The 72,089-nt window shown below is 36.5% G+C and overlaps 1 pseudogene; it reads right to left on the bottom strand.

Annotated features, from left to right (window-relative positions):
• Nucleotides 1-1,674: 1,674 nt before the first annotated feature.
• Nucleotides 1,675-14,774, bottom strand: LOC118854960 (annotated as a pseudogene).
• Between the last annotated feature and the right edge of the window lie 57,315 nt (nucleotides 14,775-72,089).

Below are 72,089 nucleotides of genomic sequence, written 5' to 3' on the forward strand. Positions count from 1 at the left end.
TCACTTTAATTAAAGATACGTATATCATTCACTTAGTTCAGGGGAAAAAGTCAACATCTTGAACTTTAGAGAAAACACAAACAGAAATTACAAGCAGGAATTATATAAAAAGAACAAAATGACACAAATCAACAGACAGGCTTCTAGCTATCTGACCAAGATATTGTATACATAGTTTCCAGAGAGAGAAGCATGAACATCTGGGTTTTTCAAAGCTAGGGGACTGCTTGATGGCTACTCAGAATCTCCACACCAACATTCTTCCAATGAGTGAACCCGAAGCAAAATGCTAACCTCAGAGTATATATATGCTTCTTCAGGGTCAGAGGGCATCACAGCCATTTGACTCAAACCCATGTGACCTCAGCCATCCCATGACTTAAGCAGGTCTTCAAAGACTCTGATTCAATCAAAGATTCTTGATTGAAACAAAGGCAAGATTCAAAGGCCCTTGATTGCTTTAGTGCTGAGAAGCACTCCAAAACAAAAAGAAAACAGGAAAAAGTCCCACCCTGCTTGCCATTACAGATAGATATATTCATATATTTTAAGATAAATGTTTAGCAGAGGGTTTAGCCACATTCTGTTGGAATCCAGAAGGCAGAACTAGGAGTTATATATGTATGGTACTTATAAATTAGAAATGTTAGGCTTAACATGAGGAAAATATTCTTAACAGAACTTTTGTTGTGTTTGTCCTTCATTCTTGAAGAGGACCATGACATCAGGGAGATAATGACATGACTTGCAATTGATTTTGATTTGAGTGAGGGAAGGCTGTGTTAGGCCACCAGCCTCACTTCCTGTTTCAGAGCCATCTAGGTCCAGTGGTCAGATATTCATCAGAATGACTGGAGATGGCCCAGGGTTCAATGAGAGACCTGGCCTTTTAGGCTAAGGTGTTTTCAGGTCTATCTATCAACTGTCTGTCTGTCTATCTATCTATCTATCTATCTATCTATCTGTCTGTCTGTCTGTCTGTCTGTCTATCTATCTGTCTGTCTTCTGTCTGTCTATCTATCTATCTGTCTGTCTGTTTAAATCTATATAATCTATTATGTCTACCACTATCTAGTAGAAAAGGATAAATAAGGCATAGGAATAAATAAGTAAAAATAAGTTGACAAACAAATTAATGAATAGATGAATGAATAAGTGGATGAATAAATAAGTGAGTAGATAGATACACAGATACATAGGCAGATAAAGTATAACTACAGCCTCTTTCTTGGAAGATGAAAGAAAGCTTCACAGAGGAAGAAGCAGGGACCTCAGATCTATATATGTATTTAATGCCATACCCTTTCTAACATATTAAACACACAGTCTTCTAGCCTTTGAAGCCCTTAGCAAGAGGGCACACACTACCTTCTAAGTCATGCCATTCAACTTTTAGATGGCTCAAATAATAATTAGGAAGATTCTGTATATCAAATACATAATTGCTTTATTTTTTTTTTCTGGGGATACGGCTCAGTGGTACTGTGGCTACTTTGTTGCTAGCTATCCTGTACATTCATTCGCTGCTCTCCACGTACCCCTACCTACAGCTGCTTGTCCTGAGCCCTCTCCATGGCCACCAGACCTCCAGAAGCCTCAGAGAGAGAGAGAGAGAGAGCAGAGAAGTTAGCCTGAGGTATCAGAGTAGTCTCAGAAGTCATCAAAATGGAATCATCATTGATGAGAGGCAATATATTTTACCTAGTGAAGGTATGGAAGGTTCCCCTGTTGCACAGACAATGTAATGACTTCTACCACTTCATATTGGTGAACAGAACAAATAAATTTTGTCTTGGCACTGCCAAGGCAATTTGAGTCTTCATCACCATCATTACCTCACTGTTTCCTTCAATCTTTCCTTTCCATTCATAGATAGATGTAATTTGGGGTACAAGATTGACACAGAGGCCCGTCACTTCTCCACCACAGCCCTGGCAATATTCTTGGTGACCTTGTCATTGGGGCAGGTTACAAAGATGACTGAGACAGAGCCAGCAATGTAGTCCAAGCCCGTGGGGATGGGGCTGAGGCTTCTGGAGGTCTGTTGGCCATGGAGAGGGCTCAGGACGAGCAGCTGTAGGTAGGGGTACATGGAGAGCAGCGAATGAATGTACAGGATAGCTAGCAACAAAGTAGCCACAGTACCACTGAGTCAGACCTAGGGGCCCTGCCACACCAACACGCACCCTAAGAGGGCAAAGGTAGGGGGTCAGGGTCCGTTTCAAACTAATTTTTACTGTGATTATGTCTTGGCCCAAAGGACAATAAGCCTAATCACTCTCTCAGATGATCATCCTTCAAATATTCTAGGATATATCATACTTTCCTCCTCCAGTCTTTGCTAAAAACAAAAAGACAACAATCAGTCCTTTAGCTAATTCTTGTAAGACTGGATTAATTATCTGCATCTCCATCCTTCAAATAGTCAATAGTATCTCAACACCTTTCCCAAAATATAGCACCCTTTTTAAATTGTCATTAGTATACTCACCTTCCTTGAATAAAAGGATTAGAGAAGGAGGGAGAGGCTGGAAACAATTGCAGCAGAGAAGGGAATCCAGCACAGTTATTTCAAAGAGAAGATGCCCGTTCCAATCAGAATTCTTCAACAGTGAACAAAACAATTAGCTATGTCAGGACAAACCATCCTGGTGAACAATAAATGTTCTGTGTGTCATCAGTGATTAGAATTAGAGTAGCTTTACCTCTCAACTCATTCTAGGAATATTAATTGGTGCTTTTGCTTAGCTCTGATTGTTAAAACAACAATAATCTATCAGTTTTGAGAATTCATTGACAAATTAGCTTTGACAAAATATCCTAGCCTGGAACCATGCTGGGTGGTATTGTGAGGTATGTTAGGCAATATTTCATTAATGCCCACAAAATAACTTTGCATTATGTATGCTGACCTTTGCAGAGTAATTTTGCTCTCTTTACATATTAACTTTGGATAAATGTGATTTAATTTCCTGGAAATCATACTCAACTCAGCTATTTAAAATGTTACAGAATATAGTCTTACAATAGCCTGTTAGGAGGACCAGACCACGCATACTGCTCAGCATATAAAATAAAATAAAGCATGTTTGAAGATAAGATAAATGTAAATTAATTTAAAGATGAACTAATAAATAGGGGAATTCATAAAATTAATCATATATCATGTACCATTTTTACTATTGTTCAGTCATTTTCCAGGCATGTCCAATCTTTGAGAATCCATTTGGAATTATCTTGACAAAGATACTATAGTGGTTTGCCATTTCCTTCTCCAATTCATTTTACAGGTGAGGAAACTGAGACAAACAAGGTTAAGTGACTTGTCCAGGGTCACACAACTAGTAGGTGTATGAGGCCAGATTTGAACTGTGGTCTTCCTAACTCTAGGTCCAGCACTCTATACACTGTGCCACCTAGCTGCCCCATTTATGTCATTTCCAGGGTTTTTTAAAGTAAAAATGAAGATGATAGTATTTACATAGGGATAGACCTTTGGTTTAATTTGTGGAAAGAGCTGCCAGGTGAGGAAACTCACACTACCAGTGCAGGTTGGCACCTTTTCTGCAACTTCCATTCTTAGAGAGTTGTCTGGAGAACTAAAAGGTTAATTGACTTGCCATAGTCAAATGGCCAGTGTGTATCATGGCTTCAAGATTTGAACACAGACCTTACTGACTTTTAAGTCGACTCTTTATACACAACTATACCACAGCACAGCTAGATGTTTACATAGCTTGATAAAATTTTCAAGGGTCTTTATGAAATGATCTCATTCAAAATTTAGAAAAGGAGATTGTTCAAAAAGACAGCAAAACTGACAGAAATTTTGGGATTGTTTCAAAGCAAATCTGGCATTAGGATAGTGATTTTATAGCTATCACCATCAAATACCCTTTATAAAATCATAGAAGTTTTGCTGTTTTTATTAGTAGAGGAAATATCAGTGTTATAGTGTGGGAATTGAATTTGAGTTTTGTCTCTGGTACTGTCTTCAACTCATTTACTTTGCAACCTTGGACAAATCACCTCATCATTCATGGTTTCCTATCTAAATGAGTGAATCAACCCTAGGTGAAATCTAAAGCCTCTTTCACCTCTGAATCCTGTGGTCCTGAAAAGTTTTGAAATGTAAGAAACAAGCATAATAAACTTTACTATTCTTAAACACTTCCCAAAAATTTCACTTCAATCTAATTCAATTGGATTGCCCTATCCTTGGAAAAATCAGTGAGTCAGTAAGCAATTATTAAGTACTTATTATGTGCAAGGCATTGTGCCAAGTGAGGATAGTGCAACAGGCAGTTCCTGCCCTCAAGGAGCTTACTATCTAATGGAATAAGAGGATGTATGTTAAATATGTATATAGAGTGGGCAATGCTAAAAAAAAGGCTAAGTAAACTAAGACTAAAATAGAATAGGTACAATGGATTGCTAAAGGTTGCACAAGTAATTTGGGCTGAGCCAGGATGCCAAACAGGTACTTTTTTTGAGATTTTTTATTTTTAGTTTACAACACTCAGTTCCACATAATTTTGAGTTCCAGATTTTCTTCCCCCCCTCCCTTCCCCCTGCAAGATGGCATGGAATCTGATATATCTTCTACATATAACTTCGCATTGAACTTATTTACCCAATAGTCAAGTTGTAAAGAAGACTTATGATCAATGGAATGAATCATGAGAAAGAAGAAACAAAACAAAAAAAAAACAAAAACAAAAACAAAAGAGAAAAAAAAACAAAGGAAAAAAAAGGCAAGCATAAAGTGTGCCTCAATCTGCATTCAGAATACATAGTTCTTTCTCTGGAGTTGTCTTTGCACTTTGTATTGCTGAGAAGAGCGAAGTCTATCAGGGTTAGTCCTCACAGAATCCATATATCTGTGGTTGTGTATGTTTTCCTGGTTCTGCTCCACTTGCTCAGCATTATATTGGGTAGGTTTTACCAGGTTGTTATGAAATCCGTATCATCCACATTTCTTATAGCACAATAGTATTCCATTACCTTCATATACCACAACTTGTTGAGCCATTCCCCAATTGATGGGCATCCCCTTGATTTCCAATTCTTTGCTACTACAAAAAGAGCTGCTATAAATATTTTTGTACATATGGGTCCTTTTCCCACTTGTGTGATCTTTTTGGGACACAACCACAGAAGTGGTATTGCTGGACCAAAGGGCATGAACATTTCCATAGCCATTTGGAAATAGGTCCAAACTGCTCTCCAGAATGGCTGGACCAGTTTGCAACTCCACCAGCAGTATAACAATGTTCCAATTTTCCCACATCCTTTCCAGCATTTATAATTTTCCTGTTTTGTCATTTTAGCCAATCTGACAGGAGAGATGTGGTTCCTAAGAGTTGTTTTGATTTGCATTTATCTAATCAGTAGTGATTTCGAGTATTTTTTCATATGCCTATAGATATCTTTAATTTCTTCCTCTGAAAACTGTCTGTTCATATCCTTTCACCATTTTGCAATTGGGGAATGACTTGTATTCCTATAAATTTGGCTCAGTTCTTTGTATATTCTAGAGATGAGGCCTTTATCAGAGACACTAGTTGTAAAGATTTTCTTCCAATTTTCTGCTTCCCTCCTAATCTTTGTTCCATTGGCTTTTTTAATACAAAAATGTTTCAATTTAACATAATCAAAATTACCCATTTTGCATTTTTTAATGCTCTGTATCTCTTGTTGTGTCATGAATTCTTAGCTTTTCCATATATTTGATAGGTAAACTATTCCTTGCTCTCCCAAATGGCTTGTACTATCAGCCTTTATTCCTAAATCATGAATCCATTTGAACTTTATTTTGGTATATGGTGTAAGATATTGGTTTATGCCCAGTTTCTGCCCTACCATTTTCCAATTTTCCCAGCAGTTTTTGTGAAATAGTGAATTCTTAGAAGTGGATTCTTTGGGTTTGTCAAAGAGTAGATTGTTATAGTCTTTGACTACTGCGTCTTGTCTACCTACCCGATTCCACTGATCCACAACTCTGTTTCTTAGCCAGTACCAGGTAGTTTTGAGGACTGCTGCTTTATAGTACAGTTTGATATCTGGAATGGCTAGGCCATCTTCCCTAGCATTCCTTTTCATTAATTTCCTAGATATTCTAGACTTCTTGTTCTTCCAGATGAGTTTTGTTATTATTTTATCCAGTTCCGTGAAATAATTTTTTGGTAGTTCAATTGGTATGTCACTGAATAGATAAATTAATTTAGGTAAGATTGTCATTTTTATTATATTAGCTCAGCCTAACCATGAGCAACTGATATTTTTCCATTTATTTAGATCTGACTTTATTTGCATGAAAAGTGTTTCATAATTATGTTCATATAGACCCTGGGTTTGTCTTGGCAGATAGACTCCCAAATATTTTATAGTGTCTACAGTAACTTTAAACAGAATTTCTCTTTCTATCTCTTGCTGTTGGGCTTTGTTAGTACTGTATAAGAATGCCAAGGATTTATGTGGGTTTATTTTATATCCTGCAACTTTGCTAAGGTTGTTTATCATTTCAAGTAGTTTTTACTTGATTCTCTATGATTCTCTAAGTAAATCATCATATCATCTGCAAAAAGTGATAATTTAGTTTCCTCTTGCCTATTCTAATTCCTTCAATTTCTTTTTCTTCTCTTATTGCTATAGCTAACATTTCTAGTACCAAATTGAATAGGACTGCCTCATTTCACCACTGATCTTATTAGAAATGCATCTAGCTTATCCTCATTACATATAATGCTTGCTGATGGTTTTAGGTAGATGCTATTTATAATTTTAAGGAAGGTTCCATTTATTCCTATGCTTTCTAGCGTTTTTAATAGGAATGTGTGTTGTATTTTGTCAAAGGCTTTTTCTGCATCTATTGAAATGAGCATATGGTTTCTGCTAGTTTTGTTGTTGATAGGATCAATTATGCTGATAGTTTTCCTAATATTGAACCAGCCTTGCATTCTTGGAATAAATCCTACCTGGTTGTAGTGTATTATTCTAGGGATAAGTTGCTGCCATCGTTTTGCTAATGTTTTATTTACAATTTTTGCATCAATATTCTTTAAGGAAATTGGTCTATAATTTTCTTTCTGTTTTGACTCTTCCTGGCTTGGGTGTTAGTACTATATTTGTGTCAGAAAATAAGTTTGGTAGGACTCCTTCTTCACCTATTTTCCCAAATAGTCTATAAAGGACAGGAATTAATTGTTCTTTAAATGTTTGATAAAATTCACATGTAAAACCATCTGCCCCTGGAGATTTTTTCCGAGGGAACTCATTGATGGTTTGCTCAATTTCTTTTTCTGAGATGGGGTTATTTAGGAATTTTACTTCCTCTTCTGTTAACCTGGGCAATTTATATTTTTGTAGATATTCATCCATATCCCTAAGTTTACCAAATTTATGGGCAAAATAATTCCTAATTATTGTTTTGATTTCCTCTTATTTCGAGGTGAATTCACCCTTTTCATTTTTGACACTGGTAATTTGATTCTTTCATTCTTTTTTTAAATCAAATTGACCAAAGGTTTATCAATTTTATTGTTATTTTTTTCAGAAAAGTAGTTGTTTGTTTTGTTTATTAATTCACTAGTTTTCTTGATTTCAATTTTATTAATCTTTCCTTTGATTTTCAGTATTTCTAATTTGGTATTTAATTCAGGATTTTCAATTTGTTCTTTTTCTAGCTTTTTCAGTTGTGTGCCCAATTCATTGATCTCCCTTTTCTCTATTTTATTCACGTAAGCATTTAGAGATATAAAACTTACCCTAAGAACTGCTTTTGCAGCATCCCATAAGTTTTGGTATGTTGTCTCACTATTGTCATTCTCTTGAATGAAGTTATTAATTGTTTCTATGATTTGTTCTTTGGCCCACTCATTCTTTAGAATTAGATTATTTAGTTTCCAATTAATTTTAGTTTATTTCCAATGGTTCTGTTATAACGAATAATTTTTATTTCATCGTGATATGAAAAGTATGATTTCACTCCTTCTGCCTTTCTACACTGGATTGTGAGGTTTTCATGCCCTAGTAAATGGTCAGTTTTTGAGTATGTGCCATGTACTGCTGAGAAGAAAGTATATTCCTTTTTATCCCCATTCAGTTTTTTCCAGAGGTCTATCATATCTGCCTTGTCTAAAATTCTGTTCACCTCCTTAACCTCTTTCTTCTTTATTTTTGAGGTTAGATTTATCGAGTTCAGACAGGGAGAGGTTGAGGTCTCCCATTATAGTTTTGCTCTCTATTTCTTCCTGTGACTCCCTTAACCTCTTCTTGAAGGATTTGCATGCTATACCACTTGGTGCATATATGTTAAACAATGATATTGCTTCATTGTTTATGGTGCCTTGTAGCAGGATATAGTGTCCTTCCTTATCTCTTTTAATTAGATCTATCTTGACTTTTGCTTTGTCTGAGATTAGGATTGCTACCCCTGCATTTTTTCCTTTAGCTGAAGTGCAATATATTTTGCTCTAGCATTTTATCTTTACCCTGTGTGTATCCCTCTGTTTCAAATGTGTTTCTTGTAAACAGCATATTGTAGGATTATGCTTTTTAATCCATTTTGCTATCTGCTTCCATTTTGTGGGAGAGTTCATCCCATTCACATTCACAGTTATGGTTACTATCTGTGTCTATTTTCCATCGTATTCCCCCCTGTTTATTCTTATATTTATCCCTTTCCCCTTCTACTCCTCAACAAAGTTTTGCTTTTGACTGCTGCCTTCCTCAGTTTACCCTCCCTCTTGATTCCCCTCCCTTATCTTACCATTTTCCAGTTGCTACTTCTTCCCTCCCTTCTGACCACCCCCCTCCCTTTTTTCCCCTTTCCCCTCCTACTGCCTATAGATTTCTATACTTACCAGGGTATGTTATTCCCTTCTTGAACCGAATCTGATGAGAGTAAATGTCAAATACTGCTCTTCTTCCTCCCTTCTTTCCCTCCAGTATAATGTGTTTTTGTGCCTCTTCATGTGATCTAATTTACCCTTTTCTACTACCTCCTTAACTCTTGTCCCAGAACCCTCTATTTACATCTCTTATTTATGTTTTTTTTAATGCTTATATCAGTTATTTTATACAGACATCTACCGTCTACGTGTATCCCTTTCAATTGTCATAATAACTATTCTATTCTCAAGCTTGTGAGATATATATATATATATATATATATATATATATATATATACACACACACACATACATACATATATATATATACATATAATATACATAAAATGATATAATCCCATATAAAGATATAAGTAATTTGTCCTTATTGATTAATAAGGCTTGTGGGGGGGGGGTTTCCCCCTGTTTACCCTTTTATGTCACTCTTGAGTTTTGTATTTGAAGAACTGATTTTCTATTGAGTACTGGCCTTTACATCAGGAAGGTATGGAATTGCTTTATTTTGTGGAATATCCATCTCCTTTCCTGAAAAATTATGCTCAATTTTGCTGGGTAGTTGATCCTTGGTTGTAGTCCCAGGTCCTTTGCCCTTCAGAATATCATATTCCAATTTCTCCTGTCATTTAATGTTGTTTGACCACAGTTCCACGATATTTGAATTGTTTCTTTTTGACTGCTTGCAGTATTTTCTCCTTGACTTTGTAATTCTGAAATTTGGCTATAATATTTCAATTTGGGATCTCTTTCAGGGGGTGATCAGTGGATTCTTTCAATGACTATTTTACCCTCTGATTCAAGGACCTCTTGGAAGTTATCCTTGATAATTTCTTCAATATACTGTCAAGGCTCTTTTTTTCATCATGGATTTCCAGTAGGCCAATAATTCTTAAATTATCTCTCCTGGATCTATTTTCAAGGTCAGTTTTTTTTTTTCCAATCAGATATTTCACATTTTCTTCTATTTTTTTCATTCATTACATTTTGTTTTACTACTTCTTGATGCCTCATAGAGTCATTAGCTTCTATTTGCTCAGCTCTAATTTTTAATGAGTTAGTGTTTTCATTTTGCTTTTGAGTCTCCTTTTCTAATTGGTTTATTTTACCTTTCAGGGTGTCATTTTCTCTGTTTAGATTCTGAATCTCCATAGCCATTTCACCGATCTTATTTTTTAAAGACCTGATTTTGTCAGTGATTATTTTTTCCATTTTTTTTTCCATTTTTTCCTTTACCTCCCTGATTTGTTTTTTAAAATCCTCCTTTAGTTCTTCCAGTAATGCTTTTTGGGCTTGAGAGCAGTTCACGTTCCCTTTTGAGGTATCAGATATGGGTATAGTGTCAATGCTATCCTCTTCTGAATTAGTATTTTGATCATCCCTGTCTCCATAAAAAGAATCCATGGTCCTCATTTTTTTCGTGTTCTTTTTCGTGTTGGTTAGATTTTTCCTGGCTTTACAGCTTTTCAGCTTTTGGGGCTCAGGGCTCTCTGTCCCAGGTTTCTTGTTCTGGGGATTGTGAGTCTAGTTACTGGCTTTGCGTATTATAGCTTTCAGTTTCCTGAGATGTGGGGGAGGGGTCTGGCTGCCTGAAGTCTACTTTTCCCCTGGGGCTGCTCTCCAGCACTGTTGCTCTTCAGCAATGGTCTCAGCTGTTTGTTGTCTGTGCTGGTGTCTTCCTCTTCTGCTGGCTGTGCAAAGGTATGTCTGGGCTCCTGGTGTTGACCCCTGCTGGCTCTGCCCCTCTGGGACTCAGGAACTTCCACTGCTTGGCCACTGAAGCCCCACTTCTGTCTCCAGACAGCATTCCTGAGGAATTCTCTGGGTCAGGGAGGGAGGGATTAGAGCTCTTTACCTGGCCATTATGTCTCCCAGAAGTTCAAGAAGAGGCATTTCCATCCTTTGGACTGCAAGCCTCAGGAGTAGATGTCTCATGGCTGGAGGTGTTGTGCTGCTGCCTCTTGTCACTTCAACAGAGTCCCGAGGCCTGGGGATCTCTGCCAGCTTTGGGCTCCCAGCTTTCTCCCAGACTGGATTGCTGGCTGGTTTCCACAGCTGCTTCCGCTTTGGTGCTGTCTGGTGCATCTCTGCATGCTGAGCACTCTCCCAGCCTACAGATCCGTACTGTCGACCTTTTGGACTCTCCTGGCTTGGAAATTTGCCCCACTCAGACTGTTAGCAGCTTCTAACTCTCTCAAACCTGCTCAGATTCACTTTTTTTTAGAGGTATCTGACAAAACTTGTGAGAGAGCTCCAGTAACATTCTGCTTTAATGTGGCCATATTGGCTCCCCTCCCATGCCCAAACAGGTACTTTGACACTAAAACTAGAACTCTCTCCACTCTGCATCAGTGGTACTCTCTCCACTAACAGAGATTGAAACTTCTCTCTTATTTGGTAAAGTATTTGTTTATTGCTTTGTTTTGATTTTATTGTTTTATTTGTGGTTGAAAAAAGATTATATTAGCTGTGTAAAATTGATTGAATCTGTTTAATTTTTAAGTAGGCCTAAATGTGCCTCTATTTTTTCATTTCCTTCTAGTTTGAGAAAATTCTCAAGAAATTTTCAAAAAAGAAAAGATATGCCCAGAACTATGATTTTTATCTATGTAGATAGCTCCCAGGTGTGTAAATTCTTTGGCAAAAAATGATCAATGCATTTTTAGGGAGTTGCATAGGAGCACTGCAGGATTAAGTGACTTCTTGATCACTTAGATAGAGGCAAGACTTAAGCCCAGATTTTAACCCAAGGTTTGAACTTTACTCCTTACTCCTCACTGCATTATCTGACTATATTTTTGCTTATCTACCTGTCTATCTATTTGTCTTCTCTCTATCCATTCATCCATTACTCCTTTAGAATCTTATTTGGTCATTTCATTGATCAGAGTTCTTTAGTATTTGAAATTGTCTATCTCTACAATTATGATCTTTTAAAACAATTATTATTGTATAGAACATTCTCCTGGTTCTGTTTATTTTCTTCTCTACCAGTCCACACAGCTGTTTCCAGGCTTCTCTAAAATTGTCACTTTTGTCATTTTTTTCTTATTTCTGTATTTAATATTATTTTAGTTTTCAACATTGATTTCCACAAGATTTTGAGTTACAGATTTTCTCCCCATTTCTACCCTCCCCCCCACTCCAAGATTGCATATATATTCTGATTGCCCCTTTTCCCCAGTCTGCCCTCCCTTCTGTCACCCTACTCTCCCCCCATCCCCTTTCCCCTTACTTTCTTGTAGGGAAAGATAGATTTCTATAAACCATTGCTTGTATATCTTATTTCCCAGTTTCATGTAAAAAACAATTTTTTGAGCATTTCTTTTTAGAACTTTCATTTCCAAATTATCTCCCTTTTTCCCTTCCCTCCAACCCTCCTTGAGAAGGCAAGCAATCCAACATAGGCCACAGATGTAACATTATACAAAACACTTCCAAAACAGTCATGTTGTGAAAGACTAACTATATTTCCTTCCATCTTATCCTGTCCACCTTTATTCAATTTTTTCCCTTGACCCTGTCCCTTTTCAAAAGTGTTTGATTTTGATTACCTCTTCCCCTGTCTGCCCTCCCTTCTATCATCTTCCCCTCTTATCGCCTTCCCCACTACTTTCCTGTAGGGTAAGGTACCCAACTGAGTGTGTATGTTATTCCCTCCTTAAGTCAAATCTGATGAGAGCAAGATTCACTCATTCGCTTTTGCCTGCCCCCTATTCCCTTCTGGTAGACCTGCTTTTTCTTGCCTCTTTTTGTGATGTAATTTATGCCATTCCATCTCTCACTTTCTCCTTCTCCAAACATATTTCTCTGTCACCCCTTAATTGTATTTATTTATTTTTTGATATCATCCCTTCATATTAAACTCGCCCTGTGCCCTTTGTCTATATATACATATATATTTGTGTATATATATATATATATATATATATATATATATGTATGTATGTATGTATGTATACACACACACAGATACACACACACATATATATATACATATATAAATATATGTATACACACACACACATATGTATGTTCCCTTCATCTACCCTAATACTTAGAAAGGTTTCATGAGTTGCAAATATCATATTTCCATATAGGAATGTAAACAAAACAGTTCAACTTTAGTAAGTCCCTTATGATTTCTCTTTCTTGTTTACCTTTTCATGATTTTTCTTGATTCTTGTATTTGAAAGTCAAATTTTCTATTCAGCTCTGGTCTTTTCGTTGAGTATGCTTGAAAGTCCTCTATTTTATTGAAACTCTATATTTTGTCCTGGAGTATTACATTCAGTTTTGCTGGGTAGGTGATTCTTGGTTTTAATCCTATCTCCTTTGACCTCTGGAACATCATATTCCAAGCCCTTCTTTCCCTTGATGTAGAAGCTGCCAATCCTTGTGTTATCCTGATTTTGTTTCTACAATACTCGAATACTGCTTGCAGTATTTTCTCCTTGACCCAGGAACTCTGGAATTTGGCTACAATAGTCCTAGGAGTTTTCTTTTTGGGATCTTTTTCAAGAGGCAATAGGTGGATCCTTGCAATTTCTATTTTACCCTCTGGTTCTAGAATATCAGGGCAGTTTTCCCTGATAATTTTTTTGAAAGATGATGTCTAGGCTCTTTTTTTTTGATCATGGCTTTCAGGTAGTTCAATAATTCTTAAGTTATCTCTCCTGGATCTTTTCTCCAGGTCAGTGTTTTTTCCAATGAGATATTTCACATGGTCTTTTATTTTTTCATTCTTTTGGTTCTGTTTTGTAATTTCTTGATTTCTCATAAAGTCACTAACTTCCACTTGCTCCATTCTAATTTTTAAGGTAGTATTTTCTTTAGTGGTCATTTGGACCTCCATTCCCACATTGCTAATTGTGCCTTTTAAGGCATTCTTCTCCTCCTTGGCTTTTTGGAGCTCTTTTCCATTAGTTTTAGTCTATTTTTTAATGTGTTATTTTCTTCAGTATTTTTTTAGGTCTCCTTTAGCAAGTCATTGACTTGTTTTTCATGATTTTCTTGCATTACTCTCATTTCTCTTCCCAATTTTCCTTTACTTCTCTTACTTGCCTTCTGAATCCTTTTTGAACTCTTCCTTGGCCTGAGACCAATTCATATTTTTGTTGGAGGCTTTTGAAGTGAGCCTTTTGACTTTGTTGACTTCTTGTGCCTGCATGTTTTGATCTTCTTTGACACCAAAAAAGGTTCAATAGTCTTAGTCTTGCACTGCTTCCTCATCTTCATAGCCAACTGCTTGACCCTTGAGGTTTTTGTCAGGGTATGACTACCTTCAGAAAGAATGGTGCTTTGTCCCAAGCTTCAGGGGCATTGAGCTGCTATTTTCAGAGCTACTCCCACTCCAGTCACTACAAGGTCTGACACACCACTGCTCCTCCTTCCCCAGGAACTGCTAACCAGGATCACAACCCAGATGCAAGCAGGACAAAGCAAGAGAACCTTGCCTCTTTGCCAGCAAAGTGCTCCCTGAAATTCTGATCCGATCTGCCACTTGATTCCCCCTACTGGGTGGGCCTGGGGCTAGAAGCAACCACAGCTGGAGCTCTGGAAGCAGCCGCAGGAGCTTCCTTTTGCTGTTGCCGCAGTGCAGCATCACCTCTGTCACCCCCGGGGCTGGGGCTGACTGTGCATCTTTCTCACCCTGATGCAGCAGCTTTCCCACTGACTTGCTAAGTTGTCTTTGGTGTTTATGGGTTGAGACATCTGGTAATCACCACAGCTCAGTGATTCAGGGTCCTACGGCTTGCTCAACCTGATCTCCTCAGCACCCGGTCTGTCCTGGTACGGCCCACCCCGGACTGTGCTGTGCTCCCAGAATGGTGCAATAAACCCTTTCCAGCAACCATCCAGGCCATCTTGGGCTGGAGACCTCTGTTATTTTGTGGGATCTGTAGCTCTAGAATTTGTTCAGAGCCATTTTCACAGGTGTTTGGAGGGCTTTGTGGGACAGCCGCCGTCGTGGCGCTACCCCCCATTTTTGCCATTTCTTAAGGCAAAATTTCTATTACATTGAATCCCTAAATGATAGCTATTTTTATTTCAGCTACCCCCAATGGATCATCATTATCTCAATTTCTAAAGTCCATCAAAAAAAAGAGCTGCCAAAAATGGTTCTGTACATACGAGCAATCGCCTGCTTTCTTTGATTTCTTGGTGGGTATTGGCCTAGTAGTCATCATTATGTCTTAGGTTTATGAGAAAAGCAAGGATTTTTTTGGATGGAGTGTTTAATTAACAAAATTCTTTCTAGAATGCACATACAATTCACAACTCCACTGATAGTGCGTTAGTGTGCATGTTTTACCAAAGCTTCTTCAATAATCTTTATATATATATATATATATATATATATATATATATATATATATATATATATATATGTATATTTGGCTATTTTTGCTTTTTATTTTGGTTTGAGGCATAACCTCAGAGCTGCTTTAATTTGCATTTTTTCTTATTATTGGTGATTTGGAAACTTTTAATATTTTTGTCGCTATCAATATTTACAATTTGTGAAATGATTTCTTTATATTTCATGTGACATTTGAAAATAAAATATTCCTGTGAGGAAGGAGCTTGGATGTAATTTTTCTTTGCTATATGTGTTTTCTGTTCCTACATGGCTGCTTCCTACTTTATATTTCATACAACATAATTTTTACTCCAGCAATCCTCTGTAACTCATTTCTCTTGAATAAAATATATGATTCAGGGCTGCAGAGATTCTTCCTTCCTTCCTTCCTCCCTCCCTTCCTTCCTTCCTTCCTTCCTTCCTTCCTTCCTTCCTTCCTTCCTTCCTTCCTTCCTTCCTTCCTTCTGTCCTTCCGTCCTTCCATCCTTCCTTCCTGCCTTCCTTCCTTCCTTTCTTCTCTTCCTTCCTTCCTTACTCACTTTTCTTCCTTTCCCTTCCTCCCCGCTTCTCAATTTTTAGCACTTTCTAAACATCATTCAAAGTGTATCCTTGCTGAAATTTCTCCATCTTTGTACAATATTCCCTGAGGCCTAGCACTCGGCTTCCATTATTTATCATCACCCCAGGGTTAATCACCAAAACCATGTTTAATTCACACTGTGATTAATAACCAACTGTACATCCTCATCGACAGAACTCCTGGATGCTCACTACTTAGTGCTGTGACAAAGACAAGAAGTTTCTAAATCAAGATCATGAGGTCTGGTTTTGTGTCAGAAACTAAGCTGTGAGGAATGTACCCTGTGTAAGGATGGGGTTAGAGAATCTATTTAAAAGTATATTTATCACAAGGAGAAGGGTGAGGGGGTGGGGAAGTGAGAGAGACAGAAAGACAGAGACAGAAAGAAAGAGAGATGTTTTAAAGCAAGTAGTACATGTAAATCTGCTGATCTACATTAAACCAAGCTTTGCAATGAATCAAGAGTACAGCACATTTCAGGCTGAGTTTCTTCACAGGTCCACCTGCCAGTAAGGTGGGCTTTTATGTGCTCAGCCTCCCTCTGGCTGTCACTGTCCAACAGCTATATACACAAACAGAATATTCCTTTGCTGTTCTCCCTTTGATGACTAAGTGGCAGATGCTTCCACTAATATTAATAAATGAGAGTACTCTCCCTGGCATTCAAACACCTGCCATCATTACCAGTGCTACCCCACGTCCTCTATTTAACCTCTAACCTGACACATTAATTTTTCGAGCTATATTGATATTGAATATGTAGGTACAGATACCATTTCCCTATTTGGGCCTGCAGGGGATGTGCACAGAATTAATTTATGATTTGATTTAAGAAAGATAGAATATTTACAAAAGCAAGTGGAAATAAAGGTCTCATTTATAATGGAATCATTTCTACAAGGAGATTTCCTGAAATTTCAATAAGTAGCTATATAATTTGATGAATTATATTCCTTTCTCCCGAGTAGTCTTTCCAAAGGCTTTCCCCATTTTTTCTTCATCTAGAGTGCTATGGTCTTCTGTAACAACAATATATTCGGTGTCTCTTCCTGGCTTCATAATTCCTCTTAGTCAGGGACAGTCAGCACTTTTTTAAATCACCTAAAAGTGACCCCATTTTTCATTCTAAAAATGACCTTTAAATTTCCAAGGTTATTTTCTTCTGAGTCAAAAAGGGGAAGAATCTTAATGTGTCCCTATTTTGTCCACACACATTCTATCATGGTGTGAACAAAGTCTGAAATAACTTTCAAGTTTAGTCAATCTCAGAGTGACCAAATCATCATATAATTATTTGGGTTGATTATTAATATATGATCAGTGCCTCCTCTTTATGGTAGTATACGTAGAATGAGAGGTGACTGTTGCAATATATAGAGGTCTGAAATTATAGTTAGGAAGACTTGGATTCATCGACATAATTAAATATCCAATGTGTGACTTGGTCCCAATTTATATCAATAATATAAAGATCTTTTTAAATAATGATTTTAGCATTTAGTATCTCAATTATCATCCATGAATTTGATGAGAACACCAATATGCTTTTATACAACCCATTTATTTAGAATATAAATATATATGTATATACACATATATGTGTGGTGTATGTGTGTGTATATTGTATGTATATATGTGTATAGTATATGTGTATATTTGTGTGTATGTATGTATCACAAAAATTCTTGGAAATGTTTGTTAAAATTTAACAGGAAATCAAGAACTTTATCCTCAAGTGAATCCTCATTAGAACACTGCTTTAGAATCATGGTAAAATTATAGGATTTTTTTCCTAATAAGAACTGGTTAAATAATCAAGTTTGAATCCCTTATCATTCCTTGAATTTCTCTCCATCCTTTGAATGTAAAGGTTCAAACCTGATTTATGGCTTTTACCCTAACCCTAAGTAGGGTGATTGAAAAGATCACTGGTACTCTATTGATTAAATCACAAGTAATTAATAACCTTTTGCTGCTTTGGAATATTAAAAATGAAAACACTTCATAAAAACTATAATTTGCAAACAATAGTGGCTCATATTTTAAGGACACCCTGACACTGACCTGTTTTATGATCTCAATCATCTTCCCTGCATTCCTATAAGCCAATAAATAGCTTGTATTTTATGGCTTTAAAATAATAGGTAAAACTGCCAAGAAATTGTTAATTTTTCAAATAAGTACCATATTTTATAAACTTTCTTAGCTGAAGCCTGACTGCATTCGTGAGTGATGGACAGTAATTAAACTGGATGCCAGACTACCATAAATCAAGCCATCAAACAAAGCTTACCATAATCATCTTGTTGAAATGACCCTATCTTCTCTCCACCCTACCCCCATCAGCTTCTGAATTTTATGTTCAATGCTGATAACAAAATGGTCTTGGGCTGATTAGTCATTTGTGAAGGGTTATTGCCTGGAAAAGGTTCCTAGTGCTTCAAATTTACAGTAAGTTGACTTCAGTGTTCCTTCCAAATGAATCCCAATAAATCTCAGTGAACAGCCTTTTGCCATAGTCTCGGTGCCAGTTCATTGTACCAAAGTGCTTCAAGATATTCCCAAAGTAGCTTTTGTAAGGATTACTAATTGTGGAACTTTTTTGTGACCCAATGGGAAAACATGTTGTTTACTAATTGATAAAATGAAGAAAAAAATACTGGTTCCTTAAAAAACAAAATTAGAAGAATCAGCAATCTTACTTTCAAGTCTCCAACTTAATATGAACTTAATAGTTCATTGATTATATTATTATATTATTGGATATAAAGTCGTATGTGTATGTATGTATATGTATATATAGGCATATATATGTATGTATATATGTGTATACATACATACATATACACATACATCTTTGTGTGTGTGTTTACACAGAGAATAAGAGAAAGAAGAGACCTCAGGTGGTATCAAGTCCAATCTCCTCATTTCACAGATGTAACACAAGAAGTTTAAAGAACACAAGATGTAACAGATGTAACACAAGAAGGTTAAAAGACTTGAACTTATTAATGAATAAATTACTCTGTTATTAAGTGGTTACTATGTGCAAAGAGCTGTGCTTAAGCACTGCGGGTACACATTTTTAAAAAGGAACAGTTTGTTTAAGGCCATCCCTAGGGCAGAATCAGGACTTCCTACAGTTAAATCCAAGGATCTCACTTCTACCTCACCTACAATCTTCATTCTATGAAGATAGCACCAGAAACTGCCATGATAAGTGGAAGCTTTATGGAAGATGTAAATTCTTCTGTGCCTGATTTTTCTTAGTTAAAAATGAGAGAATTGGACTCATTGTAAACTAAGATCCCTTCAAAGTTTCATAGACTAGGATTCAGTCAGTCTATAAAATAACAATTAAGAATTAACTCCTACCCTGCTCCCCCTCAAAAAAATCCAGAGTCAAACCTGAACAGTTATTAGGAGCAGATATATTGTGTACGATCTCATATAAAATGCTAGTTGAGTCTGTTACACCCATGTACTCCCTACAGTTCTTTCAGGCAGTCATTCTTAAATGTAATTTTTGAAAAGAGACATCTTATGTCACTCTTGTAGTACTTATTGGAAGGCACCTCCCTTCTGTGAGCACAGTGGGTCCCTCTATCAGCTGGTGATCAAAAATTCTTTTAGGAGAATGTACATGTAATAAAGTCATAATTCTCCATATTCATTACTTAGAAATCACCAAGAATAGATAAAGAAAAGTCTTTCTCCTCTTTTACCAAACACACACACACACACACACACACACACACAAACTCCTTAGTTCTCCTCTTGCAATTACTTATTTTTCTCCATTAAACCCTTCCCGTGATGTTAACCTTTAACCTAGTTTTGCTTGTATACAAATATCTTCAAGAATAAGGGAACATGGGGAATGCAGGAATACATATACTGATATAACTCAGTTTAAGGTTGCCTCTTGATCCCACCCCACACCTCTAAATAAGCCAGTTCATCAAATTATTCCAAAAATATTAAAAAGAAAATGCAGGTAGAGACAATTAGAGTGAATGATGAATATCCATAAATGTAACTCTGAAATACAAAGGAATTCTACCAGTCACTGTGTGTATATAGCCATGTCAGATATACTCATAATTCATATATTCAAATGTGGTTCTATGTTAAAATATCTAATCCATTTTTAAACTCAGCATAAAAATAGAAGAAGGAAAAGAAGATGATGATGAAACTGGAAAAGTAGGATATATATTTCTGGAAAGGAAGACAAAACATGTATTCTTTTCTTCATTTGCATTCAGCTCTGGTTGATCTTGAGAGGAAAATTGGCCTCCCAGCATTTGTTTGCCCAGTCTACCCCTTTGATAGTCTTCTTCTTCAGCCACCTCTGCCCCGTGAATCCCTCTCTGTTTTCTCTCACAGTGTTCCACATATTACCTTGTTGCTGATTCAAGTGAATGAGATGTGGCATAGACTCTGTCTCTTCAGCTCTGTAAAGACGTGGGCCAGACTACAAGAATGCTTTGGGCGCGTCTCAACTCCTCAATGAATATTAAACACATTTCCTACAGTGTTGAATCAAAAGTGGAGCTACTTAATTATTGTTATTATTGATTTATTAATAGTGAGCTTGATTCATTGAATGATGTTGAATTTGTTTATTCCCTAGAGTGAGAAAGAAAAGAAGGGGGGGAAACAAAACAAAACAACTAGCATTGAGATGAAAAGTTCATTGAAACACAGTTAGCAGAAAATTCAACTTGTTTACATCGAGGATTTTTAAGAATACCATCTAGAAGCATGTAACCTTCCATCTGCTCTGAGAAGTGGGGGAAGGGGAAGGCATTCATCCGAAGAAAGATGAGAATACTTTAGGTCAATATTTCTTAATCTTACAACTATTCTGAAACAAATTGATTTTTCCAAAGAAGCTGCACCAGATCAGATCAGTTGGTATAGCAGTGTAGACAAGTTAAATTCAGTTAAATTTAGCCTTTATTTATGAAGTACTTTGCATGGGAAAAGCACTCCAGTGGCCCAAGATACAGATAGGTGAATTTGAATGGAATATCCCCAAATATTCTATTAAAGAAAAGTCATATCCCTAATGAGGACTTATTCTGATCAACTTCCATAAGATATATCAGCAAAAATTTATATGCTTCAAAAAGGATGTGAGTCATTCATGTAGCAAGAAGTAAGTTGTATGCTCTAAATCCCACTCTCTTTCCATATACCTGTGGATAAGGAAGAGAGAATTATTTCTATTCATTGTTCACTAATAGAGAACTGAGTTAATACCTCTGACTCATAGAAAGCATCATTCTCCTATCCAAAATCATGAAGAGTAGAGAAAGCACCAGCATTAGAATTGATATTGCCAGACCGAGGCACCAGAACAAAGAACTATTATCTTTTAAATCATGTTTCATGGAATATAAAAAAGTTAAGAGAAAGAGAGAGATAGAAACAGAGTTATATATAGCCAGACACACAGAGAGAAACAGAGACAGAGATAGATGCTAAGAGGCAGAGATAGAAACAGAAAGGCAGACACACACACACACACATATGCAAAGAGACAGAGATGGTGCTAGAAACAGAGACAGAAAGACAGAGAAAGAGAGAGATAGAGAGAGACAAACAGAGATAGGCAGAGACAGACAGCTCTTCAGAGATAATAGCACCATGCAGTTACATTAGCATTTGCTATGGAGCCCAAATCTGTATTCACTACTCAGATATGCGACATAATCTCTCTTTGAGTTTGGACAAGTCACTTAACCTCTTGAGTCTTCATTTTCCCTCAGCTGAAAAATGAAGAGGTTAGACTAAATGAGTTCATAGGTTGATCCCATTGCACCTCCACAGCTACGATTAAAATCCTTCTTTTTGGAAGCGAAATATGACAAGAAATGTCCCTAAAATATGACAACAAAACAAAAGTAGGTGTTTTCTTAAGCTATTGCCCAATGACCAAATATTTCAAATATGAATGTCTCCAACTTTTTCTACTCCCAATCATGTTATCTACATTCTGCCTCCTTATAATCTATCCTTTTCCTATGGCCACTTAAAAACTCCCAAGTTCTTCTTTTTTGTCCATGTCAATGTTTTTGCTCCTGTTGTTACTTGTTCTTAGAGTTCTCTCCTTCCTCCTTTATGTGCTTAATTACTGCACCGTGTTATGCTGGAGCCAGCTCTAACTGGCTTTTAAGAACTGATTGTGAAATCTTCAATATGAGCATTTACACCTGAGGAATCAGGAAATGCTACAAATTAGGTTCTGATTTATTATTTTCTTGATTGAGGAGACTTAAGAAAGCACTGAAGAAAATATTAGCAATGCAGATTAAATTTTTTAATATGTTGTCTATACATTTTATCCGAAGAGTTAGTTGTTACATATTTTACAGCAGATCATTGTTCCTACCAATACTTCAAAGCTTAACTCAAATGCAATCTTTTACAGAAGGCCTTCTTCTATTTCTCAGTACAAAGGCCCTTCTCTCCCTTACTTCACTATCACTTTGTTTCATGATGTACTTATATAGGTTTTTTAGATCTTTTTGTCTCTCATTGTGAGTTATAAGTGGTAGTATGAGATAGTGAAAGATAGGTGGCTTGAACTAGTGCCTTGAAAAAGTAGTTTAATAATCCACCTCTAAATATATTTCCTCTATGACCTTGGGTAATTATCCAAGGAACTCCTCAGTGCTCTAGGCAATTTTCTAAGCCTATAAATTGCAGAGAAGTTGTCCCCTGCTATTTGTGGAGGAAATTTCTTCTTACCCTATACCATTCATACGTTCATCCACTAGATACCAACAAAATCACATGCCTGTTCTGTATCCCGCTGTATGTTATAGTTATGTATCTCTTTGCTCCTCTACCTACACCTGTAAGTTTAAGGTTATTTACCCCAGTTACTGAAAGGCTTTATGAATTGAACTCTGACCTTTACTGCCCCTTCTAGTTCTGTCTTTATGATCCTGTGATACTATTCTATGGATATATTTATAGATCATATCAAATTAAGTCCCCCTAGAAATAGAGGGAAGTTTAGCATTTTCAATATAATATAAATAATCTGGAAAGAAGTTGTTCTCACTTTGCACAGGTAATAAAAGATCTTTATGCTGTACTGCACTAACATTTTGCGTATGATCTTGGGTGATTAGATGAAAAAGTAAAGGATGAAAAGTAGAATGGCTAGTTAAAAAATAAAATAATTGTTTCTATAGTATACATAAAATTAAATGGTTAATGTGAATATCCAACATTCATACTAAACAGATTTATTGTCAAAGAAAATGACATCAATTTCCAATAAAGAAATATAAATTTTAATCACAAATTCTAAGAATAACCACTCTTCCTAAGAGTTTATGCTTCTTGTTGTTGCTGTCAATTCATTTCAGTCCAGACTCCATTTGGGTTTTCCTTGGCAAAGGCACTGAAGTCATTTGGCATTTCCTTGTACACCTCAATTTACAGATCAAAGTTACATGACTTGTCCAGGGTCATAGAGTTAGTAAATATCTGAGACCAGATTTGAACTCAGGAAAATGGGTCCTCCTGATTTCAAGCCCAGCACAATATCTGTTGTGCCACTTAGCTTGGCATTATGTTGTTGTTTTTAGATAAATCAAAGAAAAACATGATGCTTAATCTGGAAAACAAAAAGGTTTCCTTTATCTCGCTGCTGAGATTGTTCTCTTTGAGTATTCGAAGGGACACATTTAGAAGATAGATTCAGTTTGTTTTGCTTAGATGCTACAACTTGTAGCAATGAATGATTGGAATTTACGAAAGAAGGAGAAAGAGAGAGAGAGAGAGAGAGAGAGAGAGAACAATCGACAGTGCTGCTAGCAGCTGTTGTGGGGATGAAAGACCAATAACAGTAGCACACTGAAGGGCTGCTAGCACAGGTTGATTTGTTTTTCTAAAGAAAGCAACTTTAAGGGGCTAACAATCTTACTTTAATGAAACACACTTATCATTCACTTACTTCAGTGGGGAAAGCCAGCACCCTGAACTTCAGAGAGAATACAAACAGAAATTACAAGCAGAAATTATATAAGCAGAGCAAATAACGCAAACCAGCAGACAGGCTTCTAGCTGTCTGTCTACCATCTCAATACATAGTTACTAGAGAAGCACCAATATCTATGTTTTTCAAACTCAGGGGCAGGGGGTGCTGTTTCAATGGCTACCCAGAGTCTTGTCACCAACACTTTTTCAATGAGTGTTTCCCTAAAGACAAAATACTAACCTCTCAGTATACATACACTTCTTCAGGGTCAAAGGGTGTCACAACCATGCGACCCAAATCCACGTGAACTTGGCCTTCACTTGACGTAAGCAGGTTGTCAAAGACTCCTGATTCAATCAAAGATTCTTTAGTGCTGAGAAGCACTCCAAAACAAAGACAACAAAAAGTCCATTTTTCTTGCCATTACATTTGAAAAGTAAAACTCATCAAAGATACTTGATTGCCTCAGCATTCCAAAATAGAAAAACAGTAAAAAAATGTCCCATCCTAATTACTGTAACAGAGGTGGGGGCAGGGGACAGAGAGAGAGAGAGATAGAGAAAGAGATAGACAGAGACACAGAGAGAGACAGAGACAGAGAGAGAGAAACAGAGAGAAAGAGAAATGGAGATGGATAGACAGGCACACACACACACATGTGCGCACACACACACACACACACACACACACAGAATTCTGAGCTTGATGTTGGCATTGAAGGATCCTCCTAATGAATAAAGATGTCTCAAAGTAGAAGTAGAATGAGAGGTCTCAGGAACTATTGTGTTCCCTGGAGGGTTACATGTGGAGACTAGTTGACTATTTCTTCACTATATTATAGATACAATTGTTTTTAAGGTATGGATTGGACTAGTCTGGGACTGGGGTCCCTTCAATGTACGACATAGAACAAAACCTTTTTCACTTTGTGAAGATCCTTGCATATGTTTGATTATGAATTTTTGTGGGAGTTTCAACAGCAGAATTCCCTCCACACAGAGATCATTAGTAAGAATGGATTCCTAGTCTCTTCCCAAATCCATAAAGAGAGCTCTGTATGCACTGATAGCCCAAATCATACTTGAGAATGTCAATCCTATCTAGCAAGTTGAGATGTGGATATTTTGAACCGAATCAGTGTCAGTTATGGTTGATCAAGTCAAGTGTTTCTGAGAAAGCCAGAGTCCACCAGCCCATCATCTGCACATGAGTTATTCTTCATATGAAAATCACAGGATGGTTTGCAAGTTTTCTTGATTATACATTGACCTTTATCCCACAGGTTATTTTCCAGATGCACCAATCTCAATCAGTTGAGAAGTTCAAGAGGTCTCATAAAAAGCTAACCAGGAAGCCAATCAGAGACCCAGATGCTACTTCTGCAAGTACACTGAAGCGATTTCCATCTGGGGCTCTGTGTGTGCCAAATTTTCCTCATAAGTGGTCACAGCAGTTAGGTTCTTTGCTCCAGATGAGAGAGAAAGGCACCAAAGGGAACCATTCTCCACCCTGCAATCAACAGGGAAATGCTGCGCCAAGTGAAATTGTAATTATATCTCCGGCAATGTGTTAATGAGCTTGGAAAATGCTTCGTTGAATAAGAGAAAAGTATCTGGATTAGGCCAAAACAAGTATCCATATACACAAATGAAATAAGTTTAAGATGGCAATATATATGACCAGCCAGGCAATGACTAAGTACATACATGTGTTGGGGCTGGGCTTAAGGAGGATAATGTTGGAAGGAATAGAAACAAATCTAGATTCATAGTTTATGATTATTTTATAACAGCTATCCTCAGAAAGCTAGGTTATTAAGGCTCTCACTCTGGAAATAGAAGTGGTTGTTTAAAAAACAAAACAACACACACAAACATACAAAACAAAGCATTAACTTGTTATTAGGAATCAAATGCCTGATAGCACTGAAGTAAAATAAAGCATGCTTGAATGATGTAATCAGGTAAAAGGTTAAGGGAATCAGCATAGATTTAGAACTGGAAGTTATGTTAACTTTCTTCTAGTCCCACCCCTCTCATTGTTGAGAGGAAGAAATTGAGGCAAAGTGAGATTAAGTGATTTATACAGGATAATGGATTTTTGAGATGGCAAGGCCTGAGTGGTTTTCTAGTGTAATGCCTTCCTTTTGAAAGATGAGGAAATTAAAGTCTAGAGCTATAAGGGAGAGCAGGGGCAGGGTGGGGGTTGGGGAGCAAAACAAAAACAAATAAAAAAAAACTTGTCTAAAGACACATATTTGATAAAGGTGATATATGTCCACAATTTTGTCTCAAAGGTTATATGCCATATTTGAGAAGAAATAGTATTCTTCATAATGAAGACCAAAAATTATAATTCATTATTTTACTTAATTTTATTGATGATTTTGTTAAAAACTTTATTCTCATCATGAATATTTCTCAACTGAGCCATTTTTGTTGCTCTAAGTATTAGTTTCTTTTTAATATGGTCACTGAGAGTTTGCATTGTTTCTTTTCAGAAATGTTTGCTCATATCTTTGATCATTAATCTCTTGAGAAATATTCTCTTAGTCTTAAATATTTATGGCAATTCCATGTACAACTTGTATATTGGAGTGTTGTATCATCTTTATCATATTAATCCCTTCTTCATCAACTTGCCTTTGCCATGGGACATCTAAAGCACTGTTTATATCAATCAGTTATTCAGTCAAGAAACATTTATTAAGCAGCTTCTGTTTGTGAGACACTCTGACAGGCACTAGGGAATGCAAAGGCAAAGAACGAAATAACCCTTTTCTCTAAATGAGTTTATAGTCTAAGCCTAAATATTATTATTACACAGATTCAGTTTAAATGTTGCTAGCTATTCTCCATGATTTAAAACATTCTCTAGCTAAGAAGATTCGAGGAAAGAGTTTGTGTGTGCCATAATTTATATGGTGCTTTACAACTTGCAAAATACTCTATGCATATTTCTCTCATTTTATCCTTTCAACAAATCTAAGAAGAAAATACCGTCATTATCCCTGTTTTACAGATAAGGAAAGTGAGGAAGGTAGAGTCAAGGGTAGATATTTAGTAAGTGTTTGAGGCCAGATTTTATCTCAGGTTTTCCTAATTACAGATTATTTGCTCAATCCATTCTGTTACCTAGCTACCTTTCAAAATAAGAAGTAAAGTTCTTAAATTCCTATGTAGATTCTCTGGTTCTCTCAAGAGATATGTTATCAGAACATGAGTTCTAGCAGGTAATACCAAGATACAATAGCTTTGCCCGCATGATTAATTTGGGGGGGGGTGGGTCATGATTGCAGGATGAGGAACAGTTTAGCTAAATTTAGGAACACTCTTTTTTACTAGGTTGGCAACAGAGCAGCAAAGATTTTGGCCATGAAAATTCTGGGAAACTACTCTGTCAAGCATAGAAAGAATATTATATATCTTAAACAAAAGTTTACCCATGCGGATGAAATCATGGACTCTGAGAGTATTAGTGGGTTAATCCTTCCCCCTTCTACCCTGACCAGTAGAACATCCAGTCTAACAGAATGCAAACTAGTTGGCAGCATAATTTTTTTTATGCCATAACTTTAACCTTGTATCCTCAGTAGTAGCACAGTGTCTTATGCATAATAGACATTTAATAAATGCGTATTGATTTATTCAATGAACTGACCATGTGATTAAATAGATAGCCAAAGGCTTCATATATGTAGCCTAAAAGTAAATTGATTATTTTTTTCATGATTTACTTTGACTGACAATACATTAAAGCAATTGGTCAAGTTTAATCCCTTTCTTGTATTTTGTCTTATGCCATATCATTTAAAAGTTGTTCATTATTTTCCCCTCCAGGTTCCACATTCAGGCAAAGTGACAGTTAAATGAGTTATACAAGATCATAGATTTAGAGATGAGAGGGAACTGAGTCATTTCCTAGCCTAACACCATCATTTCACAAATGAGTAAATTCAAGCTTAGAGATGTGGGAGGGGCGGAATTGCCTAAAGTCACAAAGTTTTTATAGGTGATTCCTGTCAGGTCTGAGATATAAGGTTCCAGTATTAGGAAAAAAAAAAAAAGTCTTCTACACTCCATAAATATCAAAACCTATAGTACAATATAATTATTCTATTTTGTGATCATATTTATTAGTTGGTGCCATATGCAACATCTGGCAGTTATATAACTATTATTCCTATAAAATCCATCAACAAAAAATGGAGTATATAACATGGTTTAGAAAAATAAAATGCATTTTAAAGGACAATAAAATGAAACAGGTGATAAAAGACTAGTCAAATCTGTTTTCTCATTTTTTTCTTTTTTCTTTTTCTTTTTAATTTATGGCACAAAAAGTATCTCAAGAACATAACACAATAAAAAGATGATTGCATATGAAATGGTAAATCTACTATGTACAACTTGCTATCTCTTTCAAATATACAACAAAATTATCAGATAAATTTCTCTAATTGTGTGTGTGTGTATATGTGTGTTTAAAATTGTTCTGTACTTACTTCTATTTATCATTTCCTTCTCTGGATACAGACAACATCTTTCCTCATATGTCTTTAATTTATTCACTCAAAGTCATACTTAAAACAATACTGTTATCACTATATACAATATTCTCTTGGTTCTGCTCATTTCTCTCTTTATTATTTCCATGCAAGTCTTTCCATGTTTGTTTGTTTTTTTCTAAAAATCATTGAGCTCATCATTTCTTACAGCATGGAAATATTCCATAGCAGTCATACACCACAACTAGTTCAGTCATTCCCTAATTGATGAGTATTTCTGCAATTTCCAATTCTTTGCTATCACAAAGAGAGTTGCTATAAACATTTTAGAACATGAAGATTCTTTTCTTTTTTTCCTAATTATCTATAGAAAAAGACACATAGTAGTATTGTTTGGTCAAAGGATATAAGTATGAACTCTTTGGGCATAATTTCATATTGCTCTCTGAAATGGTTTGATCAGTTCATATTTCCACCAATGATGGATTAATTCCCCAATTATTCCACATCCCTTCCGACATTTATGAATTGCTCCTTCTATTATTTTAGCCAATCTGGTAGATGTATAATGATATCTCAAGGTTGTTTTAATTGGTATTCCTCTAGTTAATAATGATTTAGAGCAATTCTTTCATATGGCTATAAATAGTTTTGATTTCTTCAGAAAATTGCCTGTTCATATTCTTTGACCATTTATCAATTGGGGAATGATTTATCTGATTAACTATCTATAATTTTAAAACTAGTTTTCTTCTTTCCTTCTGATTTTGGTTACATTTGTTTCATTTATACAAACCTTTTTTTTTTAATTTAATGTAATCAAAATGATCCATTTTATACCTAACTTTTCTATCTCCTGTTTATTCATAAATTGTGTACCTATCAATAAATCTGATAAGTAATATGTTTCATGTTCTTCCAATTTTCTTGTAAAATCAGTCTTTATATATAGAACATGTATCCATTTTTACCTTATCTTAGTAAATGGTATAAGGTATTGGTCTATGCCCAGTTTCTGCCATATTGCTTTCCAGTTTTCCCAACACTTTTTGAACCAAATAATTCCTATCCCAAAATCTTAAGTCTTTACTTTTTCATTTGATGAGTAAATTTTATCAGAAGGTCATAGTAAAAGAGTTGATTATCATTATTTTTTGGTCATAAGTCATTCCAGACATATGAGTTTAAAAGAAATGCTAAAGGTGTCAGTGGTCCATTGAACCCGATTAACTTCACTTTAAAAAGAAGTCCACTGATTCCAGCAATATATCCCAAAGAGGAAAATGTATAGATTTAAAAATAATAATGTTTATTTGTGGAAAGACAATACAAACAGAAGACAGGAACTAGTCATCCCATGCCTTCTTGGTATTTTCTATGTTAGTACATTAGTTAATATATTTGTGACTATTGATACTAACATGTGGAAGTGTGATAATACGAAGTCAAGCACTTTAGTTGGAGCTAGTACAACCTTGAATCAAGTTCTGTCTTTGAAACTATACAACCATGGGCAAGTGACAGGCTCTCTGAGGTTCAATAAACTCTTTACAAGTGTCCAATATAGACAAGTTAAGCTGCTGTACAGAGGGAGACTGCCTAATGGAAAAATAACAGGTCCCTGTCATATTAAGGTGATATTAAATATATTTGAGAAATATTTATCTAGGGATGACAATTTAACTTGTGTGATCTCTTTTACTTGATCTCAATATTATTATGTTTATTTGAAATATTTTTCAGACAGCTTCAATTTTAAATGGTCCTACCCAACAAATCAATGCTATATTCCACTGACATAGTCTCTCCATCCCATTTTTGCAATGAAGAGAAATAAAACCTATTTTCTTGCCTCTTTTACAGGGGCAAGTTTGTCTTGCCCTTACTATCAAATGTGTAGTGTGATTAAAAAGCATCACATAAATGATCTTTGCTATCATCTGTAAAGAAAGCTCCAGAAGTGTAAAATTCTTCCTCTATACAATATAACTCTTAACTATATATCTCCTTTCTTTATAGAGCATAGTATCATAGGTAACTGTTATTGACACATAGAGATTTCATGAATTTTCCAGGGTCGCATGGCTTGTATCAGAAGGAGGATTTTTACTGAGTTATTCTTCACTCTATACATTGGTTTGTATTCATAACACTACTTATAATAGAAAGCAATTATCATTTAACAAATGACAAATTCATACCATGAGTAGGTTGTGATTTGCACTGATGGAGGGAATATCTAAAACATTCCAATTTAATTTAACAAAATATTATGAAATGTCCATGCTGTGCTGCAGATATAAAGACAATAATACTATCTTTGTAATTTATACATCTTACTGAAATAGAAGTAACAGAGATCCATAGAAATACTTTAGAATAAGTTTATATTAAGAAATCTAATCAGCACCCAACTAGAAGGAAATGTTAGGACAATTTTTTTGTTTCTACATGATTCTAAAATCTTTAGTAATTTCAGGCTATTGCCCATGCATACACAGAAATCAGTCTCAGAAATTGTGTTTGCATAATTCCAAACATCTGGATTGACTGAATGTTTATCTGAAGTGATAAGACATATCATGCTTATTCAGGCTTAAGTTACATCACACAGATATCCAGTCCCATGTGCATATAGAAGATATTTATCTGCTGTATATCCAGCAGAAATGTTGGTGAAAATATGTTTATTTGGTTCATAAACCACCAGTTCATAGTTTTAAAGTTAGAACAACATTAAAAGCCAAGCTTTCCAATCCCTTCATTCTAAAGACAGTAGTAAGAGGCAGAAACAACAGTTAAAATGAATTCAAACGTTGGGACAATTCAGTTTTTAGATGTAATAGTCTTTTCACTTTATTAATTGTATATATTTTTGCTATGTAGATACATTTCCATGCCTCTAAAGACCTTTTGGGTGTTTCAGTAAGGGCCTCCCTTTGATCCTAGCTCCATCTGGGTAATCCTGTACCTTTCCAGTTATCTATGTGAGGTCTGCATGTACGTAATCATGTTAAGTCTAAAAGTGCTTTCCATTTTGATCAGAGTTTATAGGTTAAGAAGGACTTTTATTTTTTTATTTCATTTGTTTTTAGTTTTCAACATTCACTTCCATAAGCTTTTAAGTTTTAAATTTTCTCCCCCTCCCTCCTCTTTCCCTCCCCAAGATCACATGCAATCTGACATAGGCTCTACATATGCATTCATATTAAGCATACTTTCACATTAGTCATGTTGTACTGAAGAATTAGGACCAATGGGAGGAACCATGAGAAAGAAGAAACAAAACAACAAAAAAGAGAGATCTACATTCAGATTCCATAGTTCTTTTTCAGGATGTGGATAGCATTTTTCATCATGAGTCTTTTGGAATTGTCTTCGATCCTTGCATTGCTGAGAAAAACCAAGTCTATGAAAGTTAGTCATTGCACAATTGGCTGTTACTGTGAACAACGTTCTTCTAGTTCTGCTCACTTCACTCAGCATCAGTTCATACAAGTCTCTCCAGGTTTTTCTGAAGTCTGCCTGTTCTTCATTTCTCATGAACAATAATATTCCATTGCATTCATATAACACAACTTGTTCAGCCACTTCCCAATTGATGGGCATCCCCTCAATTTCCAATTCTTGGCCACCAAAAAAGTGCTGCTATATTTTTTTATGTGAGGGTACTTTCCCCTTTATATCTCTTTGGGATAAAGACCTTGTAGTGGTATTGCTAGATCAAAGAGTATGCATAGTTTTAGAGCCCTTTGGGCATAGTTTCAAATTGTTCTCCAGAATGGTAGGATCAGTTCACAACTCTACCAATAATGGATTAGTGAAGAAGGACTTTTATACAAACTATTTCACATTCTGTTATCAATTCTTTGAGGGCAGCAAATGCATATATATACATATACATACATATATACATATATATATATATGTATGTATATATATATATGTGTATATGTATATATATATATATATATATATATATACACACACACACATATATACACATATATTTTTTTTCTTTTACAGTTCATTTAGAGGTCTGGTCACAGAGTACCATCATCTGATTTTATAAATAATGGATGAATAGAGGGGTTCAGTGATGTTACCTTTCCACACTAAAAATCTCTTGCTTCTTAATCTGTATTTCTCTTCTTCCCTCTTTCATCTTAGAAAGAAATTTAGCCTCCTAGCTTTGAGATTACAATACTATCCCTAAAGGCAGATTCTCTTCTTTTTAATATTTTTTAAGGTTCTCACTAAAAGAAATAATAGACTACAGATGTATGGTAATGGAATATGCTCTTATTCTTCTCTCTAAATGTCACAGTCAACTGCTGTTACTTTTCTTACTCTTTTCCTCTCCCCATCTCCCTTTTTTTACTCAAAGAGAGTTTGAGAGGGTTTAGTTCTCTGCCTCTGAGAAGAGTTTAAATGAATGATCTGGGAGTAAAGTGAGAAGCAAAGATGTTCTGGGGGTGAATTACCACCACGCAAATCAATCAGAAGACATTGAGGTTTACAAGTTTGTGATTTACAAAGTTCTTTCCTGGATAAAAACTAAATCTTAGAGGTAAGTAGGACAAGTGAGGTAAATCTCCCGCCCCCCTCCACCTTTGTTTTATTCAGGTGATGATGTTAAGGATTAATGCAAGTGTGTGAATTAATGTAAAACTAAACAACTTGCAAAAGGAAAACAATGTACACAGTGACTGCAAAAGTAGAAATGGAAAGAAGCTGGAAAGCAGGGACTTGCTTAAACTCTCCACCAGGTCCCTCCAAATATATATAAAAATGTTTCTGAACAAATTCTAGAGCTGCAGAACCCAGGAAACAACAGAGAGAAGCAGAGCTCCAGCCCAGGACAGCCTGGATGGTTGCTGGGAAGGGTCTATTGCATGGAGCTGGGAGCAGAGCAGAGCACAGCCCAGTGGGGGCCTCATCAGGACCAACCAGACTGGGAACCAGGCAGAACAAGAGGTAGGACCCTGAATCATGGAGCTGTGGCACTTACAAGACTTCTCAACCTACAAATGTCTAGGACAACATAGGAGGTTACTAGGAAAAACTTCTGGGACAGAGTGAAAGGAGTTCACAGTTGGCCACTGCCATGGGGACAGTGGAGGTGGTGCAGCTCTGAGGCTGCTTCCAGAGCTACAGCTGCAGTTGCTTCTGGCCTCAGGCCCACCTGGTCAGAAGAATTAAGTGGTGAGTGAAAAGGCTGCTTTTCCCTGCCTGAATCTGGGCCACAATCCTGGTTGGCGGTTCTTGGGGGAGAAGGAGCACTGGTGTGGCAGAGCTTGCTGTGTATAAGTAGCTCTGAAAAAGCAGTACAGCCCCTAAAGCTTGGGACAAAGTACTCTCTACAAGCAGTCACACCCCGACAAAAGGCTCAAGGGTCCAGTAGTTGGCTGGGAACATGAACAGGAGGCGAAAACAGACTCAGATTCAGACTCAGACTTTAGAATCTTTTTTCGGTGACAAAGAAGACCAAAACATACAGCCAGAAGAATTCAACGAAGTCAAAGGGCCTACATCAAAAGCCTCCAAGAAAGACACGAACTGGTCTCAGGCCATCAAAGAGCTCAAAAAGGATTTGGAAAAGCAAATAAGAGAAGTAGAGGAAAAATTGGGAAGAGAAATGAGAGTGATGTGAGAAAACCATGAAAAACAAGTCAATGACTTGCTTAAGGAGACCCAAAAAAAAACACTGAAGAAAATAACACCTTAAAAAATAGACTAACTTGGGGGCAGTTAGGTCGTGCAGTGAGTAGAGCACTGGCCCTGGAGTTAGGAGGACCTGAGTTCAAATCCGGCCTCAGACACTTGACATATGTATTAGCTGTGTGACCTTGGGCAAATCACTTAATCCCAATTGCCCTACAAAAAAGCAAAAAAAAAAAAATAGACTAACTAAAATGGCAAAAGAGCTCCAAAAAGCCAATGAGAAGAATGCTTTGAAAGGAAGAATTAGCCAAATGGAAAAGGAGGTCCACAAGACCACTGAAGAAATTACTACCTTAAAAATTAGATTGGAGCATGTGGAAGCTGGTGACTATGAGAAATCAAGATATTATAAAACAGAACCAAAGGAATGAAAAAATGGAAGGCAATGTGAAATATCTCATTGGAAAAACCACTGACCTGGAAAATAGATCCAGGAGAGGTAAAACAAAAATTATTTCACTACCTGAAAACCATGATCTAAAAAAGAGCTCAGATATCATCTTTCAAGAAATTATCGAGGAAAAATGCCCTGATATTATAGAGCCAGAGGGTAAAATAGAAATTGAAAGAATCTACCTATCGCCTCCTCAAAAAGATCCCCAAAAGAAAACTCCTAGGAATATTTTCGCTAAATTCCAGAGCTCCCAGATCAAGGAGAAAATACTGCAAGAGCCAGAAAGAAACAATTTGAGTATCGTGGAAGCACAATCAGGATAATACAAGATCTAGCAACTTCTACATTAGGGGATCGAAGGGCTTGGAATATGATATTCTGGAGGTCAACGGAGTTAGGATTAAAACCAAGAATCACCTACCCAGTAAAACTGAGGATAATGCTCCAAGGCAAAACACGGATTTTCAATAAAATAATGGACTTTCAAGCTTTTTCAGTGAGAAGAACAAAGCTGAATAGAAAATTTGACTTTCAAACACAAGAATCAAGAGAAACATGAAAAGGTAAACAAGAAAGAGAAATCATAAGCGACTTACTAAAGTTGAATTGTTTTGTTTACATTCCTACATGGAAAGATGATGTGTGTAATTCACAAGACCTTTCTCAGTATTAGGGTAGCTGAAGGGAATATATTTACATACACACACACACATATACACACACACACACACACACATATATACACATATACATACACACACACACACACACACACACACACACACACACACACACATATATATATATATATGTATAGAGAGAGAGAGAGAGAGAGAGAGAGAGGGCACAGGGTGAGTTGAATATGAAGGGATGATATCTGAAAAAATAAAAATCAAAGTAAAGGATGAGAGAGGAATATATTGAGACAGAGAGAAAGGGAGAGATAGAATGGGGTAAATTATTTCACATAAAAGTGGAAAGAAAAAGCAGTTCGTTGGAAGGGAAGAGGGGGCAGGTGAGGGGGAATGAGTGAATCTTGCTTTCATCAGATTTGGCTTGAGAAGGGAATAACATACACGCTCAATTTGGTACCTTACCCCACAGGAAAGAAGGAGGAAGGAGATAAAAAAGGGGAGATGATAGAAGGGGGGACAAATGGGGGAGGAGGTAATCAAAAACAAACATTTTTGAAAAGGGACAGGGTCAATGGAGAAAATTGAATAAAGAGGGATAGGATGTGGGGGGGGAATATAGTTAGTCTTTCCCCCATGACTATTTATGGGAAGTGTTTTGTATAATAATACATGTGTGGCCTATGTTGAATTGCTTGCCTTCTTAGGGAGAGTGTGTGGGGAGGGAAGAGTGGAGAGAATTTGGAACTCATTAAAACCAGATGCTCAAAAAAAGTTGTTTTTACATGCAACTGGGGAATAAGATATACAGGCAATGGGGTATAGAAATCTGTCTTGCCCTAGAAGAAAGTAAGGGAAAAGGGGATGGGGGGAGTGGGGTGACAGAAGGGAGGGTTGACTGGGGAACCAGGTAATTGGGATATATGCCATCTTGGAGTCGGGGGGAGGGTAGAAGTGGGGAGAAAATTTGTAACTCGAAATCTTCTGCAAGTTAATGCTGAAAACTAAAAATATTAAATAAATAATATAATAAAAAGAAAAGTAGAGATTAAAAGAATGATTTAAAATGTTAAAATTGTGCAATTTTCCTTTTTATGCATATCACTAACACGTAATACAGTGCTTAGCATGCAATAAGCTCTCAAAAATACTTACTAATGATAATTTTCTGACCTGGACCTTACTCAATCCAGTGCCTTGGTAGGTGCAGTTCAATATTGGAAGCAAATCTAACATTAATAGGTCACTCAACAGTTTACCCATACCAGCAGAAACAGATCCACAAAGAGTAGGTATTGAAGACACTTCAAATTGGTTCATCTGTACAAAACTCCCTTGCCTCAATTGCAAGTCATTTTCCATGAGCCACATATTAGAGAAAACACTGAGAAGGATGTCAACTACCTGTCTAAAATTCCATTAGTCAAAACCAATAAATCTCCAAGATGGTTTCAATATCTTCTAAGGAAAAAAATGCTAGCCTAATTTTCAGGGGAGCAAGAGTTAGAACATTACTCCTACTATATTAATGATGAGGATGAGGATGACAACAAAGACAGTGATGCCATCAATTTTGTTTTTTTTTTTTCAGGTGTTCAACTTTTCCCTGCCAATTTATTAATTTATTTGTTTTCTGTTTTCAACATTCACTTCCTTAAGTTTTAGATTTTCTCCCCCTCCCTTCCCAAGACAGCATGCAATCTGATATGATCTGTACACATACGTTCCTATTAAACACATTTTCACATTAGTCATGTTACATAGAAGAATTATAAGGAATGGGAGAAACCATGAGAAAGAAAACAAAACAAAACAAGAGAGAAAATGGTCTACTTCATTCTGTGTTCTGGATGTGGATGTCATTTTCCATCATGAGTCCTTTGGAAATGTTTTAGGACCTTGCATTGCTGAGGAGGGCTAAGTCTATCAAAATAAGTCCTCACACGGTGTGGCTGTTACTCTGTATAGTGTTCTCCTGGTTCTGCTCACTTCACTCAGTATCAGTTCGCATAAGTCTTTCCAGGTTTTTCTGAAGTCCACCTGTTCATCATTTCTTATAGCACAGTAGGATTCCGTAACATTCATATACCACAACTTGTCCAGCTATTCCCCAATTGATGGGCATCCCCTCGATTTCCAGTTCTTGACCACCACAAAAAGTGCTGCCATAAATATTTTTGTACATGTGGGTACTTTTCCCATTTTATCATGTTGAGATAAAGACCTTGTAGTGGTATTGCTAGACCAAAGAGCTTGTACATTTTTATTGCCTTTTGGGCATAGTTCCAAATTGCTCTCCAGAATGGCTGGATCAGCTCACAGCACCACCAACAATGAATTACTGTTCCAACTTTCCCACATCTTCTTCATTTATAATTTTCCTATTTTGTTATGTTAGCCAATCTTATAGGTGTGATGTGGTATCTCAGAGATGTTTTGATTTGCATCTCTCTAATCAATATTGATTTAGAGCATTTTTTCATACGACTATAGATAGCTTTGATTTCTTCCTCTGAAAACTGCCTGTTCATGTCCTTTGACCATTTGTCAATTGGAGAATGACTTGAATTCTTGTAAATTTCACTCAGTTCTCTGTGCATTTTAGAAATGAGGCCTTTATCAGAGACACCAGTTGTAAAAATTCTTTCCCAGCTTTCTCCGCCCCTCCCAATCTTGGTTGCATTGGCTTTGTTTGAGCAAAAACTTTTCAATTTAATGTAATCAAAATTATCCATTTTGCATTTCACAATGTTCTCTGTCTCTTATTTGGCTATAAATTCTTCCATTTTCCATAAATCTGACAGATAAACTACTCCTTTCTCGCCCTATTAGTTTATAGTATCAACCTTTATGCCTAGATCATTTACTCATTTAGACTTTATTCTAGTATAATGTGTCAGATGTTGGTCTATGCCCAGTTTCTGCCATGCTGTTTTCCAGCTTTCCCAGCAGTTTTTATCAAACAATGAGTTTATCAAACAGTTTGGGTTTGTCAAATATTACATTTCTATAATTATTGACTATTGTGTCTTGTGTACCTAAACTATTCCATTGGTCGATCTACTCCTCTGGCTAAGGCCAGTGCCAAGTGCTTTTGATGATTGCTGCTTTAAAATACAATTTAAGATCTTGGATGGCCAGGCACCTTCTATAGCATTTATTTTCATTAATCCCTTTGATATTCTGAATCTTTTGTTCTTCCAGATGAATTTTGATATTATTTTTTCTAGCTCTATCAATTTTTTGGTAGTTTGATTACTATGACACTGAATAAGTAAATTAATTTAGGTAGAATTATTCTTTTTATTGTATTTGCTCAGCCTACCCTTGAGCAAGAGATGTTTTTCCAGTTATTTAAATCTGATTTTGTTTGTGTGAATAGTATTTTGTAATTGTGTTCATATAGTCCCTGGGTTTGTTTGTGCAGGTAGACCCCCAAATATTTAATAATGTCTACAGTAACTTTAAATGGAATTTCTCTCTGTATCTATTGCTGTTGGATTTTGTTATTAATATATAGAAATGCAGATGATTTTTGTGGGTCATCAATTTTGTTTTAAAGAAAAGACCAATGAGTGGGCTAGGGTCATTATGTATGGAAATTAAACAAAAGGCACCCAACAACAAATTTTAAGCAAAGGAAATACAAGTGATTTGTTTATAAATCACACAACTAGCAGATGACACAGAAAATAGTCAAATCCAAGTAGGCTTTCTCATATTTTGATGACTTTACCACCACAGCCATTTGGTTAACATAAGATATGTTCATTTCTTTGTTGGTTTTTCCCTTAGATCCTTGACTTATAATGCTGATTGAAAAAGGAACACTAGAACAGAGGACTTACCATGACCACCTTTAACTTTTATGATTGTGCTACTCTGAAAGTCTGTAAAAGAATCATGTAATGATAGACATAGAGTGTGTGTATATGTGTGCGTGGGGGGCGGGGAGGTCCTTAGAAGCAATGGAGTACCATGCCCTCATTTAACAGATTAGGAAACTGAGATCCAGAATAATGAAATGTAATAAACAAGTATTTATTAAATGTCTTCACCATGCCTGGCATTCTTCTAAGTCATGGGGAGACAAAGAAGCTGAGAAAATGTCCCCGTTCTCAGGGAGACCCCCTTAATGAGGGAAGACAGCTTGCAAATGTACAGGATAAATTGGAAATAATCACAAATGGAAGGCATTCACATAAGGGGGATCAAGAAAAGGCTTCTTGTAGGAAATGTGATTTTTATCTATAACTTAAAGAAACCTAGAAAAGTTCTGAGACAGAGATGTGAAGGGAGAAAATATGGAATCTGGACATGTAATATCTATTGAAATGAATGTGAACAAGAAGGAGGCCAGTGCCACTGTATCACAGAGTACCTGAAAGGGAATAAGGTATAAGTATATTGGATATTTAGTAAAAGGTTCATGTTATGAAAGTCTTATAAACTGAGCCAAGGATTTCTATTTCATACTAGAGATAATGGGGACCATTGGAGGTTACTAAATTTGCCAGGAGATTAGGGATGGGGAAAGTTGGCATGATTGGTGCTGTATTTAAGAATGAACCTTTTGACAGATGAATGAAAAATAGACTGTAGTGTTGAAACACATGAGTCAGGTAGACCAGACAAAAGATTTTTGATACAGTCCAGGTGTGAGGTGATGAGGGCATCAAAAAAGGGAGAAGTGCCAGAGAAGACTTGTACAAAAGATATTATGAAAGTAAAATATCTAGGAATTAACTTTTAGACCTGATGGATCTAGAAGGAAGGGAAAGAAGCGAAATAGAGTGAGAAGCTGTGGAGAACTCAGGTTAGGAGCATGGGTGACTGGGCATATTGTGGTGCTTTGTGCCACAATAGGGAAGTTAGAAAGAGGAAAGGGTTTGGGGAAGAAGTAATATAATGATTTTTTTTTTTAATTTTTAGTTTACGCATTTAATTCCACAGGTTTAGGGGTTCCAAATTTTCTCTCCCTTCCTCTACTTATCCCTCCCCACCAAGATGGCATGTCTAATTTGGGTTCTACATTTACCTTCACATTGAACTTATTCACATAATAATCCAGTTGTAAAGAAGAATTATAACCGATGGAATAAAACATAGGAGAGGATAAATGAAACCAAAAAAGAAAAAAAAAAGAGAAAATAGTTTGCCTCAATCTGCATTCAGACTCTATAATTGTTTCTCTGGAGGTGCATAGCTTTTTCCATCATGAGTCTTTTGGAGCTGTCTTTGAACCTTGCATTGATGAGAGCAGTCAAGTCTATCAAAGTTAGTCCTTACAGAGAACTTGTGTCTGTAATTGTGTATAATAATCTCCTGGTTCTGCTCCTCTCTCTCAGCATCAGTTCATATAAGTCTTTCCAAGTTATAATGAAGTCCATCTTTTCCTCATTTCTTATTGCACAATAGTATTCCATTACATTAATATACCACAATTTGTTTAGCCATTCCCCAATTGATGGTCATCCCCTTGATTTCCAACTCTTTGCCACCACAAAGAGAGCTGCTATAAATATTTTTGTACATATGGGTCCATTCCCATGTATGATCTCTTTGGGATATAGCTCTAGAAGTGGCATTGCTGAGTCACAGGGTATGCACATTTTTATAGCCCTTTGGTCATAGTTCCAAATTGCTTTCCATAATAGTTGGATCAGTTCATAACTCCACCAAAAATGTAGCAATGTACCAATTTTCCCACATCCTCTCTACCATTTATCATTTTCCTGTTTTGTCATGTTAGCCAATCTGACAGGAGAGATGTGGTACTTAAGAATTGTTTTGATTTGCATTTCTCTAATCAATAATGATTTAGAGATTTTTTTCATATGACTAGATATCTTTAATTTCTTCCTCTGAAAACGGCCTGTTCATATCTTGTGGCCATTTCACAATTGGGGAATGACTTGTATTCCTATAAATTTGGTTCATTTCCCTGTATATTTTAGATATGAGTCCTTTATCAGAGCCACTGGTTGTAAAGATTTTTTCCCAATTTTCTGCTTCCTTCCTAATCTTTGTTGCATTGGTTTTGTTTATACAAAACTTTTCAATTTAACATAGTCAAAATTATCCATTTTGCATTTTGTATCAATCTCTATCTCTTGTTGTGTCATGAATTTGTCCCTTTCCCATAAATCTGACAGGTAAACTATTTCTTGCTTTCCCAAATTGCTTATAGAATCAGCCTTTATTCCTAAATCACTAACCAATTTTAACTTTATTTTTGTATAAGGTGTAAGATATCAGCCTATGCCCAGTTTCTGCCATACTATTTTCCAATTTTCCCATCAGTTTTTGTGAAATAGTGAATGCTTAACCCAGAATCTGGATTCAGAAAAAGAAATTTAGCAAGCCAACAATTAACTCCATAGGAAAAAATCTCCAGGGTCAGATGGATTTACATGTGGATTCTATCAAACATTTAAAGAACAATTAATTCCCATACTTTACAGGCTATTTGGGAAAATAGGCAAAGAAGGAGTCCTACTAAATTCTTTTTATGACACAAATATGGTACTAATACCTAAACCAGGAAGAGTCAAAACAAAGAAAGAAAATTACAGACCAGTTTCCCTAATGAATATTGATGCAAAAAATGTATATAAAATATTAGCAAAAAGATGGCAGCAACTTATCATGAGAAAAACACACTATTAGTAGGATTTATTCCAGGAATGCAAGACTAGTTCAATATTAGGAAAACTACCAGCATAATATCAACATATTAGCAACAAAACTAGCAGAATCCATATGATTATTTCAATAGATGCAGAAAAAGCTTTTGACAAAATACAACACCCATTCCTATTAAAAACACTAGAAGGCATAGGAATAAATGGAGTCTTCCTTAAAATTACAAGTAGCATCTACCTAAAACCATCAGAAAATGTTATATGTAATGGGGATACGCTAGATGTGTTCCCAATAATATCAGAAGAGAAAAAAGGATGTCCATTATCACCCCTATTATACAATTTGGTACTAGAAATGTTAGCCTTAGCAATAAGAGAAGAAAAAGATATTGAAGGAATTAGAATTGACAGAGAAAAAACTAAGTTATCACTCTTTGCAGATGACATGATGATTTACTTAGAGGATCCTAGAAAATCAAGTAAAAAAGTACTTGAAACAATGAAAAAATTTTAGTAAAGTTGCAGGATATAAAATAAACCCACATAAATCCTCAGTATTCCTATATATTACTAACAAAGCCCAACAGGAAGCGATAGGAGGAGAAATTCCATTTGAAGTTACTGTAGACACTATAAAGTATTTGGGAGTCTTCCTGCCAAGACAAACCCAGGGCAGTTATGATCACAATTACAAAACACTTTTCACAGAAATAAAGTCAGATCTAAATAAGTGGGAAAATAACAGTTGTTCGTGGTTAGGCTGAGCTAATATAATAAAAATGATAATTTTAGCTAAATTAAGTTACTTATTCAGTTCCATAACAATCAAACTACCAAAAGTTGTTTTACAAAGCTGGATAAAATAACAAAATTCATCTTGAAGAACAAAAGGTCCAGAATATCAAGGGAGTTAATGAAAAGAAATGCTAGGGGAAGGTGGTCTAACCACACCAGATATTAAACTGTATTATAAAGCAGAAGTAATTAAAACTACTTGGAACTGGCTAAGAAACAGAGTGGTGGATGAGAGTGGAATAGGTTAGGTACATGAGACACATTAGTCAACAACTATAGCAACATACTCTTTGATAAACCCAAAGAGTCCAGTTTCTGGGTTAAGAATTCACTATTTAACAACTGCTGGGAAAATTGGGAAATAGTATGAGTTTTGTATTTGAAATGTTGATTTTAAGATATCTATAGTTTCATATATTTTTAAAAAATTATGTGTGTTTGATTCTCCCAAAGTTACACAGCTAGTATATGGCAGAAACAGGATTTTAACCTAGGTTCTATTGATTCATGTCTCACTCAATTTCCATGGTACCATGCTGCTTCATCTGGGAGTCATTGTTTTGCACAGTGCAAACCCACAAATTCTGGTAGTAGTGTGTTTTTTTTCTTTTCTATCTCTGTCTTTCTCATTTTCTGAGTTCTATGGGAGGGATATGAGTAGATGCATATAGGAGAAAGAAAGGGATGAGAAATCTAAGGGTTTAATCATGATAAACCACTTTTAAAATAATGCAGAGTGCCAATGCTTAATTGCAACAAAAGAAGAGCACTATTAATAACAGGTACCTTTCCTAAAACACTACCAAGAGTTTCAAAGTGCCACTGGTTAACATATGGGATCATTGATTAATGTGCTGGGGAGAGGAAGGAAGAATGTCCACATCATGGAGGATGCTTCCCACAATGGAGCCAGATTAGGAATCTAGGTCATGTGCACAGCATCCAAATGGGCCAGTCAATTAGACGTAATGCCTAGTGTTGTCAACCATTTGTTCTATCCCTGTCTCCCTGTAAGTGGAGCACTTCTAAAGGCTCTATGGAATATAAATCATGACACAGGCTCGTGAGAACTAAGCTCGATGTTTGTTTTGTTTGATGGTATTGGTAAAAGAGGGAGGGGATAACCTAAAGCATTTAGGCACTCTGCAGGTCTACTTTGATTTGTGAAAAAGATTTGTTGCTTAGAAATAGCGTATATGTCAAAGATCTGTAAAGCTAGCTAAAGCGGGTGGATTAAAGAACTCTGCAGGTAATTCTTTCAGAGTATGAGACCACACCTGAAAATTAACCCTTTAAGTAGAATCACAGAAAAGTGAAAAAGCTGAGAGGCTATTTGGTCCAACTAATAGTAAGACTCAGAATCCCCTATCCAACAACCCAAATTAGTGATCATCAAGTCTTTGAAACCCAATAGGAAGGGGGAATCTATTAACAAACTTCCAAAAAATTCCAGTACACTTTTGTACAATTTTAAAATTTAGGAAATATTTATTTATGTAAATAGATAGTATTTCACCATGCCTACAGGGCCAGCCTTGGAGTCAAGGTTCAAATCTTGCTTCTGATGCATATTTCCTTTGTGACTGGACAAGTCACTTGTCCTTTCAATGTCTTGAGTCACTCGTTAAGACTATAAGTTGCAAAGGAAGTACTGACTTGCATTGGTGGAAGGAGGTCTCCTCATCTTGTACATTTCCTATATTAGTGAAATCAGAGGTCTAATACCTATATGATATAAAATTAAGAACAAAGTAATCAGAATGAGAACAATTTTATACACCTACGCATACATACATCCACTTTTAGAACCTCTCTTATACACCCCTGTGCTGATTGTGCAGGTAGTCTGCCATGGAGGAAATTACTCCCAGATTTTCAAATATGCCATGATTTTGGTCACAGTGACCTCTGATATACTTGTCTTCGATTTCACTTCTCTCCACTTCAGCTTAGTTAAAAATTAAGTGAATCAATGAAAGTATCCCTAAACTCTCTTCTTGTTCTAAAATTCTAGCATTCTAACTAATTAATAGGAAAATGTGATACGTGAAATAACTCTCGTAAGTCTTCCTTTCCTTCGCTGTTGATGGTTCAATTCATTAGGATGCTGAGCTTAGCTAGAACTATCTTTCACTCTCCCAAGGAGATTCCACATTTAGAAAGCTAAGATTTGCCTTTTTTAATCCTGAGGTGGGAGGAAGGGGATTCTGAGCTTCAGAGAAGTCCCTGATGTGATAAAAGTTTGGTGAACAAACCATTTCACTGAAAGCTTCAGCTTAAAAATAATCCAACTCAGGCTAAAAACACTGATTAAGTAAAAGGTTGGCTGAAACTGTGTTTAGTGAGTTAGGGTTAGGACAAAGTGAGCCCTAAGATTCAACACTTAAATGTCGTGATTTTACCTGCCTGAAACAATTAAAGCTTGTCTGACAAAAAAAAAAAGATCACCACTAAGGTAAAATATTTTAGTAATAACGAGTACTATAAATAAGTACTTCAGACATGCATTATTTCTACCAAGCCTCAGAACAGCTGTCGTGTTGGCACAGTAGATATTATGATCACCATTTTCAGGATAGGAGACTGGTATCACCCCACGGAGGTGCAGTGATTTAGCTAAGGTCACAAATTAGTTTGGTCAGAAGGGAGACTTAAATTCAGATCCTCCTGATTCCACATCTTATGAGCATTCTGTCTACTGACCCAGCTGCCTCTAGCAGAAGAATTCATTCACAGAATAGTTTTAGAGGTACGTCTTAGATTTCATTTTCTGTTACTAACTGTATTCTATATAAACCAGCAACTAACACCCAGGTGAGGAAATTTCCTCTGCAATTGCAATTCTATATTTTCTCTGCTCCTTATAGCCTTAGAGAGTTGACTAGATCATTGAGAGTTTAAATAACTTATACAGGCTTACACAACCAGGATGTGTCAGTGGACTTGAACCAAGGTCTTCCTAGCTTCAGGGCTGACTTTTTATCTATCACACATGTTTGAATGGAGGAAATATTTTTGTGATTCTTAAAGTGCTTTACATGTGCTATAATATTGATAATGATATTATTATAAGTATAATTGCCCTCATTAGTTAATTTAAATATTTGTTGAGCACAGGGTCTTTAATTGTTATTGTGGATGTTATAAATATAAATAAGGAATAAATTATCCCTCAAATATTTTAGATTATAAAAGAAGGCAGAAGACATAGAAGCAAAGATCTATGAAACTGCTGTTATGAAGTAAACATCATTATAAAAGTAGAGACAAATAACTTTTTATTACTATCAGAAGACAAAGATCATTTTTGATTCCTGGAGATGATGAAGGCTGCATTAGACAAAGATATTTGAGCAGCCCTTTGAAGAATGAAATAGAGTTGGAGGCAGGCCATTCCAAACCCAAGCTACAGCAACATCAAAGTTACAGGTAGGAACATTGGATGGGTGTCTGGTAATACCTGTGAATCTGTGGGGCAGGTAGGTGACACAATGGATAGAGCACTAGGCTTGGAATCAGGAAGTCTCATCTTCATGAATTCCAGTCTGGCCTCAAATTCTTCCTAGCTATGTGACCTTGGGCAAGTCACTTAACCCTGTTTGCCTCAGTACTTCATCTATAAAACAAGTTAGAGAAGGAAATGGCAAACCACTGTAGTGTCGTTGCTAAGAAAACCCCCAATAGGGTCACAAAGTATTGAACATAACTGAAATGACATAACAACAATGGGAATCTTTAGGGGAACATTTGGAATTAAGTTGAATGGGCAGGTAAGGAAGAGAATTCCAGAAATAGGGAATTTCAAAGTTGGAAGGGGCCTCAGAACCCTAGATGTATACCATTTTATATCCCTGACCCAGAATTCTCCTTAGAACACACCTGACAATCGATCATTCATCCTTTGCTGGAAGATTTTCAGAGAAGGGGAAACTACCTTAATATATTAATAGCTGACTTTACTAGTTTTATTTTTTTTTCTGTTCCTACTTCAAAAAGTCACAACTACGTCACACTGTAGAAAAATTAATAGTAACCATTAATCCTTCCAAGTCCCTTTAAAATTATTTTCTTGCTTTCTGAGAATTAATCAAGCTGTTTGACAAACCTAGCTTGTCACTTTTTGCAGTTTTTCTTTTAAATTTTTGATCATTTTCTACTAGCCTTTGGTGTAACAGATCCTGTTTCATTATATGTGTGAATACCCTTGAAATACTTGACTTCCCCACACACAGTCATTATAATATCTCTAACAATCACTAATGTGTGCTCTTTAATAGATACAACTTTTGAACATCATCTTATTATTTAAAAAAATACAAACATTCTGGATACCAAAGAATTAAAAACATAATAACCAGTACAGCAAGTGTATGTGGGATATAATCTACTTTTCAATTGACAGAGACCTCACTAAAAGTTTTGAAGCCAGCTCAACCTTCTTTCTTCTTGTCAATAGCCTCTATTGAGTTAACCAAATGACAAGTAGAAACACACACATATGACTGTTGAAGGCTAAAAATGAATCCATATCAAAATATTTTCCTGTCTCAAGTCATTTCCATGATGGTGTCGATAAATTTCAAGAGAGTGCTTCCACCAAGTTGATATTTCCTCAGAGAATCTTTCGCACACATCTGTCATTGGCCCTGTTCATTTTTTTTTAATCAGGGGCTGGGATGCAGGTAAAGATTGCAATGATTATTATATTTGTGGATTACTTGCAGCTTAGGATAGCTAACATGTTTCATTACAGAATCCAAATATAATAAATTTAAATGGGGATAAATGCAAATTTCTGTTCTTGGATTCAAAAATCAACAGTATAAATACAGAAAGAAAGATGTAAGGAAAGGCTATATTTTCTGTAAAAAAGGTCTGGAGAGTTAAAGAATTTTAAGGTGGATATTAGTCTATAGTATGATATGGTAAACAAAAACTAGTGTTCTCCTTGATTTCATTGAGTGGTCTAACAGGAAACTGTATGATATGAAATTGAAATCATTGTATTGGAGTCAGTAAATCTGGGTTAGAATCCTGGCTCTACAACTTAGTACCTGTCTGAATTTTGGCAATCCTTTATAAAAAAGAGTTTGGAGTGCTCCATGTAGATGAAGGTGTGACTTCTGTGCAGTTTAAAGAAGTTAGGTGTTAGGGAGAGACAGAACTAAGGAGGTGAATTCGAGTAAAACCATAATGTATTCTCTGGTATTTCTTTCTCTCTCCTGTTTGTTACCTTGGCTGGCTTTAAAGTAGATGGATGTACTACAAGCTTATTGTGCTCTCTGCTGCTATCTCCACCATGTGGTTTCTCCAAAACAAGCACTAATCTAATATATTAATTCCACACCAAATCCACCTCCCTCAAAATATGTAATGAAGAGAAGACAGGCAAAGCTAAAACATATTTATCAAAACATATTTATCAAATTATTGAATATAATAATAGGAAAATCATATAGATTCACTTTGCTGATATGAGAAATGGCACCCTTTGACCATGTAGGAAGATGAAATATCAGCTCGATCATGGAGGAAATAAAATAATTTGGGAAGCCTATGCATAGCAATATCTAGAATTATATATACTTGGAATCAAGGAACAGCTAACTCCACCATTAAGAGACATCATTAATTCTAAGTCCATACTGAGACACCACTAATTCTGAGGTGATAACTTTGTCTACATGAGGTTTCTGTGTTAGCCACTTGAAAGTTCAACCATTCTGCTCACTTTGAAAGTCCTTTCTAATTTTTCCTTCTCAGAAGTCTTATCACATGTATTAACAGCTTAGAAGTCTCTAATTCAATCATCTCATTCCAGGTACCATGTATGGAACTACCATGCAGGCAGTCATCTCCTTTCTCTTGGGCAGCAATACTGCATTTAGCTACTTTGGACCATAGTAGGCAAATAGGGAAAGTTGACCAGTTATTGTTTGTGGCACAATCAAGAAAATACTGGCTGTTTAGTCAAAGGATCTGGGTTCATATCCTGTATCTATTTGATACTTGCTTATTGACATTGGATGTTAGGCAAGTCACTTAAACCCCTGGACCTCAGTTTTCCTCATTCCTGAAAGGAAAAGGTTAGACTACATGTTATCTAAGTTCCCTCCGAGCCCTAAATCTGTGATTCTGTGATCTCAGAGGTTTCTTCTAACTCTATGTCAGTGATGTTAGAAAAGTCTGTCTAGAACAAAGGAGGCAATAGTCAATCTACACTCATTCCTAGTTGAGCTGTATCTTTCATATGCTACATGTATTCAGTTCAGAGCTCACATTTTCAGAAAGATAGATAGCTAAGAATATGTCCAGAAAAGAAAAAGCAGCATGGTGAAAGTATTGGAGGACATGCAATAGATGGATTATAATTATATTTTCAATCCAGCTTTGGACTGGGAAAAAAAGATAAAAAAAAATTGGAATGGATAAGGAAATGAGTAAAAAGATGAAAATTAATCTTACATTAATTATTTGTGTTGTTTTTAAATCCTATTCATTCCTTAATGGATCCTTCCCCCTTCTCTGACACACCATTCCTCTTAACAAAAAGTTGTTTTTTTGTTGTTGTTTTAATAAATAAAGGCTGTTAAAATCAGTTAAAGCATCAACCACAGAAGGAGCGCTCTGAAATGCTCTGCACTTATAAGTCCTCCATCTTCACAATGAAGGAAAGGATTTACATTTTCTTAACCTATTTCTGGGGTCAGACTCGATCATTGTTAGACAGCACTCAGTCTCTACCTCCATTGGGCTCAGTTTCTTTACCTGTATTATGAGGGGTTTGCAGAAAATTATGACAAAGTCCATTATAGCTCTAAATTTACTATATTTTATTTATGGTTAACTTACTAATACTTCAACAAATACTTCCGCCTGGTATTGATACTCTTCATAGCCTGGTTTCCACCTACCTCTCCATTTTTATTTTATGCTACTGACTTTCACTCAACTCTCTTTTGTAGCTTAACTGGCCTAATTGTTGCTCCCTCAACTTAGCTTCATATCTACAACACTAAACTTTGGGAATCAACTTAGTAGGCTAAAAATAGATGTTTGTTGAATTGACTAGAATATTGATTTTTCTGCTGAGCAAAATTAAGCTATTTTGATGACAGATTCAAAGACAAGACCTTCATTAGTGCTGAGTTACACAATTACACTGCTATCATGAAGAAAGGGCATTATTCTGCACCCCACCCCCCTTATGTAGGGAATTTATGGATGTGCCTCTACTTAAAAGTATGCCGCAAAGGTCAGGTTTTTTTATCATCTTATAAACTATTAGACTATCTGGCCATATCCAAACCTTCAATTACACCCTCAAATTCCACACCACCCCTGAATCCAACTCTAGCTTTCTTTTATGTACTATCTTCCTCCTAAGTTAGAAAGAGGCAAAGATGTTTGGGGAATATAAATTATTTAGTTTTTTAGTTGACTTTTGTGATGGAGTCCAAACATATAATTTCTCTGTGTAAGCAATGCTCAGTGCCAACAATAGATTGTTAATTCATCTATAAGTTATAATCTTGGAGAAATGATCAGTATCCTGAAAGATTAAGTAAATGACTGCGTAAATGAATGGAAAAATATGTATTAAATATCTACTGTAGGCCAATCACTATATGATTTGCAGGAGATTAAAAATACTAGAAGTGTATCAATTCCTGCATCCATGGAACCTACCTAGATATGGTGATGAAGTACATATAATGGGGTAGGAGGCAGGGGAAGGAGTCCAAACAATCACAGGGCTCTCTGCAGTACCCTAAGTCAGTAGATTGCCACATCATTTCCAGATGCAGTGGAAGTATTCATTTTATTATTGTTCCTGGGAAGAGGAGGGAAAGAATTGGGGGAGGGGGTTAATTAATAGATGAAGGACAGATAGGAAGATTTAGAGGTTAGTCTTAAGTTCCTAGTGGATCATTGATGCACTACAAAGAATATTGTGTGGCCTTCTAGATATGAGGGGAAAATAAGCATTTAGATAATGCCTATTATATGCCAGAAGTTGTGTCATTTCATTTTCATAAATCTGTGAGATATGTAGTATTATTGTCCTTGTTTTACAGTTGCAGAAACTGAGGCAAACAGAGGTTAAGTGACTTACCCAGGGTCATACTGCTACTAAGTGTTTAAGGTGGAATTTGATTTGAAATATCCCTGACCCCAGGCCTAGCACTCTATCCACTGTGCCAACTAGCTACCTAGGTGACTTATAAAATTATATAAAGTGAGTTTAAATGAGTTTGCACTCACTAACTCTGTATTAGGGCAAAACCTCAAAACTGAGTGAATTAACTCCCCCAGGCAAAGGTGGGAAACAAAGGTGGGAGTGATAGGCTCATGGTCACAATCACAATCTGGATTAGGGCCAGCAAATTACATTACTGTCCTAATGATCAGGCCAGGCCTCTTTCCATTGCCTCCTGCTTGATTCACTAAGATTGGCTCATTTATTTTACCCCTCTGGGACTTAGTTTCCCCATATATTAAATACAGAGGTTGGGCTAGATGATCTCACAGGTGATAGTGTTTGCTCTTTTAGTTTCAGGTTACTTATACTAAATATGGGATGATTGTATACCTTTTATTTTTGTATTCCATAATTTATTATTTAATATTTTTTAGTTTTCAGCATTTTCACAAGATTTTGAGTTACAAATTTTCTCCCCATTTCTACCCTCCCCTCACTCCAAGATGGCATATATTCTGATTGCCCCATTCCCCAGTCAGCTCTCCCTTCTGTCACCCCACTCCCCCTACCCCCATTCCTTCCCCGTTACATTCTTGTAGGGCAAGATATATTTCTATGCCCTATTGCCTGTATATCTTATTTCCCAGTTGCATGCAAAAAACCCCTTTTTTGAGCATTTGCTTTTAAAACTTTGAGTTCAAAATTCTCTCCCCTCTTCCTTCCCCACCCACTCTCCCTAAGGATGCAAGCAATTCAACTTAGGCCACACATGTATCATTATGCAAAACATTTCCCATAAATAGTCATGTTGTGAAAAACTAACTATATTTCCTTCCCTCCTATCCTGTCCTCCTTTATTCAATTTTCTCCCTTGACCCTGTCCTTTTTCAAAAGTGTTTGCTTTTGATTACTTCTTACACCATCTACCCTCCCTTCTATAGTCCCCCCTTTTTATGCCCTTCCACCTACTGTCATGTGGGGTAAGATACCCAGTTGAGTGTGTATGTTATTCCCTCCTCAAATCAAATTCAATGAGAGCAAGATTCACTCATTCCCCCTCACCTGCCCCCTCTTCCCTTCCAATGAACTGCTTTTTCTTGAGATAATTTACCCCATTCTATCTCTCCCTTTCTCTCTCTCTCAATCCTTTAATTTAATGTTATTTTTTTAGATATCATCCCTTCATATTCAACTCACCCTGTGCCCTCTGTCAATATATATATATTCCCTTCAACTACCCTAATATTGAGAAAGGTCGCATGAATTACACACATCATCTTTCCATTTAGGAATGTGAGCAAAACAGTTCCAATTTAGTAAGTCCCTTATGGTTTCTCTTTCTAGTTTACCTTTCCATGCTTCTCTTGATTCTTGTGTTTGAAAGTCAAATTTTCTATTCAGCTCTGGTCTTTTCACTGAGGAAGCTTGAAAATCCTCTTTTTTATTGAAAATCCATATTTTGCTTTGGAGCATTATATTCAGTTTTGCTGGGTAGGTGATTCTTGGTTTTAATTCTAACTCCTTTGACCTCTGGAATATCATATTCCAAACCCTTCAATCCCTTAATGTGGAAGCTGCTAGATCTTATGTTATCCTGATTGTGTTTACACAGTATTCAAATAATTTCTTTCTGGCTGCTTGTAGTATTTTCTCCTTGATCTGGGAATTCTGAAATTTGGCAACAATATTCCTAGGAGTTTTCTTTTTGGAATCTTTTTCAAGCAGTGATCGATGGATTCTTTCAATTTATATTTTACCCACTGGCACTAGAATATCAGGGCAATTATCCTTGATAATTTCTTGAAAGATGATGTTGAGGCTCTATTTTTTATCATGGCTTTCAAGTAGTCCAATACTTTTTAAATTATCTCTCCTGGATCTATTTTACAGGTCAGTGGTTTTTCCACAAGATATTTCACATTGTCTTCTATTTTTTTTTTCATTTCTTTGCTTCTGTTTTATAATATCTTGATTTCTCATAATGTCACTAGCTTCTACTTGCTCCAATATAATTTTTAAGGTAGTATGTTCTTCAGTGGTCTCTTGGACCTCCTTTTCCATTTGGCTAATTCTGCCTTTCAAGGCATTCTTCTGTTCATTGGCTTTTTGGAGCTCTTTTGCCATTTGAGTTAGTCTATTCTTTAAGGTATTATTTTTTTTTGGCATTTTTTGGGTCCACTTTAGCAAGTTGTTTTTTTTTTTTCTATTAAGTTGATTTTCTTTTTTTTAATTTTTATTTTTAGTTTACAACACATGGTTCTACATAATTTTGAGTTCCAGATTTTCTCCCCTCCCTCCCCTCTCCCTCCCAAAGATGGCATGGAATCTATATAACTACCACGTATAACTTCACATTGAATTAATTTATACACTAGTCAAGTTGTGGAGAAGAATTATGACCAATGGAATGAATCATGAGAAAGAAGAAACAGAACCAAAAAAAGAAACCCCAGAAACAAAAACAAAAGAGAAGAAAAAAAGAGGGAAAAAAAGGCAAGCATGAAGTGTGCCTCAATCTGCATTCAAACTTCATAGTTCTTTCTCTGGATGTAGATAGCATTCTCCATCGTGAGTCCCTTGGAGTTGTCTTTGTACCTTGTGTTGCTGAGAAGAGCGAACTCTGTCAGAGCTGGTCCTCACGGAATCCATATATCTGTGGTTTGTATAATGTACTCCTGGCTCTGCTCCGCTCACTCAGCATTATGTCGTGTAGGTTTTTCCAGGTTGTTATGAACTCTGTATCATCCCCATTTCTTATGGCACAATCGTATTCCATTACCTTCATATACCACAGCTTGTTCAGCCATTCCCCAACTGATGGGCATCCCTTTGATTTCCATTTCTTGGCCGCTATAAATATTTTTGTGCATATGGGTCCTTTTCCCACTTGTGTGATTTCTTTGGGATACAACACTAGTATGAACATTTTTATGGCCCTTTGGGCGTAGTTCCAAATTACTCTCCAAAATGGCTGGATCATCTCACAACTCTACCAGCAATGTAACAGTGTTCCAATTTTCCCACATGCTCTACAGCATTTATCATTTTGCTGTTTTGTTATTTTAGCCTCTCTGACAGGAGAGATGTGGTATCTAAGAGTTGTTTTGATTTGCATTTCTCTCATCAGTAGTGATTTAGAGCATTTTTTCATATGCCTGTTCATATCCTTTGACCATTTCTCAATTGGGGAATGGCTTGTATTCCTATATATTTGGCTCACTTCCCTGTATATTTTAGAAATGAGGCCTTTATCAGATATACTAGTTGTAAAGATTTTCTCCCAATTTTCTGCTTCCCTTCAAATTTTTGTTGCATTGGCTTTTTTTTTTTGTACAAAAACTTTTCAATTTAACATAATCAAAATTATCCATTTTGCATTTGGTAATGCTCTCTATCTCTTGTTGGGTCATGAATTCTTTTCTTTTCCATAAATCTGATAAGTAAACTATTCCTTGCTATCCCAAATTACTTAGAGTATCAGCCCTTACTCCTAAATCATGAACACATTTTGACTTTATTTTGGTATATGGTGTAAGATATTGGTCTATGCCCAGTTTCTGCCCTACCATTTTCCAATTTTCCCAACAGTTTTTGTGAAACAGTGAATTATTAGCCCAGAAGCTGGCCTCTTTGGGTTTATCAAAGAGTAGATTGCTAAACTTGTTGATTTCTCCTACTTGTGTGCCTATCCTATTCCACTGATCCACACCCCTATTTCTTAACCAGTACAAGGCAGTTTTGATGACTGCTGCTCTGTAGTACAGTTTAATATCTGGTATGGCAAGGCCACCTTCTCTAGCATGTCTTTTCATTAATACCCTAGATATTCTAGACCTCTTGTTTTTCCAGATGAATTTTGTTATTATTTTGTCCAGCTCAGTAAAATAATTTTTTGGTATTTCGATTGGTATGGCACTGAATAGATAGATTAATTTAGGTAGAATTGTCATTTTTATTATATTAGCTCGGCCTAACCATGAGCAACTTATATTTCTCCATTTATTTAGATCTGATTTTATTCGCATGAAAAGTGTTTCATAGTTATGTTCATATAGGCCCTGGGTTTGTCTTGGCAAATAGACTCCCAAATATTTTATAGTGTCTATAGTAACATTGAATGGAATTTCTCTTCCTATCTCTTCCTGTTGGGATTTGTCAGTAATATATAGGAATGCTGAGGATTTATGTGGGTTTATTTTATATCCTGCAACTTTGCTAAAGTTGTTTATTATTTCAAGTAGTTTTTTACTTGATTCTCTAGGATTCTCTAAATAAATCATCATATCATCTGCAAAAAGTGATAATTTAGTTTCTTCTTTTCCTATTCTAATTCCTTCAATTTCTTTTTCTCCTCTTATTGCTACAGCTAAAGTTTCTAGTACCAAATTGAATAATAGGGGTGATAATGGACATCCTTGTTTCACCCCTGATCTTATTGGGAATGCATCTAGCTTATCCCCATTACAGATAATGCTTGTCGATGGTTTTAGGTAGATACTATTTATAATTTTAAGGAAGGTTCCACTTATTCCTATGCTTTCTAGTGTTTTTAATAGGAATGGGTGTTGTACTTTGTCAAAGGCTTTTTCTGCATCTATTGAGATGATCATATGGTTTCTGCTAGTTTTGTTGTTGATATGGTCAATTATGCTAATAGTTTTCCTAATATTGAACCAGTCTTGCATTCCTGGAATAAATCCTACCTGGTCATAGTGTATTATTCTCATGATGATTTGCTGCAATCTTTTTGCTAATATTTTATTTAAAATTTTTGCATCAATATTCATTAGAGAAATTGGTCTATAATTTTCTTTCTCTGTTTTAACTCTACCTGGTTTGGGTATTAGTACCATATTTGTGTCAAAAAAAGAATTTGGTAGGACGCCTTCTTCACCTATTTTCCCAAATAGTCTACAAAGTATAGGAATTAGTTGTTCTTTAAATGTTTGATAGAATTCACCTGTAAAACCATCTGGCCCTGGAGATTTTTTCCTAGGGAGTTCATTGATAGCATGCTCAATTTCTTTTTCTGAGATGGGGTTATTAAGAAATTTTACTTCCTTTTCTGTTAACCTGGGCAGTTTATGTTTTTGTAGATATTCATCCATATCTCTAAGGTTGTCAAATTTATGGGCATACAGTTGGGCAAAATAATTCCTAATTGTTGTTTTGATTTCCTCTTCATTAGAGGTTACCTCATCTTTTCCATTTTTGATACTAGTAATTTGATTTTCTTCTTTCTTTTTTTTAATCAAATTGGCCAAAGGTTCATGAATTTTATTGGTTTTTTCATAAAACCAGCTCTTTGTTTTATTTATTAATTCAATAGTTTTCTTGGTTTCAATTTTATTAATCTCTCCTTTGATTTTCAGTATTTCTAATTTGGTATTTAATTGGGGGTTTTCAATTTGCTCTTTTTCTAGCTTTTTCAGCTGTATGCCCAGATCATTGATCTCCTTTTTCCCTGTTTTATTCATGTAAGCATTTAGGGATATAAAACTTCCCCTAAGAACTGCTTTTGCTGCATCCTATAAGTTTTGGTATGTTGTTTCATTATTGTCATTCTCTTCAATGAAGTTATTAATTGTTTATCTTTTTTGTTCTTTGGCCCACTCATTCTGTAGAATTAGATTATTGAGTTTCCAATTAATGTTTAGCTTATTTTTCCATGGTACTTTGTTACAAATAATTCTTATTGCATCATGATCTGAAAAGTGTGCTTTGACTACTTCTGCCTTTCTGCACTGGATTGTGAGGTTTTTATGCCTTAGTACATGGTCATTTTTTTAGTATGTGCCATGTACTGCTGAGAAGAAAGTATATTCATTTTTATCCCCATTCAGTTTTCTCCAGAGGTCTATCATATCTGCCTTTTCTAAAATTCTGTTTGCCTCTTTAACTTCTTTCTTATTTATTTTGAGGTTAGAGTTATCAAGTTCAGAAAGGGGGAGGTTAAGGTCTCCAAATATTATACTTTTGCTGTCTATTTCTTCCTGTAACTCCCTTAACCTCTCCTCTAAGAATTTGTATGCCATACCACTTGGTGCATATATGTTAAACAATGATATTGCTTCACTGTTTATGGTGTCTTTTCGCAGGATATAGTGTCCTTCCTTATCTCTTTTAATTAAATCTATCTTTACTTTTGCTTTGTCTGAGATTAGGATTGCTACACCTGCTTTTTTTTTTTAATTTTAATTTTTATTTTTAATTTACCACGCACGGTTCTACACAGTTTTGAGTTCCAGCTTTTCTCCCCTCCTTCCCCAAGACGGCATGAAGTGTCATACAACTGTCATGTATAACTTTGCGTTGAATCAACCTATGCACCAGTCAAGTCGTGGAGAAGAACCTTGACCAATGGAATGAATCATGAGAAAGAAGAAACAGAACCAAAAAAAAAAAAAAAACAAAAACAAAACCCAAAAACAAAAACAAAAGAGAAGCAGAAAAGGCGAGCATGTAGTGTGCCCCAGTCTGCATTCAAACTTCGCAGCTCTTTGTCTCGATGAAGATAGCACTCTCCATCGCGAGTCCCCTGGAGTTGTCCCTGCCCCCTAGGTTGCTGAGAAAAGTGCAGTTTGTCAGGGTTGGTCCTCACGGAATCCATATATCTGTGGCTGTGCACAACGTTCTCCTGGCTCTGCTCCGCTCACTCAGCATTATGTCGTGTAGGTTTTTCCAGGTTGTTATGAAGTCTGCATCATCCCCATTTCTTATGGCACAATAGTATTCCATTACCTTCATGTACCACAGTTTGTTCAGCCATTCCCCAATTGATGGGCATCCCTTTGATTTCCAATTCTTGGCTACCACAAAGAGAGCCGCTATAAATATTCTTGTACATATGGGTCCTTTTCCCGCTTGCGTGATTTCTTTCGGATACAACCCTAGAAGTGGTATTGCTGGGTCAAAGGGTATGAACATTTCTATAGCCCTTAGGGCATAGTTCCAAACAGCCCTCCAAAATGGCTGGATCAGCTCACAACTCCACCAGCAATGCAACAATGTTCCAATTTCCCCACATCCTTTCCAGCATTTATCATTCTCCTGATTTGTTATTTTAGCCAATCTGACAGGAGAGATGTGGTATCTAAGAGTTGTTTTGATTTGCATTTCTCTAATCAGCAGCGATCCAGAGCATTTTTTTCCATATGCCTGTAGATAGCTTTAATTTCTTCCTCTGAAAACTGCCTGTTCATATCCTTTGACCATTTCTCAATTGGGGAATGGCTTGTATTCCTATATATTTGGCTCACTTCCCTGTATATTTTAGAGATGAGGCCTTTATCAGAGACACTAATTGCAAAGATTTTCTCCCAATTTTCTGCTTCCCTCCTAATTCTTGTTGCATTGGCTTTTTTTGTACAAAAACATTTCAATTTGACATAATCAAAATTATCCATTTTGCATTTTGTAATGCTCTCTATCTCTTGTTGGGTCATGAATTCTTTACTTTTCCACAAATCTGATAAGTAAACTATTCCTTGCTTTCCCAAATTACTTAGAGTATCAACTTTTACTCCTAAATCATGAACCCATTTTGACTTTATTTTGGTATATGGTGTAAGATATTGGTCTATGCCCAGTTTTTGCCCTACCATTTTCCAATTTTCCCAACAGTTTTTGTGAAATAGTGAATTATTAGCCCAGAAACTGGCCTCTTTGGGTTTATCAAAGAGTAGATTGCTAAACCTGTTGATTTCACCTATTTGTGTACCTATCCTATTCCACTGATCCACACCCCTGTTTTTTAACCAGTACCAGGCAGTTTTGATGACTGCTGCTGTGTAGTACAGTTTAATATCTGGTGTGGCTAAGCCACCATCTCTAGCATGTCTTTTCATTGATATCCTACATACTCTAGACCTCTTGTTTTTCCAAATGAATTTTGTTATTATTTTGTCCAGCTTAGTAAAAAAATTTTTTGGTAGTTCGATTGGTATGGCACTGAATAGATAGATTAATTTAGGTAGAATTGTCATTTTTATTATATTAGCTCGGCCTAACCATGAGCAACTGATATTTCTCCATTTATTTAGATCTGATTTTATTCGCGTGAAAAGTGTTTCATAGTTATGTTCATATAGGCCCTGGGTTTGTCTTGGCAAATAGACTCCCAAATATTTTATAGTGCCTTCAGTAAATTTGAATGGAATTTCTCTTTCTATCTCTTGCTGTTGGGCTTTGTCAGTAATGTATAGGAATGCTGAGGATTTATGTGGGTTTATTTTATATCCTGCAACTTTGCTAAAGTTGTTTATTATTTCAAGTAGTTTTTTACTTGATTCTCTAGGATTCTCTAGATAAATCATCATATCATCTGCAAAAAGTGATAATTTAATTTCTTCTTTTCCTATTCTAATTCCTTCAATTTCTTTTTCTTCTCTTATTGCTACAGCTAATGCTTCCAGTACCAAATTGAATAATAGGGGTGATAATGGACATCCTTGTTTCACCCCTGATCTTATTGGGAATGCATCTAGTTTATCCCCATTACAAATAATGCTTGTTGATGGTTTTAGGTAGATGCTATTTACAATTTTGAGGAAGGTTCCACTTATTCCTATGCTTTCTAGTGTTTTTAATAGGAATGGGTGTTGTACTTTGTCAAAGGCTTTTTCTGCGTCTATTGAGATGATCATATGGTTTCTGCTAGTTTTGTTGTTGATATGGTCAATTATGCTAATAGTTTTCCTAATATTGAACCAGCCTTGCATTACTGGAATAAATCCTACCTGGTCATAGTATTATTGTTATGATAAGTTGCTGCAATCTTTTTGCTAATATTTCTTCATTGTTTAAGGTGCCTTTTAGCAGTATATAATGTCCTTCCTTATCTCTTTTAATTAAATCTATCTTTACTTTTGCTTTGTCTGAGATTAGGATTGCTACACCTCCTTTTTTTACTTTAGCTGAGGCACAATATATTTTACTTCCGACTTTTACCTTTACCCTGTGTGTATCCCCCTGTTTCAAATGTGTTTCTTGTAAACAGCCTCTTGTAGGATTATGGTTTTTAATCCATTCTGCTATTCCCTTCTGTTTTATGGTAGAGTTCATCCCATTCACATTCAGAGTTATGATTCCTATCTGTGTCTTTTTTTCCATCCTATTTCCCCCTATTTATACTTTTCTTTCTCCCTTTCCCCTTCTCCTCCTCAACAAAGTTTAGCTTTTGGCCGCCGCCTTCCTCAGTTTACCCTCCCTCTTTATTCCCCTCCCTTATGTTACCGTTTCCCACTTGTTACTTCTCCCCTCCTTTATGACCACACCCCTCCCTTACTCCCTGCCCTCCCCTCCTGCTTCCTGTAGGACAAGTTAGATTTCTAAACTTATCGGGGTATGTTATTCTCTTCTTGAACCATATGAGATGACACTAAAGCTCAAATACTGCTCTTCTCCCTCCCTTCTTTCCCTCTACTATAATATGTTTTTGTGCCTCTTCATTGGTGTAATTTGCCCTTTTCTACTACCTCCTTACCTCTTCTCTCATAGCCCTCCCTTTACATCTCTTACTTATGTTTTTTATCCTTACATCAGTTAATGTATACAGGCATTCACAATCTACGTGTATCCCAATTGTCATCATAGCTGTACCATTCTCAAGACTGACTTATATATGTATATATATAAAACATACATAAGATGATATAATCCCACATAAAGATGCAAACAACCTGCCCTTATTGGTTAATAAGATTTGTGGGGGTTTTTCCCCCGGTTACCTTTTTATGTTTCTCTTGAGTTTTGTATTTGGAGATCAAATATTCCATTGAGTTCTGGCCTTTTCATCAGGAAGGTCTGGAATTCCCTTATTTCCTTGAATGTCCATCTCCTTGTCTGAAAAATTATGCTTAGTTTTGCTGGGTAGTTGATTCTTGGTTGTAGTCCCAGCTCCTTTGCCCTTCAGAATATCATATTCCAATTTCTCCTGTCTTTTAATGTGGAAGCTGAGAGATCCTGCGTGATCCTGACTGTAGTTCCACAATATTTGAATTGCTTCTTTTTGGCTGCTTGCAGTATTTTCTCCTTGAGTTTATAGCTCTGAAATTTGGCTATAATATTTCTTGGTGTTTTCAGTTTGGGATCTCTTTCAGGGGGTGATCGGTGAATTCTTTCAATGACTACTTTGCCCTCTGCTTCTAGGACCTCTGGGCAGTTGTCTTTGATAATTTCTTCGATGAAACTGTCAAGGCTCTTTTTTTCATCGTGGATTTCCAGTAGACCAATTACTCTTAAATTGTCTCTCCTGGATCTATTTTACAGGTCAGTGGTTTTCCCAATCAGATATTTCACATTTTTTTTTCTATTTTTTCATTCTTTACATTTTGTTTTACTACTTCTTGGTGCCTCATAGATTCATTAGCTTCCACTTGCTCAACTCTAATTTTTAGTGAGTTAGTGTTTTCATTTTGCTTTTGAGTCTCCTTTTCCAATTGGTTGATTTTAACTCTCAGGGTGTCATTTTCTCTATTTAGATTCTGAATCTCTGTGGCCATTTTGCCAATCTTATTCTTCAGGGACTTTTCCATTTTTTCCATGTTTTCTTTTACCTCCCTAATTTGGTTTTTAAAATCCTCCTTTAGCTCTTCCAGCAATGCTGTTTGGGCTGGAGACCAGTTCACATTATCTTTTGAGGTATCAGATGTATTTATACTGTCATTACTGCCCTCTTCCAAATTGGTATTTTGATCATTCCTGTCTCCATAAAAAGAATCTATTGTCCTCAGTTTTTTTGTTTCCTTCTTCATGTTGGTTTGCCTTTTCCTGGCTTTACAACAAATTTCTGCCTTTGAGGCTCAGGTCCCAGCTTTCTTATTCTGGGGGTTGTGAGTCTAGAATTATAACCTTCAGTTTCCTGAGGTGTGGGGGGTGGGTCTGGCTTCCTGACATCTCACTCCCTAGGGGTGTTCTCCAGCACTGTTGCTCTTCAGCAATGGTCTCAGCTGTCTGTTGTTTAAGCTGATGTCTGGCACTTCCCCTGTGGGAACAAGATTACATCTGGGCTCCTGGTGTTGACCCCTGCCGTCTCTGCCCCTCTGGAACTAATGAACTTCGACTATTTGACCACTGAAGCCCCATTTCTTTCTCCTCTGTTCCAGTGTTCTTTATTTTTTCCTTTCTGAGGAATTCTCTGGGTGGGGGGAGGGGGGAGGGATTAGAGCCGTTTACCTGGCCATTATGTCTCCCAGAAGTTCAAGAAACCACGTTTCATTCCTTCAGTCTGCAAGCATCAGGAGTTGGTGTTTCACGGCCGGTGGCGTTTCACTGCCTCTTTTCGCTTCCACAGACTGCCGTCCTCTGTTGGGAGGCCTGGGGATCTCCGCCGGTTTCAGGCCACCAGCTTTCTCTCAGCCTGTCTCCCATGTGGGTTTGCCGGCTGGCCACTTCCGCTTTGGTCTGGAGCAGCTCTGCATGCCAAACACTCTCCGAGCCTACAGATTCGTGCCTTCAGCCTTTCAGACTCTCCCAGCTTGGAAATTTGCACCACTCAGACTGCTCGTGGTTTCTAACTCTCTCAAATCTGCTCAAATTCACTTTTTTATAGGAATCTGACAGACCTTGTGAGAGAGCTTCGGTAAGACGCTGTTTTCATGCGGCCATCTTGGCTCTGCCCCCCTCCCCCACTCTTTAGCACGTTGTTGGCTTGGTTTTATTGCATCACCCTCATTTCTCTTCCCCATTTTTCCTCTACTTCTCTTATTTGCTTTTCCAAATCCTTTTTGAGCTCTTCCATGGCCTGAGACCAATTCATATTTTTCCTGGAGGCTTTTGATGTAGGCTCTTTGACTTTGTTGACTTCTTCTAGCTCTATGTGTTGATGTTTTTTGTCACCAGAAAAAGATTCCAAAGTCTGAGTCTGAGTCTGAGTCCATTTTCTCTGCCTCTTCATGTTCCCAGCCAACTACTTTACCGTTGAGCTTTTTGTTGGAGTATGACTGCTTGTAGAGTAGAGAGTACTTTTTTCCAAGCTTTAGGGGATGTGCTGATGTTTTCAGAGCTACTTTACACAGCAAGCTTTGCCACACCAGTGCTCTTCCTCCCCCAAGAACCGCCAACCTGGACTGCAACCAAGATGCAAGGAGGCTCTGTACTCTGGCTCTAATCTGCCACTTAATTCCTCCCACATGGTGGGCCTGGGGTGGAAACAACTGCAGCTGTGGCTCTGGAAGCAGCCTCAGAGCTGCACTACTTCCACAACCCTGGGGCCACCCGCACACTGATCTCACTCTGATCTAGCAGTTTTTTCCACTGACCTGCTCTGTTGTCTTTGGTGTTTGTGGGTTGAGAAGTCTTGTAACTGCCACAGTTCCATGATTCAGGGCCCTACCGTCTGTTCTGCCTGGCTCCTGGTCTGGGTGGTCCTGGTGGGGCTCCTGCTGGGCTGTGCTCCTCTGTGCTCCCAGCTCTGTGTGACAGACCCTTCTCAGCCAACATCCAGGCTTTCCTGGGCTACAGCCCTGCTTCCCTCTGCTATTTTGTGGGTTATACAGCTCTAGAATTTGTTCAGAGCCATTTTTACACATGTTTGGAGGGACCTGGGGGAGAGCTTAAGCAAGTACCTGCTTTCCAGTCACCCTTTTGGCTCCGCCTCGATTAGTGGCTTGCAGCCAATATGTATCAAAGAACTCTCCATGAATTCTATACATGTATTCAGTCTCAAGACAACCTGGTTACTAATACTTTGTATTTTTTTTTTCAGAGATGGTTGAGAATATTCTCTTTCAAGGAAAAAATTCCACAGGCATTTTCTATCTCATGATAATTTTTCTTTGAAAACCACTAAGAGAGATCAGGACTATGAAAGGCTCCTTAGAAGTGTCTATGACCCTTCGAACCAACACAGAAATTGAATTTATGCTTACTGCTCCCAAACAACTTTCTTGCAATTCTTATCAGTTCTCATTGCATCTGAATTCTAGCTTGGGCATTGGGGAATGAAATGCTGGATAGATAAGCCCAATTTAAGCTAAAGGTCAAATATTTTGAGATTTAGGGATATGCTGTGAACATGTTAAGAATATATTTGGGAAGATCAGATGCAATGGAAGTCATTGAAAGAATTGAAAAACCATGGGTTGGTTTCATTTTCAGGAATTTGCCAAAGTTTTCTGAGTTCTTCTGAGATGAAAAAAAGGATAATATTCGTTCAGTTAACTACAATTGACCCAATTATTGCAGTGTAAGAAATCCAAGGAACCATAAAAATGGAGATTATCGGAGCCGGTAGGGACCCTCAGCATCATAAAGTCAAACACCTCTCATTTTTAGGATGACAATAATAGAGGGAAATTTATTTTCCAAAGATGTCAGAAGTATTGAGTGTACATATATACTCAATATATATAGACACGTATATACATACACATATACACACCTATGTATCTATCTATATATATGTATATGTGTACACATATACACATATATGTATAGAGTGTGTATATATACCTATACTGATATCTTAATCTATCTATATAGTATGTGCATAGAGAGAGATATAGATAGATAGATATAAAGAAAAAGATAGAGATATAAATATATCTTTATCTATCTAAATATAGATATCTATATTTATATATATAGATAGATAGACAGATATAGATATATACATATACATACACACATATGTATATGTATGTCTATATATGTGTGTGTCTGTATGTGTGTATACATATACATAAGTATTAAGAGAGTGTGTATATATACATGTATGTGTATATATGTGTGTATATTCCACGTACATATGGAAATTGAGGCCCAGAAAGCCTAAATTTAGACATTATGCTAGTTGCCTGAGACACAAAGCTGATAACAAAGCCAAACCTGCTGTCATGGAACTTAGAATTCAACTGAGAAGATCCAACATATCCCTAGAAAAATATGCATACAAGATAATACGTGAATCACAGCTTTGAGGTTAAAGGGACCTTAGAGGTCCTTCATTTTTCAGATGAGAAAATGAGATTAAAGGACATGCTCTGATTGTAAATTTCAGAGCCACATTCAAACTCAAGTCCTGTGAAATCAAATTCATACCACTTTTTCATACAAGAGGATTCTACATTCTTAGCGTAGAAATAGCTAAAGTTATCAGGATAAATGAATTCTCTGAAGTAGAAAGTGGAGAGAGAAATGGCAGCAGTAAGAAACAAGAGAACTGCGCCCCTTCTCCCCCAAATGCATCTTTAGTCTAGTATGTACATGGCATAGAATTACAGAATGTAATCTCCATGAAGGCAAGGGACATTTTAATCTGTGTACTTTCTCCACTTAGCATAGCTCCCTGGTAGCATTAAGTGCTTAAAAAAAAATCATGTAAATGAAGTAAAGGAGCCAGTTATAAAAATGTTAAAGTATTTGGCAACCATAAAATGTGAGAGATATGGAAGCTTTTTGTTATAAAAATTAATAATGTTAAATTACTGTGGCTTTGCTATCATCTCTTTAGCATGCACACACACACACACAAACACACACACACAAACACTATGATCTGCTTCCCTTCTCTCTGAGAAATCCTAGAATGGTTAGGGTAACTGTAAACCCTGATTTGTTTAAGTCAAGACAAGTCAACAAGCATTTATTAAGCTCTTATTTTGTGTTCAACACAGGAATTGCATTCATTGTTGTAAGACAGAATCTGAGTGGTGGCTTTTATTTACAGGGAATTGGTATCTTTTCATTTTACCGCTCTGGAGATGATTATGGTGCACAAAGCTATTAGGTAGTTAAAGTCTCTGGGGAAATGGTGGTGTAATACAAACAACGGTTTTCTTAAAGAAAAAAATAATCTTGGCCTTAGGAGTTTTGGGGGTGCAAGGGTCCCTCTGTAGCTTAAGATTTGAGGATGATGTGGTGTAGTAGGAAAAAAAAACATTACAGAGGCAGAGATAGAGTTCTGAGTATGGATTAGGCACATACTACCTATGTGATCTTAGGCTCTCCACCTCATTGGGATTCAGTTTGCTCATCTGTAAATTATGGACTTTGGATTAGATGGTGGTGTTGCATAATGGAAAAGGGGAATTCAAACACAGACCCTTCCACTCACTTGTCTTGTGTCCTTAAACAAGTCCCCTTAATTCCTTGAGCATAAAGAAGGACCTTTGATTAATTTCAGAGAACTAGTTGATTCATTCAGTGAATTTGCTCATGCCGATCCACACTTTGCTGGACCTAGAATTTGAATCCCACATCTGATATTTCTTAGCTGAATAATTCTATGCAAGTCACTGCAGCTCTCTGAGAATTTCTTCATCTGTAAAATGGGAAGGACTTATGAAATCTACCACACAGGTTTTTGTAAGGCTCACATGAGACAATGTATGTGAAAGCACTTTGCAAATCTTAAAGGACTATAAATGCTTGCTATAGAAAGACATTTTTTTCTCTTCTACATGCAGACACAACCCAAGTGAAATAATCAAATGTGTTAATAAGCTTGCAGAGTTGGTTTGGCTTCAAGTTATATCTTAAATTGGTCTCCAAACAGCTTTATTAGATACTATTTTCTTTTTCCTTTTCAATCTTGTCTATAGCCTCAACACATGAGGTGTCAGAGAGGGTAAGTTCATTTTCAATTTCAACAGAAATCCTTTCTCAAGATTAAATCCTACTTAGGAACTGAAATTATGTTTGCAAATGCTGTAAAGAAATATAATGCCATCCCCAAATTGTTGCATTTTATTTCCCCACTGATAGCAATTTCCAACTTTTCACATAACCTCCTTGACTTTTAAACAACAGGAGTGAAGAAAACAGTAAAATCAATTTATCACATGTCCATCCAACATCTACTTTTGATAACAAAGGATGACCTGGGCCCTTGTTAAAAACATACACACACACACAATATTCTGACATCCTAAAACTTTTTTTTAAAACTTTTTGTAATTGCTTTAGGGCAATGCAGAACAAAAGTTGATTTTTATATTAATCAGAATATCTAGATTAGCTATATTAAAATGGTCTACATTTCCATAGAAAGTTTTGCTAAAGTTATAAATGAGTCCATTTTGGATTACTATTAGAAATAAATGGGGTATATGTGTTGGTGGGTTGGAGCAGAGGAGGGAGATCTTAATCTTTTCCCTTCGACATTTAAAAAAAATAATAGGCACAGAAAATAGTTTGGTGGCATCTTTGGCAGAATGTTCATGAACATATTCCATTGTCCCATTTCTCTGAATCTTCACCTCACACCCTTCAACATTTCATCAGCTAGCCCTGGGTCATCATTGTGAAATGTCACTGACTTCCATCTTATGAATTCTACAGTCTAGATGCTATGGGATTGTTATAAGGATTGTTCTATTTTCTTTTCCTTTTACAAAATAACAGTGGAAGAAAATGTCTTATTTATCTTTTTAAATAAGGCTTTTGTTGTCATTTGCTTTTCCAGGAATATGCTTCCATCCCAGGACTACCATTATGGTGATATAAGGCCAAAGACACTTTTAAAAACTATACTCACATTGTTCTAAGGATTTTATAAAACATTATGTTTCTATTAATCAGCTTAATAATGACAGCTGATATTTGCAAAGAATTTTAAAGCAATTTAGATGCATTTGTTTATCAACCAATGAATCAACAAACATTTACTGACAAAGTAGTAGGGATAAAAGACAGTCCTTGCCCTCAAGGTGCTTATACTTCACCAAGAGAGATAATAGGTGCTTATATATATATACAGAAAAATAAACATGATATGGATACAACCTAGGTCTAGAAGATAAGTGTGTACATATTGGGGTATGGGTAGGGGGCGCCTAAAGGCTAGGGATCAGGAATAGAAAGTACCTTGTGATCTTCTCGAGGGTAAGGATGTTTTTTTTTTTTTTTTTGCCTTTCTTTTATCTTCAGTACCTGGGAAAAAATAGACACTTGATAAATGGTTGTTGACCTATGATTGATTTGATTCCTGAAGGAAACCACAGATTCCTAGGTGGAAGTGAGGAGAAAGACAGAGTAGTCCACACATAAGGGAGAAACATTGAAAAAAAAATGGTGAATGAGGGATAGAAATGTCTTTAATATTATTATCTCCCACTTTACAGAAGAGAAAACTGAAGTACCAGTTGATTTAATGACTTACTTTTGTTCTCACAGTAAATGTTAGAAACAGAATTTGAACCCAGACGTGCTAAGTGGCTAGCATTCTGAATTTTTTCCCTTTGCCTTTCTCATAATATTGACTGAGTAACTTCAATCAACAGAACAGGAAATATAAATATTAGTTGTATAGGATCATAGGTTTAGACCTGGAAAGAAACTTATTTCTCATTATGCAGATTAATATTGGAAGGGAAAAGATAAATTTAAATTTGTGTTTTTCTTGGGCAGCCGGGGCTGGTCATCATAGGATTACATGTGGTTTGAGGGTGAATGTGGAAAAGAGAGGAATAGCAGGCAATTATCCCCCAACCTCCCAAATCCCCAACACACCTCCTTATGTTCAGGATATCCCACTCCTATGTCTCTGTAACACTGGGAAAGTGGTTCTGCAGCATGTTGCTCTCATGAGCCCTTCATGCTTTCCGTTATAGTGACCCCCTAATACTTTTCCTCCCTCTCCTAATACCCAGAGCCAGTATATGGATACCGCTCTTTCTCCATGCTGTATGGAACTTTCTGAAGCACAAGAGAACACTTGCCCTCATAAGGCAGAATCAGACACCATCACCCTACTGGGATGGACTCCAGAGACAGCAGAAATACAAGCAGTGAGTAGAAGTTCCCAAGAAGTACATTTAAGCTAAAAGAAGGGAAAGATTTCAAATTAGAGCTACCTCAAAGGCAATGGGTTGCTTTGGAAGGCTAACGGTGTCACTTCCCTGGAGGTAATCAAACAGAGGCTGGATGACCAGTTGTTGGTGATGTCTGAGAAGGGATTCTTTTTCAGATATGGGATGGATTAGATAGAAAAGGAGGACCCTTCTAGACCTAAAATTCTATTTCATCTCTCTCTCTCTCTCTCTCTCTCTCTCTCTCTCTCTCTCTCTCTCTCTCTCACACACACACACACACACAAATGCACGTATACGTACGCTCGCACACACTATACATCCAGCTTGAGAATAAATTCAGAAAAAATAGACATTACATTGTAGTGCAGATCTTAGAGTTCTTTATAGGTCCACTGAGAGAGAAGGCAACAAAAGGACCAGTAATAACATATGATTCAATAGCTAGGGAATGCTTGATTTTATTGCTATGCACTGCCATCTACTGGTCAGTCTAGAAGGGGAAAAAAGGACTCAATATCATTCCAGGAATGAGGGGCCAAATTTGATTAGAAATAATATTAGTGTGGATTTTACTTTAAAGCTGTGAAAATAAAATCAGAGATTGCCCTCTACGTGGGCATTTATCTGATTTCCCCAGTCTTTGAAGAAAAGCTCTGGTTGATAAATTAAAGAGAGCCTATTGTTGAAATAAACTACCATGGATTGATTATCTTAATTGGAAGGAGGTTGAAAAACATGAATGCTAGAATCCTAAAGCACTTGAGAATATAGATGGAAAGGTGTCTAAACTATGAAGAACCATGGACTACCAGTCCAGGAAGAAACTCTGTAACTCAGGATGTTGCAAGTCAGAGCTGGAAAAGTCCTTAGAACTTTAGCGTATGGAATATCAGAAATGGAAGGGACCTTCGACCGTAGAGAATGGAATGGCAGAACTAGTATGGTGCATAGGATACAACATTTTAGAACTGGAAGACATCTTTTTTTTTGGAGGGGAGAAAGCAAGGCAATTGGGGTTATGTGACTTGCCCAAGATCACACAGCTAGTAAGTGTCAAAGGTAGGATATTAACTCAGGTCCTCCTGACTCCAGGGCCTTTGCTCTATTCACTGTGCCACCTAGTTGCCCCTAGAAGACATCTTAAAACATACAATATCTGGACTGGCAAGAAACCTCATATTAGAGAAAATAGAATGTTAGAACTAGAAAAAAAATTGAACAAAGGACATAGAATTCTAGAAGGAATTTCAGAACAAAGTGCATAGGATAGCATTACCAGAAAAAAAAACCCAAAAACCTACAAAGAAGAGGATAGAGTGTCATAAATAGAGAGGCTTTAGAAGATAGAAAATGCAATATCAGAATTGTAAGAGTATCAGACCTGGAAGGGATTTTAGGACATAGAATATAGGCTATCAGAGGTAGAAATATCCTTAAAACATTTGACAGAGTGAGAAATCTACAATGAGACAGAGATTCACTCACATCAACAATTCATCTTTAAAATAGAGACGATAATAGCACCTGCAGTACTTCTTTCACAAGACTCGTTGGAGGCTCCAATGAGACAATGTGTGTAAAAAGTGCTTTGCAAATCTTAAAACACTATGCATATATCAATTGTTACCATCTCCCTTCAGGGCAGATAATTTTGATTTAATTTTAATGTCAGATGTCAGGTGGAATTTTCCCCAATTAAGCATTTGTCTTAAAAACTCATACTAAGAAACTTTTTCTATGTAGTTGGCACAAAGGAAAAGGAAAACAGAGGACAAATTGAAATATATAGTCACAATGAATATTTTGCATTCTAGTGATAAAAAGAGCATTGTTTGTAGGACTTTCTTCAAAGCCCTCAGGGGACTTTATAAACTTTTAGCAATTATCACAGCTACTAACCCATGATGGTATTGTTACTGGCTTTCCAATGGAATGGTAAGATATCTGAGAACTAAAATGAGTCACTCTATGGCATGTCAAATATCACAAACACTTTTCCCAGTTATGTTCCCATCCAAAACACACTGTCTTTATAATGGACAAAATTCGATTGAATATTTGGCTTCTCAGAATGAGAGGGAAAAAATAGAACATACCATGTGGTTGTACTATGCACTGACAGTCCAGGTTCGACTCATTTCTTTGACCTAAATATAACTTTGGTTTCACTTTGACATAGCCCATAGGAGAGTAATAAGTGTTAAAACGATAACTCTCTTATCTGAATCAAAGAATCTTACGAAGTGAATTGTAAGGCAAACTACAGCAAAGACAAGAGTCAGTAAATGTGTTCTAGGAAAGCTGTTTTATGGTATGAGAGAGTGAACAAGGTGTGGAGTTAACAAGAGATATCTGTACTAGGAGAAACTAGTGCATTATTGCCAGTGAGGTACTCAAATCACTTGTTATTATCTTACTCAAAGGGTATAGTCAGTGTATTCAATCCTTTCTAAATCCAGTGTCCTGGCACTTAGCCCTCATCGCCCTAGCCTAGTTAAGATACGAGTGACTCATCTAACCAACAATGAAGTTTATCTTACAGGGTATGACAATTGATCAAATCAATTAACAAAACAAACATGAAGTATTTATTATCTACTATAGTTGAGGCAGTCCTTAAGTTTCTTGGGCTACAATGACAAAAATGGCATATTTCCTTAGCTTATGCTCTATTTGGAGAAATATATGAACACACAAACACACTCACATATGTGTATATATATATATATACATATACATATATATATATCTTTATAAAACATAAGTAAATATAAATTTAATAGAGGGCAATTTTGGGTAGTGGCAGAGATATTCTGGCAAATATTTAACAACTGGCTCTCTGGGTAGGGGGAGTTTCATAGATATGAAACACCTTTTCTTCCTGGAATCTTTGATACTTTTAGACCTCACCACCCTCATCTTCTTTATCATTCACTTCCTGACCCTCTGATGATATTTTTATTGGGCATTGGATTTCAAATTGTCTTAGTCTTCTCCCATGCTGGGCATTTCACAGCTCAAAAGAATAGGTCTCTGCCCTATTTGCTTTTGATTTTTCAAACAAGGCCCAGATGGATGCTCTGTCCTCAGGCTTGGTAGAGTGCTACACAACTACCCACATGTACAGTGTCCTGGTCCAGTGACTCATCGTATTCCCTCTGTTCCTCGATTCTCTGGCTCAGCACCAGCACTTCACACCCCGCTTTCTCTGTTACTGGTATAGGTTGTTGCTCTTAAGGGGCTGTGGCTCTGAAGCTGGCTTTTGAGGCCTTAGCAAACTTACACAGCCCAGAGCTGGGCTCTCTATGACACTAGCAAGAGGGAGGAAGTACCAGGGTTCAAGATGGGTTTGATATAAGCCTATATCCTCACTACTGATATGAGAGGTGGGGGAGGGATTCTGATTGTGCTCAGGGTCAATGAACATCAATCAGTTCCTGGGTTGGTGAGATTTTTTTTAAGTCATTTTAGATTCTGGGTTTCCTGGAAATAACTGAAGTTACTTTGTCTTTGGCACATAATTTCTATTGTGGAGAGGTGTGAGAGGTTCTGAGGGGTCACAGAGATCTCATGAAATGTCTAAT

This window comes from Trichosurus vulpecula, chromosome 6, assembly GCF_011100635.1.
Source record: "Trichosurus vulpecula isolate mTriVul1 chromosome 6, mTriVul1.pri, whole genome shotgun sequence".
NCBI lineage: Eukaryota > Metazoa > Chordata > Mammalia > Diprotodontia > Phalangeridae > Trichosurus > Trichosurus vulpecula.